Source organism: Sabethes cyaneus, chromosome 2 (assembly GCF_943734655.1).
Source record: "Sabethes cyaneus chromosome 2, idSabCyanKW18_F2, whole genome shotgun sequence".
Classification (NCBI taxonomy): Eukaryota; Metazoa; Arthropoda; class Insecta; order Diptera; family Culicidae; genus Sabethes; species Sabethes cyaneus.
This window is the reverse complement of record NC_071354.1, coordinates 215,518,241-215,579,188: the sequence shown is the minus strand read 5'-3', so window position 1 is coordinate 215,579,188 and position 60,948 is coordinate 215,518,241. Positions and strand designations below refer to the sequence as shown.

At 41.4% G+C, this 60,948-nt stretch overlaps 4 protein-coding genes across 4 annotated transcripts; 2 read left to right on the top strand and 2 right to left on the bottom strand.

The window, feature by feature from the left end:
• Positions 1-2,114: 2,114 nt before the first annotated feature.
• Positions 2,115-4,109, bottom strand: LOC128734951 (nedd8-activating enzyme E1 regulatory subunit). Its single transcript, XM_053829368.1, has 4 exons — positions 3,999-4,109; positions 3,858-3,930; positions 2,978-3,782; positions 2,115-2,921 (listed from the first exon to the last, which is right to left on the bottom strand). Exons 1-4 carry the CDS (start codon positions 4,045-4,047, stop codon positions 2,226-2,228), a joined length of 1,623 nt encoding a protein of 540 aa, XP_053685343.1. The 5' UTR covers positions 4,048-4,109; the 3' UTR covers positions 2,115-2,225.
• A 3,216-nt stretch (positions 4,110-7,325) lies between these two features.
• LOC128734171 (transcription factor 25) lies at positions 7,326-10,949 on the top strand. Its single transcript, XM_053828215.1, has 5 exons — positions 7,326-7,787; positions 7,858-8,273; positions 8,338-9,378; positions 9,441-9,593; positions 9,660-10,949. Exons 1-5 carry the CDS (start codon positions 7,632-7,634, stop codon positions 10,030-10,032), a joined length of 2,139 nt encoding a protein of 712 aa, XP_053684190.1. The 5' UTR covers positions 7,326-7,631; the 3' UTR covers positions 10,033-10,949.
• A 9,398-nt stretch (positions 10,950-20,347) lies between these two features.
• Positions 20,348-22,942, bottom strand: LOC128738955 (actin-related protein 3). Its single transcript, XM_053834455.1, has 7 exons — positions 22,880-22,942; positions 22,708-22,784; positions 22,417-22,597; positions 21,519-22,287; positions 21,372-21,454; positions 21,232-21,315; positions 20,348-21,163 (listed from the first exon to the last, which is right to left on the bottom strand). The coding sequence occupies exons 2-7, from the start codon at positions 22,749-22,751 to the stop codon at positions 21,068-21,070; spliced, it is 1,257 nt and encodes a 418-aa protein (XP_053690430.1). The 5' UTR covers positions 22,752-22,784; positions 22,880-22,942; the 3' UTR covers positions 20,348-21,067.
• A 2,930-nt stretch (positions 22,943-25,872) lies between these two features.
• Positions 25,873-35,266, top strand: LOC128734776 (syntaxin-7). Its single transcript, XM_053829118.1, has 6 exons — positions 25,873-26,357; positions 26,574-26,691; positions 26,760-26,829; positions 26,891-27,275; positions 27,339-27,494; positions 34,521-35,266. Exons 2-6 carry the CDS (start codon positions 26,574-26,576, stop codon positions 34,608-34,610), a joined length of 819 nt encoding a protein of 272 aa, XP_053685093.1. The 5' UTR covers positions 25,873-26,357; the 3' UTR covers positions 34,611-35,266.
• The last annotated feature ends 25,682 nt before the right edge of the window (positions 35,267-60,948 follow it).

Sequence of the window (60,948 nt, the reverse complement as noted above, 5' to 3'; positions counted from 1 at the left end):
CAAAACAATGAGATTGAAAGAGATAGAAAGTCATTTTGCTGACTATTTCCGTCTCTTACACTCTCATGTAAAAACTCAAAAATCTGTTTAATCTGTGTAATTTGGCGCAAATCTGTAATCTATGCATACAGATTCTGTACAGGCGATTTCTTTCAAATATCTGTTAAACACAGAATAATCTGTGCATGTGGCAACCCTGCTCTCATATCCGTGCGTCTCGTCTCGGACGATCTCCGATCTCCCTCTTTGTCGTACTATTCGTCTCACGAAACCAGTGAGATTCGAATTACACAATGTATGTTCGTTCTCTCGTTCTTTCGAACTTTCGGAATGTCGTATATGCATGCATGTATTTCAGTTGCACTAAAACAAATGATACAATCGATCCAGATTCATTAACTCGCTAATTCATTTAGCCTGACATGTTCCCTACATCCACGTCGTCGGAAAAGCAGATAAATTGACTGGATTCAATGAAAATTATGCGCGATGCGCGTGCCCCGCATTTCAATCGCCGCTCGTCTTATAACACCTTCAAGCGCAATCAAGAGCGCAATGTTGATTAGCAGGCAGGAAAGACCATTTCCTTGTCGAAGTTCTCTGCGAGATTCGAAAGGGTCCGACAATCGACCCGAGATTCTCACACAGCACTGAATCCCATCCATCGTAGCCATGAGAAGTCTAGTAAGCTTATTCGGAAAACCATTTTCGTACAGCATGTTTCATAGGTCTTGTCGGTTTACGCTATCATATGTGGCTTCGAAATCAATGAACAGGAGATACTCGGAATTCGCGGCACTTTTGGAGGATCTACTGCAGGGTGAAGATTTGGTCCGTCATAGACCGACCCTCCATAAAGCCGGCCTGATAACTTCCCATGGACCTATTGGCTATTGGCGATAGTCGATGGAAGATGAGTTGAGAAAGCACTTTGTAGGCGACTTTCGGTAGTTCTCACAATCCAGCTTATCGTCTTTCTTGTAAATAGAGCAAATACCTCCGCCTTTCCACTCCTCCGGTAGTTGTTTCGTATCCCAAATTTTGACAATCAGTTGATGCAAACGGCTGGCCAACTTGTCCGGGCCCATTTTAATAATTTTCGCTCCAATGCAATCCTTTCCCGCTGCTTTGCTTCCTCAACTTGGTGGTTGCTGCACCAATGAAGTCGCTTCCTCCACTATTATGGTCTTCACCCTGCACACCATTCAGGTGTTCATCGTAGTGCTGCTTTCACCTTTGGATCACCGCACGGTCGTCAGTGAAAATACCTCCATCTTTATCTCCACACATTTCGGCCTGCGGCACGAAGCCTTTGTGAGATTCGTTGAGTCTCTGATAGAACTTCCGTGTGTCGTGAAACATGTTCTTAATTTCCAATCGTTAATCAGGGCTTTGCTGATTGTTGCGATCTGAGTTATCACTTACGTCGTTTGTTGCTTTGGTTTTTTAGTAGTGCTGACCCGTAACCAACCCGACAGTATCGCCGGAGGATCAACCAAATTAGATATAAGAATATCTAATATAAGGGTGCGGCAGTAGTTTAACTGCAAACACATTTGGATACCAACCGAAAGAGTGTGGGTTAGTGTTCCACCTGCCATCGCACCACCTCCTTCACTTTACCCACCAGCACCCGCCTCCTTCAGCTTACAAAAAAAGAAAGTCGGGAAGTTACAGTGGGTCGGCCACATTGCAAGCATGTCGGACGACTATGCCTCCGAAATCTGTTTTCTGCAGAAACGTTATCGGCACCAGAAATAAAGTTTTTCCCATTAATCGGTCTTCACTAATCGATTAATTGAACTATTCGTGCTACTATAGTATTCGATTAAAAATATTCGAATATTTCTTTTTTCCTATTTAATTGAATAATTGAATAAATTTGAATAAATCGGACGATTAACGGACATATCTCGCATTCCGGGTATATGTCATTTGTTCAGGGGTGTTCAAATTCTGAGTTCCATCAAGGGCAGACTTGAAGTTTTCGCTGATATGCTCCATCTTGTTTTCATTTTGGTAGAAGAAGAAGAAACCATTAAATGAATAATCGACTCAATCGAAAAAACAATAGCACACGAAGTACCTAAATAATATTCTGAGTAATATGCAATTGTAAAGAATATTTCTTTATTTTTAAATCAGGAACAATGGACAGCCAACTAGGTAAGTTATCGCAATTTTGAAAAATGCTGTTCCTATGCAAATGGAGGTTTTTCGATAGTTTACAGTTTGAATGTTTCCGTTTGCGTCGTAGTTCCATCGTAAACGAAAGTATTATCGAACGGTTTGTATTGCTTCGTAATCAGCTTGATCAATTCGTGGGCGATGCAACCGCCGAAAAATGCAGAAATGCTGTGAATTTCTGCTCCCCCGTAACGGCACACTTCATGGGCTAGATCGTCACTGATAGGTGTACTAATCCCCCATTCGCTGAACATTTTCATAACTAGACTCTTGATCCGTGATGTGTCCACTTCCACCTGACATTCTCCGGGAAGGTAGCCATGTTCAGCTTGAAATTTGTCTACCGCTCGAAGCGTTATATAGTGACCCATCAGAGAGCTGGGTACCTCCAACACGGCAGACATCTGCGTTGCCTTGTAGCCTTTATCGTACTCGTCAGCGATCTTGGATCCACGTAGAATGGCAATATTGGCTGCTTCCTTGCAGAAAAGACGCACGTCTCTCTCGCTAATTAAGTCGTTCGGTTTGTTCAATTCTTTTAGCAACTGCCTTGCACGGCGATAGACGATTTCCGCATCGCTCACAGCTTGGGAGCGATAAACATTTTGCAAATTTATATAGGATGCCGTATCTGCTGTCATATCGGGTAGAACTCCAGGCAAAGGAAGCAGCCCATTTCCTTCATTTTCAACGAAGTCTTTCAGTGCTCGTGCCAAAATCCAGAAGGCATTACTCTGAAATTTACAAAATGGATAATAAGGTATAAAAATATGTCGCTTGTTTTATTAACCTCCTTATTAATGTTAACACAACAATGGTCCGCTAGAATATCCCTTATCTGCGAGCTAGGTTTTCCCGCACCAAAACTAGAATTAACAGCTTTAATCGCTTCTTCATAGTTTTCCTCGTCTGCGGTCATTTTCGATCGAATTAAATCTTTTAGCTCGGTTTTTTCCTTGTAGTTGCTTGGGTAGCGTCCTTCGTGAGCGTTAACCCATTCCTGCAGGCACTTATACAAAACCACCAACCAGGGTACTTTTGGGGTAAGCTCCGTAACGGACATATGTTTCTTAAGTGCCTCGAAAGGATGCTCTAATCGAAGATCACTTTGTCTGCTGTCCGGGTGAGATTCCACAATGCAGTGTTCTTTTATTTGAAGCCGAGCTACTCCATAAAAGCCTAGCGATCGGCAAACAATTAAGGGAATATGTTGGTCCCAAAGTAGATTCGATAATCGCACCGTTGTTCGTTCGTTTACTGCGGTGGCAACGACCACATCGAAATTCTTGAAAAAGTCCGGTTGACTGTCGATCAGTTGATCGACGTTCTCCTCGACATGGTCACCGTTGACATCCGGATTTAGTTCTTGCAGGAGTTGTGTAGCACTTTTAGCTCGTGGCTGACCCACCGAAGTCTTATCAAGGAAAAAGTTACACCCGATGTCCTCTTCGCTGACGGTTCCATTATCAACTATAGTAAAGCCTCCGATTCCGGGAAGGACGATCCCCTTTAGAATTTCCGTTCCCAGTGCCGTAGCATTTATCAAGCAAATCTGGGCATTCTCTAGCAGTGTCTGTCCGTGCTCGCCCCACAGACTAAAAGCGAATGTAATCATTGATTAAGTAATTAGCAATACATATCAATAAACAAATATAGGGATTTACACTTACCGAAGTTGACGGTCATATTTACGGCTCTTGTCCGATAGCTCCGGAGATTTGGGTGCTGGCGAGGACATCGGGACTGTTTTTAAGAAACGAAGGCAAAACTTTTTACAAGTCTTGGGGCCTAAATACAGCTCGCGTACTTACGATACTGTTTGTTTGCGCAAACTTCCGCCAAAGCTGCCAGGCCAGACATTTTGAACTCACTTTTCGTATTATGTATGGCAAATTTAAAACATAAATTTTCATGGACTTACTGTAAACAAGTACATTGTACATCATCTGTATGCATATTATATTTAATGAATTCAGCAAAAATTAATAGAACAGGATTCGTTATTGTATTGTAAAATATAATCAAAATGTGAGTCTCAAGACTACTTTCTCTTCATCTGGCAGCACTGATACCGGGACGGTAGGAGATGGATTCTGAAGATTAATAGATCGATAAAAACGCGAACGTGCGCAAGGAAAACTCTGGGAGAGAGATGATTCGTTTGCAAGGCAAATTAAAATAAAATTCTGCAAAAAGACATGCACAAAATCTCAATTTTTGTCGCTGCTATAAAGCTTATTTTGGTTAAAAGACTATTTTCAAGAGACTGGTGTTTTAATTGAAAATAAATAGAAACGTTAAAAAATAATTTAATGCAAATGTTAAGCTTGAGAAGGTATTTTGTGTATCCAGCTTTCCACGAACGATAATGGCGGATATTGAGCACAAGTGGGCACAATCTTTCGACATTCATTGGAGGAACAACAGGTTCGCCTTGCAGGAGTTACTATGGGAACATCCATGATTGTTTGTTGTTCAATTGTAAAAATATAAACATTGTTTAGTTTTCGCACATGAAGCGAAACATATTGCTAATTTTCCACCTTTTCGTGTACGATAAATAATTGAATAGATCCCAAGTAGCACTTGTAACTAATCATAAAAATAAAAAAATACAAAATGGTTGCACAGCAGTTACATTTAGGATACTTGTAACGAGTTAGGTTACATAAAATTAAAAATAGTTACTTTTTGGTTTTCTAGTGACAAAAATCTCAAAAAGTTACCAGGTAGTTACCAAATGACCAAATTGAAACCTTTTTTTCGAACTGTCAACAACTTGGTCGTCGCAGAACAGTCACATTTCAGTTACGAGTTACCAATTAGTTATCAAGTGACACAAATGAAACCTTTTTCCAAACTGTCATCAACTTGCTGGTCGCAAAACAGTTAATTTTCCGTTACGAGTAGTTACGAAGTCAAAAATAGTCGGCTAGTAACATTTTCGCAACAACTTGTTCACTGTTCCTTGTAAGCACAACGGATTAAGCAAAAACTAGATCTCAAGAATTTTACTTATGGTAAAGATAAACAATTGGTACACGGGTTGTAAAATGCTCTTGTAAATGCGTTTATTTACTTAATTGATGGTACTTGGAATCTTCGCCGCACAGACATTGATAATAAATAAACAAATTTTGATTATTCTCAAACGTCAAAACGATCAAGTTACATCGAAACGAAATCGGCAATGAAAATAGGTTACAGTGTAACTTAGAAATGACGACATAAGAAATAAGTGACCACAACAGATTTAATATTGGTTACCATAACCGATAGCGTAACCCGGTCGAAGGCTAAGATTACGTGCAACTAGATTGTAACTGAATTGAAACCTTCTATGATTAACACTGCTGGTAAACTGTTTTATTCAAAGTGAAACTATTCTTTGATATTAAGTTAACACTTTCTTTTCACAAGAATCACTAAAAAACGCCTTTTCCCGATATCTATGAACAATGTCTGCTTAAAATCATTTCATGCAATATGCCGAAAACGATACAAAACTTCACGGACGATGGTGTTGTAGTTAAAACCAAAGGCAAAATGGCTATGAATTTTACTTAGTGATAGCGAAAACAATTTGTTTTTAATGATTTCTAGGTGAATGCTCCACTAATTCATTATTGCTAAGAATAAATTTAAAAATCAGAAAATTAAAATTAAAATTTTTATATTTGTACATATTTGTTTTACAAAAAATCAATTTTTCAAAGAAGTAAGTAACGAAAAGCTAGATTAAATAAGAGCGCGTGATTTTTTCAAAGCTAGAATCATGCATTTCACCATAAATTTGAAACTGCATTAAAATTTGTGTTGAAATAACAAGCGAAATTTATACACTCTTCTATATTCAACAGTTAAATTTACTGCTTGACGCTGACAGCCATAGATTGAAATAATAAACCTGCTGCATTGTTTTCGCTATGCAATAAAAGTTTCAAGATAACTAATTTGCCATCAATTGAAAGTCAATTTACAGTTTATGTGTAACTTCAATAGTAACCATTTTGTAACTATATATGTTACATATTGGTTATTGAGTAACTGTTAATGTAACCATATTTAGTTACATAAGTTGCGCTATTTCGGTTACACAACTGTTATATTTTAGGTTACTGTAACCGAAGTTTTACATTTAAATTTGTCGCATATCAGCCGCTGCGACTCAATTGTGACAACGTGTGCTACTTGGGTAAGAAGTTTTATAGATTATGGCTTCGTAGTTTGCGCATACTTCGGGAATAACGTCCAAATGCGCAACGGAAAGTTTCTTATCAGACCGAGACGCTGGCCAACTTGGCTACGGCTCGACCAATATAAAGTTAATGTTTGTCTGAGTGCACGCGAGTATTCAATTCGCACAATACTAAAGGGGATTTTTGAGCCGGTGCTTTTAGGAAATTATGGCCACAAACCACAAAAGTTTGCTTCCGTTCAAATATGTTCCTCTTCCGCTGATCTGCAAAACTTAACGCTGTTTACATTTTTACAGTCGAACAACAAACAATCATGGATGTTTCTATCCAGCTTTCCACGAGCGATAATGGCGGTTATTGAGCATAAGTGAGCACACTCTTTTGACATTCATTGCAGAAGCGTCGAGTTCGTCCTGACAGAGTTACTAAGGAAACATCTATGATTGTTTGTTGTTCGAGTGTAAAAATGAAAACATTGTTTAATTTTTCAGATCAGCTTTAAAAAAACATAATTGTATGGATAAGAAGTTTTATGGATTGTGGCTTCGCAGTTTTCGGAAATTTCAGGGAGAATGGCCAAATACGCAACAGAAAGTTTCTTATCAAGACGAGACGCTGTTCGAGAGCGAACTTGTCAACGGCTCGACCAATATAAAGTTAATGTTTGCATCTGAGTGCACTCAAGTGTTTAATTTGCTCGATTGTAAAAAGTATCCTGAGCCGGTGCTTTCAGGAAATTATGACCGCAAACAACTACAAAAGTTTGAATCCGTTCAGTTATGTTACACTTCAGCTGATTTGCAAAATTAAACATGAGTATTTCTAGTTTATTCGAACTTTAGCCCTTTTGCAATTCTTGCTCAGTTTGTTCTGCTGTCGGGCTGTCAGTTCAGTTTCTTCCAAGTTTCACGTCAAAAAATAATTTCGTTTATCGATATCCGCGGGTGTTTGAAGACTGCGGGCGCGGGGTAACACGGTGGTTATTTTTATTTTGCAACTGCGTGTTTTTTCTCTTCACGCAAGAAAGGAAGGCGATGAAAAATTCGATTGAAAGGTGGCAGAAAGTGCATTGTTTTTGGTTTTAAACGAAATATGTGTGTATTTTCGAAGGAACATTTTTTGATTTTACTTTGAATAAAAGTTCGAGATTGTGCTGGACTCGTACGCCAAAAAGTTAATTGAAATAAGAGCCCGTGAAACTTAAGCTCGATTAAACAAGAATCAACAGTTAAAGAAACCTGCAAAATGTCGTACCGAATTCTTCGTAAGCTGCAGGGTAACGAGCTCGAAATTAAAGAGCAGATCGATGAAGTTTCCGATGGTGCGGATGCGGACTCGATAGAGACCAACAGCATTGGCAGTCAGAGTCGTAAAAAGATCAATATTAATCGTTTTGATTTGGTGAGTTTGTACTTGTTTTAAGTGAAAAATGTTGGATTTGTGAAGCATAAAATCATTTTTTCCTCTGCAGCTCAACCAACAGCAATCGCTTTCGGAAAGCGAAGTTAAGGAGGACGACAACGACGAAACTGAACGCGATGGTGCCGGTGGAACGCAAAACTCCAATCTCGTAGAGTCCAAGAAGAAGAAAAAGAAGAAGAAGAAGCGTACCGGCAAGTACGTGGCAAGCTCGGCACGGCGGAGTAGCGAAGACAACGCGGATGCTGAAGATGATTTTACCAAAACCGTAAAAGAGGTGGACAAATTGTTCGCTGAGCGGTACGGAAAGTCGGAAAATAGCCCGGCTGCGGCGAACAATGTCAGCAGTCAGGGAGGATCAAGTGGGACCGGATCGGCGAAAACGTTGCTGGGGATTCAGCACAAGAACCTCAATTTGCAGTACGAAATGAAGCGGATGTTTGGAAGCAAAGTAGTTGCCGATCAACAGTAAGTGAAATGAATGGTTATGGATTGACGGGAAAATGTTTGTAATTCTTTATTGTATATACAGAAACAAGAGACGCAATAATCGTGGTACACCACGGATACTCAAGTCTACGTATCTGGTAAACCCCAAAGATAATTGGCCTCCAGTGGGTAAGTCTGGCATCTACATGAATTTGGTTCAAGCTCCTGAGCAACCGACAGGAAGCACTTCTAAGGGAACGTCGGACAAAAATATAATCTACTTTGCCTTCGAACACAGCCCTTCGTATCGCCAAATTCAGCAGAAGTTTTTGAATGCAGTTGAGAGCATGGATTCGGACAATATCATTAAGATTATCAATCAGCACCCGTATCATGTGGACTCACTGATTCAGTTGAGTGAGTTGTGCAAAATGTCCGAGGACCACGCTATGGCGTCGGAGTTGATCGAACATGCTCTGCTCCCGTTGGAATCCTCGTTTCATACCATGTTTAGTTTGACTCAGGGAAACTGCCGACTGGATTATCGTCGCCAAGAAAACCGAGCCTTGTTCGTTACGTTGTTCAAACACTCGCAGTATCTGGAATCCCGGGCCTGTTCCCGAACGGCTCTGGAAGTAGCTAAGTTGATTTTATCGTTTGATCCGATAAATGATCCTCTGGCAGTTATATTGATTATCGATTACTATGCGATTCGTGCCAAACAGTACGAATGGCTAGTTCAGCTGTACGAGGAGTGGGAGGTGACGAATAACCTGTCGCAGCTGCCAAACATGGCTTATTCGTACGCGTTGGCATTGTTCCATCTGAAACAGATGGAAGCAGCCGACCGTGCGCTGCAGTACGCGTTGCTAATGTTTCCAGCGGTGCTGCGAATGCTGCTAGAAGAGCTCTCCATTCAATCGGATTCGCGTGTTGGCAGTCACAGTTATTTTTCGGCCAATTCATACGACAAGGCTACCGTTGCGCTGCAGCAACTCGTTTCACTGTACGTTTGCCGATCGAAGCTGGTCTGGCGAGATGCAGAACTTCTGCCCTGGTTGGAGCGGAACGTCGGCATCGTACTGGATCGGGTGGATGCTAAGGACGAGATTGTTGCCGAATATACTGGCAAGCGGAATCAGAGGTAAGGTGAAGTTTAGTTTTGCCTTACTTGTGTATTAAAAGCTTTGTTTTTGATCTGTACAGATACATGAATCCACCTCGCGCAATATTGCGACACATTGTATTATCCGATTTTAAAGAGAAAGTACCGTTGGCGCAATTCATAAAGAAAGAAACGGAACCGGTTTTAATGTACGACCCTCTGCCTCCCCTGGATTCGATTAACATTTATAATAGGTGAGTTGTAAGAAACGAGAGAACTGTTAGAATAGTACTGGAAACCATGACTTTTGTATGTTTTAGGCCCACCATAAGTCCTACGGCTCGCAACGTGATAAATGCATCACCATTTTCGATGTTTTTCCAATCACTTCTACCGAGTTTCAGTCTGCAGCAGCAGCAGCAGCCAGTTCAGCTGGCAAATCGTAATCGGGAACTTGGAGAGGGTCCTGCGGGAGGAGGAGCTGGTGCTGCTGCTGCTGCTGCCGCTGGAGCTGGAGCTGGCGGGGACGGAGCAATTGCCAGCCTGCAAGCATACACGAACTCGCTCAATTCGATTGTCGATGCCATGCGAGATTTCCTGTCGGATATTCGCGTCCTGGAGCGACCGAACGATGCCGATGTAGATGATGATGAGAGCACTGATGAGAACGAACCAAACAACTATCTGACTTAAGTTGGTGGATGGACGAAAACAATGGTCTAACTGGTTAGTGGCATGTTTTTCTTTTGTTGTTTTGTAGCATTTTTGTTTAAAAATTAGAAACAAATGTGTAGGTACATGTGATTTTGAAATTTGATGAAGCTATCAAATTTTTAGAAACATAATCAATTATTCGCTCATTTATTTTTATATATGAAATTCTTATTGTTCGTTAGTCGTAGTCACAAAAGGCTTAATATATCATTGTTATTTTGGAATGCAAGCATATAAAACAAAACAAAACACTAGGAAATCGTTCATTTTTGACAAACATTAATTATGAATGTTAAAATGTTAATCCTCTTTGCACACGGCAAATCATTGATTATCGATTCATGATCCATGATCATCGATAGAACCTTTTCGTATTATGTTTATCACGATTGCTAAAAAAATAATTAATAACCGAATCAAATCAGATTCTATCATATTGTGCTGCACTGAACTGAGTTGAAAAAAAAGTCGTTTCCAAATCTTTCATGCAATTAAAAACAATACAAATATCAGAATACCGCTTTTTCACACGTTCATCGTATTACACGATCAAAACTAGTTCGGATCGTATATTTATCAAAAGAAAATAAAATCAAATCAATTGATGGTATATATGCATATATTTACATAATCGTATTGGCAACCTAAAACGGCCATTAATCTATTGCTTGTACGTAAAGGTTGAATAAAAGAATATAGACGTTTTATTGAGCTTCATCAACATTTGTTCCGATATTAAGCAAGCAAGCATAATCCGCATATTTACCGATATGATTCAGCCCAGATGGTAGCGTTTAATCTGTACGAAATGTGACAAAATTAATCTTATCAATATTTTCAGATACCATAAGAGTAATAAATTCGATCAATTCATGAGTGGTCTTTTATGTAACACACACGAGGAGAAATGTGTTGTGCGATGGTTTTAACTGTGATCAATATCACAAGTCAGTCACTTCTAGTTCTCTTTGGGCTAATTGTACCACACTCAGTTTTTATTTTCATTGTTATTAATACCAGCTTTTTTGATGTCGCAGATGTGCGATCCTTCCGGGGACCAAACGTCGATTCGGACTACTATCTCATAGTAAGCAATATTCGCGCCCGGTTGTCAAATGTATTCAAATCGAAACTAACGAGGAAAATGCGCCTGAACATTCGGTGGTTATCAGCGGAAGGAGTTGATGCCGAGTACTTTCGATTTCGAAAGACTGATGAGCGGATCGGTGAACAACTTAGAGAGAACCTGAACGAACAGTGAAGACACATCCACGACGCGACGTGAGTACTACAGCGCGAGAAGTGTTGGGTACTACCAGAGCTGTCCTGCACTAAGTGCATCAATTTTGCTTATTTAACTGTAACACTTTAACCAAGCCAAATTCGAAAATATTATGCATGGGGTATTTATAGAGTCTGTTATTATCCATAAGATTGCTGAACTAAGTATTGCTCTATCGTATTTACGGCGCACTCCCAGTTCACACTGAGTGGTGCACAGAGAGCGCTCTTCGTGCAACACCCAGTGTAAACTGGGAGTGCGCCGTAAATCATATAGATATCGCAATACTTAGTGCAGCAATCTGATGGATAATAATGGACTCTATAAATGCCCCATACATAACATTTTCGAATTTTGCTTGGTTGAGGTGTTACATAAGCAAAAAAGGTGCACTGAGTGCAGGACAGCCCTGGGTACTACTTCCAGTGAGTGGTTTGACGCAGAGTGCCAACGAGTGAATCGAGAAGAATCGAGCCAGAAGTCGCATATTGGCTGCGATTGCGACACGCCAGAGCAAAGAGTGATACCGAGATGTTAGAGCTGCCGAAAAGAAACTTCACCGTCATTAGAAACGCCAGCCCTTAGATTACGTTTTTGCGGAGGCGGAGAATTGCTTCGAGAGGCACGATACGAGAGTAGATACGATCAATAGAATCAGGAACCGGACCGTGGCAACTATTGTTATGTGCAACCACAACTTTTACTTACTTACTTACTTACTTAGGTGGCTTGCCGTCCTAAGACAAAGCCTGTTGAACAAAATTTCTCCATGTAACTCGGTTGAGGGCTACCGCTCTCCAATTCCTCGGACACCGAGTACTCTCCGCCAGATCTCGCTCCACCTGGTCTAACCATCTTGCTCGCTGCGCTCCTGGTCGTCTTGTTCCTACCGGATTTGAGGCGAACACCATCTTTGCAGGGTAGTTGTCCGGCATTCTTGCAACATGCCCTGCCCATCGCATCCGTCCAGCTTTAGCCACCTTCTGGATACTGGGTTCGCCATAGAGCTGTGCGAGTTCATGGTTCATCCTCCGCCTCCATACTCCGTTCTCCTGTACGCCGCCGAAGATCGTTCTTAGCACTCGTCGTTCGAAAACTACGAGCACTCGCAGGTCCTCCTCGAGCATTGTCCATGTTTCATGCCCGTAGAGAACAACCGGTCTAATAAGCGTCTTGTACAGGGTGCACTTTGTACGGGGACTTAGTCTGCTCGACCGCAATTGCTTGTGGAGCCCATAGTAAGCACGACTTCCGCTGATAATACGCCTCCGAATCTCACGGCTGGTATCATTATCCGCCGTTACCAGTGAGCCAAGGTAGACAAATTCATCGACTACCTCAAACTCATCGCCGTCGATCAATATACTACTGCCCAAGCGGTGTCGTTCGTCCTCGGTTCCGCTGGCCAGCATGTACTTTGTTTTAGACGTATTTACCTTTAACCCAATCTTTTCTGCTTCGCGCTTTAGTCTGGTGTACTGTTCAGCCACCGCCACAGATGTTCTGCCGATAATATCCATGTCATCGGCAAAGCAGACGAATTGACTAGATTTGTTGAATATCGTGCCCCGCGTGTTGATATCCGCTCGGTTCATAACACCTTGTAGCGCTATGTTGAACAGCAGGCATGAAAGACCATCACCTTGACGAAGCCCTCTGTGTGATTCGAATGAACTTGACAATCCACCCGAAATCCGAACACAGCACTGCGTACCATCCATCGTAGATTTAATCAGTTTGATGAGCTTCCTGGGGAAGCTGTTCTCGTCCATGATTTTCCATAGCTCTTTCCGGTCGATGGTATCATATGCGGCTTTGAAGTCAACGAATAAATGATGCGTGGGAACTCTGTATTCACGGCCCTTTTGGAGGATTTGCCGCAGTGTAAATATTTGATCCGTTGTAGACCGACCTTCGACGAAGCCGGCTTGATAAGTTCCCACAAATCTATTCGCAATTGGTGATAGACGGCGGAAAATGATTTGGGACAGCACTTTATAAGCGGCATTGAGAACGGTGATCGCTCGATAGTTCTCACAGTCCAACTTGTCGCCCTTTTTGTAGATCGGGCAGATAACCCCATCTTTCCACTCCTCCGGTAGCTGTTCCGTATCCCAAATTCTAACAATTAGTCGGTGTAGACAAACGGCCAGCTTTTCTGGTCCCATTTTAATAAGCTCCGCTCCGATGCCATCTTTTCCAGCTGACTTGTTGTTCTTTAGCTGCATGATGGCCTCCTTAACTTCGCCTATCGTTGGGGCTGGCACCTCTTCCCCGTTTGCTGCACCGTCGAAATCGCTTTCCCCGCCGCCATAGTTTTCCGCCAGAGCGCCATTCAGGTGTTCGTCGAAGTGCTGCTTCCACCTATCCGTCACCTCACGATCGTCCGTCAGAATACCGCCAGTTTTATCCCGACACATTTCGGCTCGCGGCACAAAGCCTTTGTGGGATCCGTTCAGTTTCTGGTAAAACTTCCGCGTTTCCTGAGAACGATGCAGCCGCTCCAACTCCGCATATTCCTGCTCTTCCAGGTTGCGCTTTTTCTCCCGAAAGATTTGGTTTCGCTGCATCTTCTTCTGTTTGTGTCTTTCCACGTTCTGACGTGTGGCACTGCGCATCTTGGCCGCCCGCGCAGCGTTCTCCTCATCCATCACCCTCCTACATTCATCGTCAAACCAATCGTTCCGCTGATTCCGGGCCACATGCCCGATGGAGCTCTCCGCTACACTGCTGATGGCTGTTTTGATAGTGTTCCAACAGTCCTCGAGAGGGGCTTCGTCCAGCTCGTCCTCTTCCGGCAGTGCAGCTTCGAGTGAATGCGCGTAGTTTGCGGCGACGTCTGGCTGCTTCAGCCGCGCGAGATCTAACCGAGGCTGGCGTCGGTACCGAATGTTGTTCACAACGGAGAGTCTTGGGCGCATCTTAACCATCACTAGGTAGTGGTCCGAGTCAACGTTAGCGCTTCGATAGGATCTGACGTCGATAATGTCTGAGAAGTGCCGACTGTCGATCAAAACGTGGTCGATCTGTGATTCTGTCTGATTTGGTGACCTCCAGGTGTACTTATGGTGGATTCTGTGCTGGAAAAAGGTACTACGTACGGCCATATTCTTGGAGGCGGCAAAGTCGATAAGTCTTAGGCCCATTTCATTGGTTCGCTGGTGTGCACTGAACCTTCCAATCACCGGTTTGTATTCCTCCTCCTGGCCGACCTGAGCATTGAAATCCCCGATGACGATCTTGATATCATGTTTTGGGCAGCGGTCGTATTCACTCTCCAACTGCGCGTAGAATTCATCCTTGTCGTCATCGGTACTTCTGAGGTGAGGGCTGTGATTGATGATATCATGTTTTGGGCAGCGGTCGTATTCACTCTCCAACTGCGCGTAGAATTCATCCTTGTCGTCATCGGTACTTCTGAGGTGAGGGCTGTGCACGTTGATGATGCTTATGTTGAAGAATCGGCCCTTGATTCTCAACCTGCACATTCGAGGATTGATTGGCCACCACCCAATCACCCGTTTCCGCATCTCGCCCATCACTATGAAAGCTGTACCCAGCTCGTGTGTGTTGCCGCAGCTCTGGTAGATGGTATGTCCATCTCTGAACGTACGTACCGTTGAGCTCTTCCAGCACACCTCCTGCAGCGCTACGACGTCGAACTTGCGGCTCTTCAATACGTCGGAGAGCACTCGAGTGCTCCCTTGGAAGTTGAGAGATCGGCAGTTCCACGTCCCGAGTTTCCAATCCATAGTCCTTTTTCGTCGCGTGGGTCTATTCCGATTGTTCCAGTAAGAATATATTTGTTCTTCGTTCCATGCTTTAATATTTTTCGTGGTGACGGCTTGCAAAGCCTGCTACACCAACCCCCTGTTTCGCCGGAGGGCCAACGAAGCTCGAAAGAGCCCTCCTTTCCTGTCAGCATACGACCTTGGCTTCCACCGGGGTTGGTTACCCGATCTCCACCAAAGTTGCTCGTATCCCGGCTGGTACCACGAGGCGGTAGGAATAGGAGTTGCTGAATAAGAGGCTATGAACCACTGTAGGGTCTATTTTATGCCTACACGTGCACAAGGCACCGACGGTACGCATTATTCAGCCGTTTACCAGCCATGCAACCACAATGTTTCCCTAATTACCGAGAGATCTGAGGTGGCTAGGCGTTAGGAACAACACTTCGACTTTCCCCGAAAACCCACGCTGAGAATCGCGGCTAACACGCTAACAGATGAACAGCGTCACGCGCAGTACCTTGTAAGTCGCAAGCGCCTGCATAGTGTCATCGTCCTGCCAGTAAAAACAAGTTAGATTAAAACTTCTCGGGTGGTGGTTTCTACACTAGACGGAGGAAGAGGCACAATTTGTGTCTAAAAATAACCGGGGTATAGGGGGTTGTGCAGTCTCCTTTTGTTCAGCGCCTCTGTGGGTCATAGGTACACGGGTACCAACGAGCCACTTGCCCTGACGGGTGTTGTGGGTTCAAATCCGGTTATAATCTCAGATTATAGCTTGGTTCGACCCATGCACCTTCCAGCATTGGACAAAAGGTAGGAGTCACAACGACTACTTGTTGAGCGTCTAGAATACGAATAGCTTGGTGAAATGTATATAAATGTACTCGAATTGGTATAATACTCATGGGATATGCATGATTCATAAACCGCTTAGTCATGGACGTGAACATAAGATAATGACGTCTCTTTTAAAATATTAGTACTCTCTAAATGCTAATTGAATTAAACATTGCGTTTGGTAACCAGATATGATTCTTTTGCGTGTGCGCAACATTTCCCGTAAGGTCGGAAAAATGAGATAGGTGATTTGTCATTCTATGAGCTAATTTCGAGAACGAAGTTTGATTTCGGTCCCCTACCCTTTCCGCTCTTTTCCATCCAACCAAAAAAAAATTTCAATACTTTCCCCTACCGTCCCTTCAGCAATTGTAGAACCACCGTTTTAAACAATATTAATATATATGCTTGACCGCATTTCAAGTTCAAAACTAAAAACACGAGGTTGGTCTAACAGTTTGATGCATTGTTGAATGGCCAACAAGATGGAACGGTCAACAGAAATCGGATAACGATTGAAACAATGGATCCACTAACTTTGGATGAGATTAGAAAAGGAACGAGAGCTGAAAAACGGCAAAGCAGCTGGAAAGGACGGCATCCCCGCCGAACTTTTGACAGTTGGAAGTGAACGGCAGTATTATGCAATCCATCAGGTTATACTAAAGGTATGGACTGAGGAGGAGCTACCTACGGACTGGTTAAAGGTCTCATATGCCCTATGAAAGAAAGAGAAAAAAAAGTTTCTATAGCTAGCTGAACAGCGTGGTAAGTCCACTTTGGCGACTTCCACGCGAAGATTAGCTCAAACAACGCGGACTTTGAACGCCAAAAATGGTGAAGGAGCCTTCTTGATGACGCAACAGACGCAGCGCTGATATTTCATCCGACCATATCACTTTATTATCGCTGAGATACGTTTGCGCGTCGCAAGTGTCCAACGACGGAATGAAAAAGTTGGGTGCAGTTACGACGTCCGCCAATTGGAGAATCCTGAGGTGAAAAGGGCCTCTGTTGAACAGCTTGTATCCCTAGCCTCGGAGTTGCCCCCTGGTGGAACCGTCAGGGGGTAATGGACCGGCATCAAGAACGGCTTCATCACACCCAGTGGCGAAACCCTCGGCAAAGCGTGCAGCGGACGGAGGGAATGGATCTCGGACAAAATTTGGAGGAAGGTCGACAAGCGGTAGGGTGGCAACTCAATTTGTAATTTTAAACTCCAGTGTTTTGTCTCGGTTTTCCTGGCTGATTTTTTAATTTTTTTTTTCATTTAGCTTAAGAGTGGCTACAAGAATAAAAAAATCTAAGTTATTTGTGTTGATTAGTATGCTGAGAAGTTTGCCGGGTTTTCTATTCCTTTTTACTTAATATGAAAGAGTTAAGAGTTTTATTCAATTTGTAAAATTCATAATTGTGGAATGTGGCCAAAGATTATTTCACATACCCTTTGCGCAGCAAGGTAACTTGACTCATTTGGCCAGTGGGCTCAATTGGCAAGAGAATAAACTACCCGTCTGTAATTCCAAATACTGAAACTAATCGAAATCGAAAGGGCCCATGCGACCTCGATAAGATGGGAACGGATAAACAATAAAAAGGATCGTTGTCGGCTTCCAAACACCGCGAAAACCAGGATTGAGCGTCACGAACTAGGGTGACTAAGATAGCAACTCATCAACGATACGGCAAGCTGAAGAGGGCTGTCAAGAAGTATTGCAAACGGGACAAGAGAATCCAGCTAGTTGAGGTAAGAGATAGGAGCACCGCCAATAGACATATCCACTTATTGTAATTTTTTTACTGCCTTAGTGATATTAGCATCAATGCGAGGGTGTCACTCAAGCGCAGAGTTAGCCAATTACTGATTGAAATAGCCTAAGTCAGTGGGAGTGAACATTCGCAATCCCTTTGATTTCACCGTAAAGGTTGAGGAGATGGCAGATTTTCAACATCTTGGTAACCAGACAACTCCAGGCGGTGGTACGAAGACTGATATAGACACACGAATCGGGATGGCCAGCGATGACTTTTTGGGTCTTTGAAATATTTGGCGCTCAAATCAGATTGTTTTACTGACCCTAACAAGAACTTTTAATTTGAATATGAAATCCGTTTTATTGTCTGCGAGACGTATGCATCAGTTGAGACAACCGCAGGACATTATTCGGGCTTGGTGGTCTCACACTTGCAATTTCAATTCGGAACTCGATCGTCGATATCACCAACGACAGTTGGAAAAAGAGATTCGGCAGAGTAAGTGGAGGTGGACCTGACCTATTTTGAGGAGAGGAGCGAACGAAATCTGCAGGAAGACACTCAACTGGAATCCGCAAGTTCAACGCAGAAAAGGCAAATCTAGCGTAGTCTAGTCAACTGTATTCAGACTTCTGATGCGAATTTCTCCTGACTACAGACACAAGTAATTAAGTCATCAGCAAGTATCTGAATTTTTTTTTTGCCTGCTTTTGGATGAAAATTCCTGGTTTATCCCGTTTTTTTCTGATCGAGTTGGCACCCTACGAGCGGAGAGAAGCGAAAGCCGGCATCTGTGAACCAGATAGGCTAAGACAGTTGCCCATCAACGATACGCCGAACTGGAGTCGCCCTAACATCCGCTGTTCTAGCATCCTCGTCAACAACGCTCATCCAACGGGTACTGGGTCTGCCTCGAAGTCGTCGGCCTCTGTCGGATTCTCTGCTAAATATTGTTTTCGCCAATATGTGACTTCTGGCTCGATTCTTCTCATCAGTCACTCGATGGCAGTCTGCGTTAAACCGCTCACTGGAGGTGGCTGCAGCAGTAGTACCCAACACTTCTGGCGCTGTAGTACTGATCGCGTCGTGGATGTATCTCCACTGTTCGTTCAGCTTCTCTCCGAGATGTTCACCGATCCGCTCATCAATCTTCCAAGAGTACTCTGCAGCTCCTTGCGCTGATAACCGCTGAATGTTCAGTTATATCTTCCTCGTCGGTTTCGATTTGAATATATTGGACAACCCGGCGCGGATCTTGCTTACTACGATGTAGTGGTCCGTATCGACGTTTGGCGCCACCGGCAGATTTTATACACAAAAATTCGATTACTTTCTTAGAGCCTGTTGATCTGTTCTCTGCGATTTAAAGTCATCAGTGTACATTAGTTTGCATCCAACTCCAAGCAGCGAGGCTATATTGTTGAAAAACAACACAAACAGGAGACGTTCCATGTTGCTGCCTTGAGGCACACCCAACAAGTTAGTAAACCGGGAAGAGAAACAGAAGTCAAGCTGCATACGCTGAACTCTGTCGCACAAATAGGAACTGAGTTATTCCGTGAAATTCCGAGATGTGCCAAGTCGCGAGATTTTCTATAGGAATATTCAGTGGTCAATACGATCGAACGCTGCTTTCAGATCTGTATCGATTGCGTCGATTTGCCCTTTTTGTTCCACGTGGGAATTAAAGGATTTAAAAAATACGTTTTAAAAACAAACTTGGAATACTCCTTTTAAATTGAACTTTATTATCTAATTCAAGTGTACACATCTGGATTTAGCTTCAATGAATCAGCGAATTGCGGCGATTGTTCCTTTAGGTTTGAGCTATATATATAATAAATCGGCAATACTATCTCCGTCCTATCTGTGTTGTTCGTGTTGTAACCCTATAAGTCTAGAATAAACATTCTTTCAAATCACTCAACTAACAGACAAATAAAACAGAACAATAAAAAGTAGACATGTTTCTTATGTTGTTACCCCGGAAGAAATACTTGAATGATGTTGCACGTCTCATGATGAATATATTGTTTTTTAAGGTACTGCAAAAAAACTAGTTCAGCTAGTTCTCTAGTGCCAGTAAATGCATTTGAACTTATTTTGGATCGCCGGATTTTGCGTCGAAAAATGCATCTCTGCTGTACACATAAAATTAAAAATTTGACAATACCAAATTCAAAACGAAAAAAAAAATGTAAAACTGATTTTTTACAGTTCACAATAGTTATCTGCAGGAGGAATGAACGTTTTTGTTTTCGTTTTCTATCGTGTCAATCGATACAATCGAGTGCTTCACCGCAGGGGGGGATTTAGAATTGTGTATCCGTTCTAATCCAACTCGTTTTTTCTCCTTTTGTGAAACACTGCCAGTAGTAATTGTTGTTTTAGTAGTAATATTAGCAGCAACAGCAGCAGCGGTGGCTGGCACGAAAGTAAATTAGGTGATAAAACTACGTCATGGTTCCGAATACTGGATTGTGACGGCAAATGCCTGGACCATACTCTTCGTAGGCAGCTTTCGAGATGTGCCAAGTCGCGAGATTTTCTATAGGAATATTCAGTGGTCAATACGATCGAACGCTGCTTTCAGATCTGTATCGATTGCGTCGATTTGCCCTTTTTGTTCCACGTGGGAATTAAAGGATTTAAAAAATACGTTTTAAAAACAAACTGGGAATACTCCTTTTAAATTGAACTTTATTATCTAATTCAAGTGTACACATCTGGATTTAGCTTCAATGAATCAGCGAATTGCGGCGATTGTTCCTTTAGGTTTGAGCTATATATATAATAAATCGGCAATACTATCTCCGTCCTATCTGTGTTGTTCGTGTTGTAACCCTATAAGTCTAGAATAAACATTCTTTCAAATCACTCAACTAACAGACAAATAAAACAGAACAATAAAAAGTAGACATGTTTCTTATGTTGTTACCCCGGAAGAAATACTTGAATGATGTTGCACGTCTCATGATGAATATATTGTTTTTAAGGTACTGCAAAAAACTAGTTCAGCTAGTTCTCTAGTGCCAGTAAATGCATTTGAATTTATTTTGGATCGCCGGATTTTGCGTCGAAAAATGCATCTCTGCTGTACACACAAAATTAAAAGTTTGACAATACCAAATTCAAAACGAAAAAAAACTGTAAAACTGATTTATTACAGTTCACAATAGTTATCTGCAGGAGGAATGAACGTTTTTGTTTTCGTTTTCTATCGTGTCAATCGATACAATCGAGTGCTTCACCGCAGGGGGGGATTTAGAATTGTGTATCCGTTCTAATCCGACTCGTTTTTTGCTCCTTTTGTGAAACACTGCCAGTAGTAATTGTTGTTTTAGTAGTAATATTAGCAGCAACAGCAGCAGCGGTGGCTGGCACGAAAGTAAATTAGGTGATAAAACTACGTCATGGTTCCGAATACTGGATTGTGACGGCAAATGCCTGGACCATACTCTTCGTAGGCAGCTTTCGTGTGACAGACCTGGTAAAATTCCGGCTGTGTACCGAAAATTGAAAGCATTATTACGAGATAATCCACTCGGATATTCGGCTGGAAGAACTTACCGTTGATGCCAGCATGCTTCCACCGAACCAGACTGCATATCTTTGCATGTGATGAGAGATAACCGAAACATCGATAGGTTTTGGCTGAAAGCAACATTTATTTTTGGTACAACTGGACATTCAAGCGTTATTCAAATTACCTTTATACGTCCCTCGCTTAAGTTTTCACTAATTCTCAAACGAGCATCTACGCTACGTTTGATGTCTCGTTGTAGTCGACGACCTGCAAAAGAATAACTCAATTTTTATCCCAATTCCAATATAGGTACAACGCCATTCAAACCAACCAAAATCTCTGAACATAGTCGATCCTCCACTGAGTACGATATTGTTATAGAGCGGCCTTCGCACGTCGATGGGACAGTTCTGGATAACCGTATCGACTATCTCCGACAGCGGTGTGGTAAAATCCGGATTGGAAAACTCAGGATGGAAAAAGATCTCCGGTCCTAGGAACCTTTCGTAGCCTACATCGACACCAAACGGCTGCTTGGTGATGGCGTTGATTCCCTCGTAGTGGCGCATCCATTTCGTCGGTTCAGCATCGTACTTAGCAAATTCTTTGGCAATGTCCGGGCATATATAACTGAACCGTTCTTTGATAGCCTTGGCTGTTTCTAGACTTTGCTCCGGTGGAATGCCGACTTCGCGCTCCCGCAGCAAACTTTGAATGAACGAAGTAATATTCCGACCGGCGATCGGGATATGCTTGATACATGATCCAATGACGTAACCCTCGGCCACCGGAATGACGTGAGTCACGCCATCGCCACTGTCTACAACGATACCGGTCAGAGTGCGTTCCTCGACGGGACGCGAAGCCCAGCTGGCGGCCAGAGCTAATACTGCTTGCACGGCAATATACAATCCGGGAACGTTGAACGTTTCGAACATTATTTCCGCTGTGTATTCCCGATTTTCCGGGGTGTTTAGCGGCGGTTCCGTTAGCAAGAAATGATGATCCTCCGGTTCGGCTCGTAGGTACTTAAAAATGCACTGCTCCAGAAAGCGCTCCATGAGATCCCAGTCCTCGACCAAACCATGTCGTACGGGGTACTGAAAGTTAAACAAACAAAGCATCGAAATTTATGTCAAATGTAATTCCTAGTACATATGATAAGTAACAAGTTGGAAGATGACTCATGTCTTTCTTAAGAGGAGGAGTCTTCTAAGTCGCCAACCTACCTTAACTGAGTAACCCGTTGCATCAAATGCTTCGTCTCCGATAAAGAAATCTAAATCTTCTACACCCTTTGTAACACGGCGGGCACTTTGGTCACCGACTTTGGCCGTTTCCTTAATGGCAATTGCCGATGGAATGATGAACTGGGGTTCCTTGTTTGCAGCGAAACCAAGCTTGGTGTAGCTAGTAATCACGAGCGTAATATTGACAAGTGTTATTGATAAGAAAATTAGCAGATAAAAAAGCTGCTACCCTGGTACCGAAGCCGATTTGCTCAAAAATTTCATACATACCCCGTTCCGACATCGATAACACAAGCTGGTAGCCTTCCAGACATTTTCGACGAGTTCCTGTAAGCACTTATATTACACTGAAACGGACACGAACGACAAACTACGAATTACACTTTCAGGGGCAAATATAAAACAAGTTTGATGCTAATTTTGGTAAAAAGTTTAACCACACCTTGGAATTGGATAAGAAATTTCCAAAATTCGTCACCGAACCGACCCGACGATGCAATTTTTTCTACACTTTGACAGAAAGGTTGACGTTGACAGATGAATTATAGCCGCCCTTCCAATTTTATTTGGCCGCCAACAGTATGTCTTCAGTAGTCTAAATACGGCAACAAAATAAGCCGAAGCTGATGTGGTTAGCAACCGACTTGGTTAGCAATTAATGTTAATTACAAGGAGAATTCTGGCTTTAGTTTTCAAAAGGTCGCATAATCAACCCTTTTACATGCATTATGCGACCTTTTGAAAACTAAAGCCAGAATTCTCCGGCTTTGATTTTCAGAATATTGCATAATCAACCTTTTTGCATGCATTATGCGACCTTTTAAAAACCACCATCTGTACCACCCAAAGCGCACTATCGCTAATAAAAATACTATTTTAGCTTAAGTCGCTTCCTCGATCGTTTCGGTCTCTTCGGTGCACTTATTGCTTAAAATGTAACAAAAAAGTGCGCTGAAGATACCGAAACGGGTTAATGTAAAATAGCACTTTGGATGGTAAAATTTTTCAAATTTTCCTTGCATTCAGCAATACCTGCACCATTATATCCATTGTGTTTCGGTTGTGGTTTTCCGTTTTAATTCCGTCCTTTTGATGTTGCGATTGAAAACCGTAGTAATCAACGTACATCATTCGGTTTTGTTCTTGCCCTATCTGCTAAGGGCAAGGGCTACGCAAAGCTCAATAAAACTACCCAGGTAACCAATAGGCATTTCCAATGCAATTTAAGAGCAAGCCAATAAGCATTTAAGTAGCCTTAAATGCTACTTAAATGCTATTTTGGCAAAATATGCGGCTACTTTACTGCTAGCCCTCTTATAGTGCTGACAATGCTTATTTGCAGCTAGTTACCAACAAGAAGAATTTAAATAGAATTGTAGATGCCAATTTACAACAGTTATGCAGTCAAAAAGCTGATAAACAACAATCTGCAGTATAAAACGCCAGGGATGCTAATAAACGACTGATTTACTGCTTATTTTAATGCTTATTGGTTACCTGGGTAATACAATTTAACCTACTCAAGCAACCAAAAGTTCGAATTTCACTTAAGGAACAAACTTGAAAGTTCATATTTGGTTCAAATTTAGTTCAGCAGAACTTTCTTGCTGAACAACCAGACACTACATTTGTAAACCGAACTTCATTCTTATTAAAGTACCGTTAATATCTGTAGCAACTTGAAAGTCCAACATGCAGTTTGAAAGTTCAACATACAACTTGAAAGTAACTTAGAGTTCGGATAATGGTGTCTAAGGAAGGTTAACAAGCTTTATGTCTATGGAGCTATAGCTTGCTAAGCAGCTTTGCCTGTAATTAACCGAACTTCAAAGTTGCTTTGAGCTCGCTGCAAAGAGCGCTGAGCAGCTTCTGAAGAAACTTTGGCAAAAGTTTATAAAACAGCACTTGTAGTTCTATTTTTATACTTTTTCATTTTCTACCTCCGCCTCCTCCTAACTTTTGTAAAGTCGGTTCATGCGATTAAGATAGACCATTTAAAAAAAGCCTAACTAACACCGACCGCTACTGGATTTGAACCCGAGCGTTCCTCGTTGCGTGCCTATCCTGATGCATTGCTCCATCTCTGACGCCGCTAGTGACATGAATTTTGCCGATGAGTTGTTCTTAAGTGTAAGTTCGTTTCGGGGCTGTGATAAATGAGAAATTAGCACATCGAGTAAAAACGATGCTAATCGCATATTCCAGCAACGGAGCAGTGGTATGCGCCTTAATATTTATAAAAAAACAGTCGATTATTAACCGAAATTAAATACCTTAGTTAATGAGAAATGTCATGAATCTGCAAAACAGGAAGAAGTGGGAAAATATTCCCCCAATCTTTTTTATTTTGAAAATTATCGGAGTTTCTTTTTGGGCTGAACAGTGTTCTATATAGCGACTTAAGTGAACTTTTTGCGAACTTTCTAGTTCTGTTGGAAGTTACTTTGTATTCCCTTCGAAGTTTAAACATCAAATACAAACTTGAAAGTACGGTTAATTACATAAAAATGAAGTTGAATAGAGTTCTATACATGATCATTTCGTTGGCTGATTAAGCCCGAAAATCCCCTTTTATCGGAACTTTTGGTTACTTGGGTAAGCATCAGAACGCTCCTTTATCGGAGGCAGAGATGAGAGACAATACATACATGATATTCAGATCTCAGATGTAAGTTATTCTTTGCTACTAGACCAGCTTTATTTTCTCCATTGATTCTTTTGCTCGTTTTGCTTACATTTGCGGCTAACTCCGCGCAAAGAATAACTCTCACTCGGTTCGGTTTGTGTTGCCGTTCGCCTCTTTTGAACTGTTTGCTTTTCAATCATAATATTCTTCTCAAAATTCTTCCTGAATGTTCTTCCTGCATTGCATGCACATCCCTGGCACGAACGTCATTCTCATGCATTTTTCTTGAAGCCGTTTGAGCCAGGCTTGCTGGCTCGATTTTACGTCAAATTTGACAGCAGCTGTAAGAATTACACAATCATACGGTTTTATGCTTCAGAAAATTAATTGTTACATTTGGGATGTAGATAATGATACATGTTTGTTTTTTTTTCTGTTATCGGCAACATAAAAAAGGAAAAATTCTGACTTTTGATAGTCTTATTTTTTACCATAAACGAAAGATGGAAAACAACACGCTGCATTCGTCATATTGCGCAGTATTAAATACATGCGTTGTCTCGTATAAATTTTGTTTCAAAATTTGTTGTCTACCTCTATTACCACCACTATATCGGAGGGCGGCTTCAGCTGACAGCTATCGTGACAGGGATCTGATTGCATGCGATGGACCAGATAAATTTTATAAAAAAATGAATGAATTTTACTCAACATTAGCTGAGTCCATTTAACCGTGTATGACGTTTTGATGATGATGCGCAGTGCTGACGAAATGACGATGACAGTGAATGATTATACTGCTGGGTGGTTGGTTATTGATAGTCTGTGTGAAATACCTAAATAATTAGATTTTACGTGTTTTCGAGTCACAAAATTACGATAAAATTGTTGTCTATTGTGGATGGTGTTTTATCTATGCGTCTGTTCTTATCGCGTAATATGATGTTGACTTTAGTTGAAGTCATTCTAGTGTAAATACAATTTACCTTTTTCACTCCGTGAAATCAACACAGTTTCTTTGGTTTCGTTGCAATAACAAAGGATAGCGAAATTCCTCCAATATTGCAAGCCTTCTATTATAGGGCTAAGTGCAAGTAATTGCTAAAGCACATCGATTGTAACCTTCGTTACTTGCTCATAACAGCTGGCGAACCTAAAGGGAAAGTTATCAGCATTTTGTTTTGAGCAGTCATTACTTAAATAGTAGGAGTAGGCGTGTGGATCGAAGGGCGCTAGACGTAAGCAGGAAAAGAACCCGTCATCCAACTTTCTGCATATTGAGAACAGACTAAAGGTACGTAATCGATGATTCATTGCTTTGTGAAAAAAGTGATCCAAGAAGCTGTTTCCAAAATTGTTGTGCCTTTCTGAGCTGAGTCTATAAAATCATTCCATTTGTCTTCAGTTCAAGGACATTGCAGTTTGCTCTTATCTGCTGATTTGCCTAATTAGATTAAATATAATTGCTTTGTTGGCTTTAAATAAATGAACAATTTTCTGATTCCTTCAGATGAGTTATTCTTCGTTCGAAAATAACGGGAACGGGTCCAGTACAATCACAAATGAAGCCGATTTTCAAAAGTTGGCCCAAACCATCGCTACCAGTATCCAGAAAATTCTCCAAAATGGTAAATCTCATACCACTTGGCACATCGCAAGACAATATGTCTAAGTTCCTTTTTCAAATTACTTGTAGTTTCCTCCATGCAGCGAATGGTCAACCAGTTTGGAACGGCGCAAGATTCCCCCGAGCTTAAGCAACAGCTGTAAGTATTTCGTTGCAATTAACCATTAGACTAGCATGCTCATGGATCACCACACTTTCAGCCATCAGATTCGAACCTATACCCAAAGATTGATTACCGATACCACGAATCTATTGAACGATTTGGTCAACTGCAAGGAACGTCATTTGAAAATTCAGCGCGATCGTCTGGTTGATGAGTTTACGGCAGCTTTAACGGCATTCCAATCGGTGCAAAGGAAAACTGTCGATCTGGAAAAGAATGCAGTGCGACAGGCTAGGGGAGCGCATGTCGCGCTCAATAAACCACCCGGGTCGAACAATTCCAGCATGGGCAGCTATAATAATTCGTCGATGTTTGAGGATAACTTTGCGAGTGGCCAACGAGGTCAAACACAGGAGCAACTGCAGGAGGAGATCGATCTACAGGCTTTGGAAAATCAGGAGCGTACCATTCGTGAGTTAGAGGTTTGTGCTTGTGTTGCGTCACATTCGGGCAATTGAAATTGATTGCCCTTATTATGGTTTCAGGACAATATCCTAAGTGTTAACGAAATCTACAAAAAGTTAGGCGCTTTGGTGTACGAACAGCACCATCAGGTGGATTCAATTGAAGCATCCGTCGAAAATACAAGCGTGTATGTAGCGGAAGGCGTGCAGCAGTTGAAGAAGGCCAGCGACTATCAGGTAACTGTTTTGGGTTGAAATATTTGCCCAAAGATTATTATTGAGTCATTTTCCTTATGAGCTTGGTCCATATTGATGTATGTTACCATACTTTGCGGTAACAAATTGCGCAAAAAGTTCTGGTAAACAACTGGTTCTATATAATGGCATGGCATACCGGAAATTTTTGAAGGGTGCGGTTTATACTCACAAGCCAATGATCTGGCATGGCACGATCACCGACTCAATTTTGATTTATTTGACCGTACGTACCGCACCAGCCCTGCAGATTTTGACAAAGTTGTGTATGGGACTTTCATAGATCTAGTTATTATCAACAATATTGCTGAATTAAGCAATTAAGCAATACTATATCTTTTGTATTTATTGTGCTATACGATTGATTTTTGTTTGTTTGTCGGAAGGTTTGACCGCAGTAGACTGATACCCAGTTGGTAATCAAATTAACGTTCTTTTGGTTAAGGTGTAAATTAGAGCAACCCTTTGAAACGCTTATTAACCAGCAACTTGCTTTTGTCTCATCGAAAACGGCAGCAGTCTTAGCAATTGTACAACATTACTAAAAAGTAGGTATAAACCATTCGATAAGACATTTTCTGAAGCTGGGTCTTAAAAACTAGAACAGTTACTGTTGAAGGAGGGATAACGAATTCAAGAAACGTCTCGATTCTGATTCGAGGGTCTATTCCGAATTCTGATCAAAATGTATGATTTAACACAAGCAGAGGAGTTCAGAAGGTGTCTCTCTATGCATTATGTAATTTGGGACCGAAGTCTGAGACCGAAAGCAGTTAGGGCATGGAAATTTTTGGCGACTTTGAAGATAAACTCTGTCTGTTGCTTGCCTGTTGCAACTGTAGTTATGATGCAAAAAAAAGTTAAGGCGGTATCCAAAACGATACCAAAGTTACGCGATAAATTTTTTTTTTGTTAAAAAAAATGACGCACTTCGAAATATTGGCACATAGCACATTATTCTTGCTTACTTACTTTTTTACTTCTCCTTTTCGGCGACGACACGTTTATCGAATCCATGCCGAATTCAACAGACGTCTTCAATTTTCTCGGACTTGGGCTGCCGCTCTCCAGATGCCCTGTTGCTCTAGCATTCTCGTTAACAACGCTTTTTCAACGGGTACGGGGGGTTTGCCTTGAAGTCTTCGGCCTCTGCCAGGTTCTGCAAAATTCTGTTTTTGCTGGCATCCTTGCTACGTGGCCAGCTCATTGTAGCCTGCCGTCTTTTCGTCGCATCTTTGTATACTTTTTTTCCTGTATGGACTCATAACTGAATCGTTCGCACCTTGAAGTCTGTAAACAAATGGTGAGTTTGTCCCGGAATTCATCTAGGGTTTGTCAGAAGGTAAATATTTGGTCCTTCATGAAACAAAAACCGCACTGGTATTCAACAAAGGTTTGCTGCAACGACCTCAGTCTGAGAAACAGGATGCTGAAGAATACTTTGGATGCAGAATTGAAGAGAGTAATGCCTCGGTAATTGCTGCATTTGAGTCCATGGCCCTTTTTGTAAATAAGGCATACTTCCAACCAGTTCCTAGGTAATTCCTTCTCAGTCCATATCTTTAGTATAACCTGATAGATTGGACAATACAACCTTTCGCACCCGACTTTCAAAAGACGGGGATGCTGTCCTTTTCAGCTGCTTTGCCGTTTTTCAGCTCTCCCGCTGCTTTCCTAACCTCGTCCAAAGTTCGTGGATCCACAGCTTGTCCATAATCCTCAATCGTTATCCTATTTCTTATGACCGCTCCGTCTTGTTCACCATTCAACAATGCATCGAAATGTTGTTTTCAACGTCTAGCCACCTTCGATCTTTCTGTAATCAGGTTCCCCTGGTTGTCGTTGCACATAACAGGAGTTGACACGGTCCGGTCCTTGATTCCGTTGATCGTATTGAAGAAGCTTCTCGTATCGTGCCTCTCGTGCCTGATGTTTCTTACGACGGTGAAGTCTCTTTTCGGCAGCTCTAGCATCTCGTTATCTCTCTCTCTACTCTAGTGTATCACAGTTGCAGCCAATATATGACTTCTGGCTGGATTCTTCTCATCAGTCACTCGTTGGCACTAGTACCCAACATTTCTCGCTCTGTAGTACTGATCGCGACGTGGATGTGCCTCCAAGTTCTCTCCAAGTTGTTCACCGACCGGCTCATCAGTCTTCGGAGAGTACTCTACTACAACTCCTTCCGCTGATAACCGCCGAATGTTCAGTCGTATCAGTATCTCGTTGGTTTCGATTTGAATACGTTAGACGACCGGGCGCGGATCTTGCTTACTACGAGATAGTGGTCCGAGTCGACGTTTGGTCCCCGGAAGGATCGCACGTCTGCGACATCAGAAAAGTGCCGGTCATCAACCAGAACGTGGTCGATCTGAGAGCAGGCATCTCCATTAGGGTGTCTTTAGGTGTGCTTCCAAATGTTCCATCGTGCAAAATAGGTACTACAGATAGCCATTCCTCTGGCTGCAGCGAAGTTCATTAGCCTTAGGCTATTGCCGTTTGTGGTAGAATGGAGGCTTTTTTTTAACGAGTAGGGAAATCTGCTATCAGACACCTGAGAAGACAACTCAGGGAGTGGGGTTTGGTATCCCGACCCCCCTACTGGGGCGTGAGGATCCAGACCCACTAAAACCCTACTCGAGTCTCCAGCCTCAATCACCCCTGGCACCACCTTATCGGTATTACTTCAGGGAGGGCTATTGTGCTTAACGCACACTCTTAGATAACTACTGGACTATAGTAGTTAGGCTGTTTATTCGCCGTTGATCGGCTTTCCAGCGGTTTTGTAGCTCAAGTACGATCTGGGTAGCAGCCGCGTTGACCGCTCCCCAGACGTCCGAGCTAGAACACATCCTTTGGACTAAGTTATCCGGAGTAGTGTCCTGTCCGCTCACTGCCATCATGTTGCTTCTCACGCCCGCGAAGCGAGGGCATATGAAGAAAGCATGTTTTGCAGTTTCCTCAACGTCCACGCATTCGGGACACGCGAGGGACTCCGCATGCCCAAACTTGTGCAGATAATGTCTAAAACAACCATGCCCTGACAGAATTTGTGTCAGGTGGAAGTTTACTTCGCCGTGGCGCCTGTTGACCCACCCGGATAGTTCCGGGATAAGTCGATGTGTCCACCAGCCTTTTGTGGAATTAGACCATGCCCGCTGCCATGTGGTCATCGAGGCCGATCTTGTGGTACTCCGTATGCCTCTAGTTCCACGTTGGTTGAAGCACTCTACGTCCTCGCTGATGATGATACCAATAGGCATCATACCCGCTAAGATGCAGATTGCGTCATGTGAGGCTTTCTCTACCAATAACGGGACGAAAGAACTCTTCACGTCCGACCTGTGCATTTGTATCCCCGATGACTATCTTTATGTCATGTGACTATCTTTATGTCACTTGAATGTCGTGCCCGTATAATAGAATTTCTGCGCGGAATTCGCGTTCTTCCGTCTTCGGCCATCGCATTTCCTGGATGGCTGCAACCTCGACCTCCATCTTCTGCAGCTCTCTTGCCCTCTCTTAAAATTCCGTGACAAAAATATTTGCGGTTGAACGGGATGTTTCAGCTCAATGTGGTCTTCTACCTTAACAACAATTTAAGTAATAACATTTTGAGTAATTTTTTTTCACCATTTTAGATTCAAAATATTAAAGATAAACGAATTTCAAGTATTTTTTCTGAATTTATCAAACTTCTACCTGTTACCCATTTTCATCAATAGACCTTTGTTTATAAACGACCCCTTAGATCACATTTCTTCTTGTAACATGTTTATTTCAACAGGTGGCTCAATGTGATATTCTAGAAAGGCTTTTGCGCATAAAAGAGGAATATTTTTGCGGAAGACTGTTTTGCTTTATCTGTATTAATTAATAAGATATAATAGATTTTAGCATAACAACCGTCTGATGAAAAATCCGTATTGTAAGCTGACTGGATTGTGAATTGGTTATACTAGAGAATGCTTCGCTTTGATGTTCAGCTTCGTGCTAGTTAAGGATTAGCTACATGTGAGCTATGGGTGTCGAACACGGTCGATGGTACAAATTGGTACTTTGCTGCGTGCAGGTGCGTGGTCCGTCTAAAGCAAATGTAAGCATGCAGATGCCGAATATTTGTGCGAGTCGAGTAGGGATGTTTAGTTGGCTGATGAGAGTTCAGAACGAGTTCAGGAACTCCCAGAAGTGGCCAACAAGTTGTTTTGCCCGTTTGTTCGGGATCGGGATGATCCTCTGTTTAATGTGAAGAGATTCGTCTGTTTAATGTGAAGGGCAGGTAGCTGGCGGGCGACTTTGTACTCGTAGCCAGCATTTCGGCATTTGGGTGGAGAAAATGTCGATATGTTTCGCACAGGTTGGTTCTTCAGCAGTCGTATGCCACGGTCGTGTGTCCGTAACGATGTTAACGTAAAGCAAATAAGATAAAGGCGCGATTTGGCTAGACCCGCGGATTGCACGATTAGACGAAGCCACAGGGAGCATTCGACCGTTGTTTTACAAGCGAATGCATATAACAGTTAGTTAGATTATTATGATAAAGTTGTAAAATATGAAAAGGTATTTTGGCTGTCCAGTGCAATAGCCTGAACAGTGTTTCATGTAAAAGTGTCCATCATTTAGAGTCCAGGTCTTGTACGGAGAAAGGACCTTAGAAGACTCCAATGATTCCAAATGTGGCGTGAGAATCCAGATCGATGAGAAAGCAGTCCAAAACTTGTAACAGGGAAGCACTGCAGAGAGCGCAGCTGACCTGGGCTTCGTTTTTGGTACCTGTTCGAAAGTCGGTAGAGGGAATCATTTGTGACCCGACATGGGCAAAGCCGACTGAATTGTTGATGTGACATGTGAAGTGTTGGCGAAGCGGAGACTCCGGTCAAGGGGGTGGCGAGTGCATCCAGGTTCGACTTGAAGGTTGCATGTTAGCATTTTGTACTTGATGGAGCTGGTGGCCATGGGCCATGGTTTGGTGTGCGGGTGGGGTCGGCTCCTGGGCTGTCAGGGGTCTGTTTATTCCCTTACAGTTGTGTGTTTTGTGTTGTGTGTGACTAACAAGTTGACCCGTCTTACAGATGTAAGAATAGGGGCGATGCTTTAGTTGGGGGTTCAGGTGCCGAGTTAAAGTGATTACTGAGCCTTATTGGGTTTGTTAGAAGAGGTCTTACATCGCTGGAGTTTCTCATGAGAGGGTTACTTCACTAGGAGTGTTGCTTCAGTTGTACAAGCGTCATGACACAGGGATTAGAGCTATTTTCCTCAAGTCACTGAGCTAACAAATATCAAGTCATTGGGGCACTTCGATTCATGATACGAGCCACTGCTCGTGGCAGGTGCGGGCTCGTTTGGGATGGAGGACGTTAATGCAAATAGTGAGAGTTTGGTAACCCACAGAAGGTGTTACCAAGCTGAAAAGGGATGTTTGGCAATCCTTTGAAACATACAGGAACTTTTCGTATACGTGCGGTATTCACATGATGTTTGTAAATGCTTCTAGATCTTTAGAGTGTTTTTTCAACAGAGCTCAATAAGCGCCATCTGCTCATATAAATGGATGGACTTGTGACTTCGTACGTCGATGCGATTCAGGTAGAAGCAATGTTGTGGATTCTTTTTCAAGGATGTTTCAGAGCTCAACAAAGGTATATAGTGGAACTGTTTTACTTGATTGATGGAGGAAATTAAAAAGGCAGTAATCAAAGATTTGGAAACTCAGTTCCTACTGAGTCCAGAGCGGCAGCACTCATGGACGACTTGACGCTGTTAGGCAAACTCATGTTACATGGAGATCGAATCGTGATATCAAGCTAATTGTGAAAGAGAGTCGTCTAACTCACTTATTTTGCACATCAGGGATGTATGTCGTGACATCCAACGCCAAAGCAAGAACAAACCCCTTCTATAATACACGTTTCGAACCAGTACTTTGCAACTGGAGTTTCACCAAGCTAGACCGTACCAAGACGTGCTATTCTGACACATACTCTATCGAGCAATTTGCAATGGGAGGCGGCTGAAAATGAAAGCATGGTTGGGATGGAGTGCCATGAGCTGAGAACCAGCAACCGGCCCCGCGTGAGAGATCTGCTTTGGGGAGGGGAGAGCCAGTTTTTGTGCGCAGTTTAGGTCCAGGGGCTTTGGAGTCTACTTTTGGAGTTTGAAGTGATTGATGTGGGCTGGTGTGCTGAAGGTTTGAAACGCGGCTGGAGGTGCGCAGGGTGAAAGTGAGCAGCGGGTCAGGCGACAGGATCCACGGCTTGAACGTCCCATTGTCGGAGACATGAAGTACCAAGTGAATGGAGGGACCAGGTACTGGATATTTGAGCTCCTGTGTATCTTTTGCTGATTTGTTTAATTGAAAAGCTTTTATAAACTATAGATTCAAGTAATAAAACAGGGAGAGATGTAACGATGTGTTATTTATAATAAGTATGCCTAACGAGCTGAACTGGTCATCCTGTAGTTACTTATATGAAAAGAGATAACAACTACTTATACATGACTCGAAGCTGTAGGTATTGGGTTCGGCAGCAACAGTGGATTATTCTAGTGTAGACAGTCGGACAGTACGAACTGACTCTCGAAGCGTCTATGACAGGATTTTACAATCCCAAACAAGAGGCTTTTAATTATTACGATTAGGAGCTCGTTTTTGCCCATTGTGCGTTGTTTGAAACTTATGATACTTTCTGAATGATACCTGCAAGTGCAAGAAGATAAATAGAAAACTGCATTAGTTCAGTAAATTTTTAGCCAAAAAGACATGATTATTAGACAATGCCACAAAAGTATATTATGGGACCGATTGTTAGTTTCAATAGCTTGTCTCGTGACTCCCTGATCATTACCAGCGAACTTTGTCGAATAGAAGGTCAAGTTTCGAGAGCGAAGAGCAGCATAAATTTAATAATTAAATCATTCATAAATCATAACAATTTGTCGAAGACAGGCTCATACAATAATTCATGGCACTACAATTAAATTGCTTTTTTACGTTTAACTTTGTTGCAGAACAAGGCCCGCAAGAAGAAGTTGATGTTGGCCCTGATAGCAGCGGGCATCTTGGCGGTTATCATTCTACTTATCATTATACGAAATTAGGCCATTTTGGTCGACCGCCCGAAGAAAGAAGACGCCATACGACCGGAAACCGAAACGTGTAAGTTTAGACGAAAATTTTACATCGCGTCAACCGAGATCTGTGTCATTTCCTATTTTCCGCTTGTGAACGATTGTTTCCACGAAATTGACTTTTCTTCGCAGCGCGCGCGGAAAGGTGTTTATTTTTCTTTTCAATACCGATATTGACCTACTAATCTGTATAGTAAGTAATGAAAACCTTGGATTGGCGGAGCCGTCCTCAGAACAAACGTGATAAAAATCAAGTACATAATGTGAATTGCATGCAAACCGCACTACAATAAGCATATGTAGCAAGCAGATAATGAAACCAATGTTGGTGCAAACTTGGAATATAAAAATCATACCGAAATCTTTAAGTTTTTAACCCTACACGTCGTTGTGCTTATTTGCAATTTGGTTGAGCATCTTCTCAAGCATCAACCGTTTACATTTATTTATACACACTTACACCAAAACATTCTTTAATAACACTGTATTATGGAAAATGTAGTTATGGATCCCCTAATGCCCCTGTTCGACTAGGTATATATTGCAAATATGTAGTACACATATGTGACGGAAGAATAATAATGAAAGTTTACCGCTAGAAAATTATATGAATAAAAACTGTCAACTGAGAACTGAGATCATCTAGAGAGAACAAAACGCGATCCGAAATTCATTATGGATAGTTTATCGGTCGTAAGCGTAGCCAAATGGGAGCAAACCGAACCCACTTGAGCCACAAATGGTTTGTTTATATCGGGTTTGATTTTGTATATTTTTCTACAAATCATTTTCTCATAACAATCCGGGTCCGAACGTCGTATCATTCATGCTTTCGAGTCATTCATCCGGTTGGCCAGTCTGTCTGTCAGTTACTCAGCCATCAGTTTCGAAACATATGCACGGCACGACGGACGACGGGTCCCGAATGTGTGAGTAAACATGTGCAACCGCGCCGCCGTGCCCGTTCGCATGGCGCGCAGCAAGCATAAGAAGGCTCTGCCGTCGACCGGACCGGCGACCTCCGCCGAGTGGTTTGTGATGGCGATGTATACAGAACAATAAAAAATCTGGTGGGTATCATTTAGTTAATAAAACCCTTTTTTGCTGAAGTGATTTCCCTGTGGGAATCGATTACTGTTGTTGATGTAAACAGCAAAGTACGGAACGCTTTCCGGGTTTAACTGCACGACCGTGTTAGTTCCTGAAAAAGCGATTTGGGTGGCCGAAAATTGAGAAGCGTTCTGTGCTGGGTAATGGTTTCAGATATACAATCGATACAATTATGGTTGTCTTTACAATATTTTTCATGTGTATCTTTTTTCTGACATTTGATAGTTTGCATTGTTTTATTTACATCTGAAGATTTTTTAATTTTATTTGAAGACTAATATATTTCTTGATGCTCAAAACACCAAGCTCAAACGCCAAACGAATTCGCTCATGCAATGAGCGCGGTAGACACAGGGGGAAACACGGCTAGACCAAACACCCCAGCCGCGTACGGTATCGCACCACACAAATTAAAATGCTATCAAGTAAATATTTACCGTGCCATAAAACTTAACCACAAAGAGGCTTTGAGAATGGGCCAAGCAGCGAGCGAGCGTACGCAATGCGATTGTTCCCCGGAGGGGGTCATTATTATTCCGTTGTATTGCATCGGGAGATTCCGCGAGCAAATTATCTGTCGGGAAAGCGGATACAGTCCTCCAGGCTTCGTCATCCAGTGTACGTAACGTAGCCAACCCGCGCCCGGTTGCGGATAGGATTGGCAGGGTTAATTGATTTTAAACAGATGCGGACGTCGATGAGATAGATGGCGTTGGAGCGCATCGTACCGCCCTGGCTGGTTGGACGGGGCAGTAGCTGATGGGGAAATGGACGCAAGGCGAGAGTGCTTTTACCTCATCGGAATCGTCCAGCTCGCAGTTAAAAGCCGCCTCCAACCGGCATCCAGTGGACCGCTCTGGCATGTTTGTTTGTTTTGGAGTGTTTCGCCAGACTGTTGGACGCGTTTTATTTCCTCTTTCCATGTGGTTTGTTGAGTTGACTGTTTCCAAAACAAAACCCATTTACATTTTCTTCGCGGTAGGTGTGGGAAGCGATTTTTACTGTTGATTCGTCAAATCGAAAATGAAGTACGGCTGAAGATTAGAGGAGTCGTAAGGTTTCGTACGGAGGCTGACCAGAGTCAACAGCGAAACTATACTCCTCTATTGTAAGGTACATACACCGACCATTTCGAATAAACATTTTCATTAATCATAAAGATGGAAATGAAGTACCGAGTGTTTGTTTTGTCCATGTTCGTATAGTGTTTATAGAACAAGTCTTCATCAAAATATTTATTGAAAAAATACCATAATATTTATTTGTTTTAAAGCTAAGATCGGATCATGCGTTTGGCTTTCAAAAATAACAAAATTAATAAGCGAACATGTTTCTTTTTCATTCTATCCTCTGGGTTTCTTTTGTACTCATTCGTGTAAAGGGCTTCTATTCCTCCAAATAGAAAGAATATTAAATTTATCTTCATATCACCATGTCTGGTGACGGCTGATAAAGGTTTAATATTGTGGTTACAGTTTTAAAACCTGGTAAGTTTATGCCGCATGATTCTTCGTTCAAAATCGTTGTAGTTCATGACATCGGACTTTAATTTGCAGACTTCGAGTTCCTCTAATCATTTGTCACTAATTGCCCAACGTTTATGAGCGGCTTAGTAGAATACGAAATCAAATGATACGCTTTTTGTTTATGACTTGCAGGCTTCATCAGTGTCTATTTTCGAATGTCTTGAACTAATTTCCCATTTTTGCTCTTCGCACCTAAAAAAATTTAATAAGCCTTGATTGACTGGACTTTGCAGTAGTTCAAAAGTGGCTCAAAAGTTATTTCCTGCGCTTGTTGTTGTCATTACGAACCTGTTCACCTCTTTTTGATTCATATATTATTCCACATCTGGTGAATGACTCGGGAAGGGTGCCAACTCAACCAGGAAAAGACCAGGAATTTTATTTCACCAGGAAAAAGCGAGACAAAACCAGGAAAAAATTCTGATGTTTGCTGACGACTTAATTACTTATGCGTCCATGTCCGCTAGTTTGGCAGAACAAAATGTTTCAATTCCCAAATAATGACGGTAATCCGCCATGGCCTTGATCTGCCGTCAGGAGCGTTTCGAATCAATAGTCTGAATACAGTCGACTAGGCTACACCGCCAACAGCCTCTAGATCTGCCTCTTCTGTGTTGTCCCTGCAGGTTTCAGTTGACTGTCTTTCTGTAGATTTCGTTCTCTACTCTCCTCAAAACATGTCAGATCCAGGCAACGATTGACGAAGACCTGCGGTTGTGTCCGCTGAAATACATTACATCTCGCAGGCAATAGAACGGATTTTACATTCAAATTGAAAATTCGCGTTAGCGTCGATAAGATAGACTTACTTATCTTACCAGGAACACTCCTACACCTTAGTGCGCCTCAGATATTTTCGTGATTTAGTCGGTCGAATGCTTTTTTGAAACCAACAAGCACTAGAAGAAGACAGCCTTGGATTTCGATGATTTACTGGAATATTATATTGAGCGTCGTGATCCGATTCACACATGATCGGCCGGCACAGAATCCAGCTTGCATAGAAGAGTTTACCCGTACATTGGTTGGTAGCTAAAAGTTGGTTAAAACTACTCAAAATGCCCTTAAAGTGTACAAACTCAGATTTTCAGTAGTTCTTCAACCACAAAATTGGTAGTAGGAAGTTAAAAGTGCGTTATTTGTCACAGAGAATAATTCAATTATCGGTATCAAGTAGTCAAAATTGGTTAAATTTTCCCACAAATTTTGAGTTGAAGGGCATTAAGGGCACTTTAAGGGCATTTTGAGTAGTTTCAACTAAGTTTTAGCTAAATCCGGCCTATTTACAGGTAGAATCATTTAAGAGTGCACTATCGAAGAGTAGCATCGTTTTTTTCTGGATTCGATTGAGGATCACCTTTCAGAGTACTTTATGAGTGATACAAAGCACCATGATACCGCCCTAGTTCCCACATTCAGATAGGTTCCCTCAGAGCCGGCGTTTTAGACCGGCAAACCCGTGCGGTCGCACAGAGTTTCGCGCTTCGGAGGGGCCTCGCGCTTGGTGATGACTTGAGAAAAATGTTAAAAATTGGCTATTCAGAATATATTTGCATGATTTTCATTGTTGCCTTTTCTCTTTTACTTAACTGCAGAGTGTAGTGCCAAGAAAAAATCAATGAAAGTGCCAAACGGCTCAGCTCAGCTTGTACGCCGATTGTTTACGAAGGTTTCGATCAGATGGGCACTTAGATCTTTTGAACCAATGAAATCTCCAGGTCCGGATGGCATTCTATCCATTTTTTTTTACAGAAAATCACTAAAATATCAGGAGACGGCACTTTGTGCTTTCCTTGATATTGAAGGAGCTTTCGATTACACGTCGTTCATTTCAATTATTACGGCTCTTTTTCAAAACGCAATTCACCACACTCAATGAGCTAGATTCAAGCAATGCTGTCGAGCAAAGAAATCACAACATCCTTGGAAGGTCACAATTTTGGTGATCAAAGGATGTCCATAAGGAGTTCTCTCCCTGATAATCAAGCTGTTATGAGCGTATTCCTTAAACCATCAGCGTAGAAATTATCGTCAGAGAAAAGTTTAACGCAGTACTGTCAAGTTGTTTGTTAGGAGAACGCTAATTTGTTAGAAGGAGGATTTGTTAGGTTGTTTGTTAGGACGGGCCTAATATAAACCCCACAAAAACAGTCGCTATTTCTTCCCCTATACTGATTGGTGTCAGGCTGAGCTTCAGTAACCGCCTAGATATCGTAACAAAGCATTCCGTTGAAACCAAATACATGGTTGTAGAATAAACAGTTAAACAGTTTATCTACCCAAATCATGCAGTAGCTAAGAATCTGCTCAGCGTAACTCGTAGTGAACTACACACAATCACGGGACTCGTAACTGGACACTATCCCGCTTTTGATCGTTTCGGCTTCCAGGGCCGAAATTCTACAGACACATTCCGCGGGCCGGTATACCAACCAGACATTTTATAAAAGTTGCTTTTAGCATTATTGAATATTTTTTCATAATTGGGCAATGTTTGAACCTTTCAAAACTGCCATGACTGATATTCTAGCATTTGCGGAAGTTATATAAAACGTGTATCGAAAATAAATGAAATTTACAAGAAATAAATAATTTTTCGTGATATTTTTAAAAATACTGCTACAGTGCGCTAAAACATTTCATAATATCATTTGTTTTCGACCAACTTACAAAGGAATATATGCTGAATCCATTCCAAAAATAGTTTGGATGTAATTTTGCAGTTATTTTGTATTTCAAGTGGATTAAATAGGGCCATTTTTTTGCGTTGTAACGTCACGAAAAAGGTGTACTTTTTCGCTTTCGCAGAAAAGTACAAATTCGAACAATCTAATAATCCGTATTCTCTTTGTACTCAAAAATACCTTTAAAACGGTGCCTAAAGAATATTGATAAGTTAAGTAGAACCTAAGTTACAACTGGTTGAAGCTCGCGTTGTAACGTCACGGCGGGCAGCCGGACGGATTCAAAACAAGTGAGACATAAGTAATAGCATCGAAACCTTAAGACATAGCATAATAGTTGCTTCAAGAAAGTTTCTTCATTTAAAAAGCACTTTCTAGTGGTGAAAAAATATTCGGAAATTAAGGTGTCCTCAAGCAGACACAAAAAATATTTTCTCTATTTTAATTTAGAAATCATTGCTGTCTACAGAAAATTTGTAAAAAAAACTAATTTCAAGAAACTTCGTTGAATACTGAAGATTTATATTTCTTACATGAAAAAAGTTATAGAGCAAAACTCTTAGAGACACCCCTAAAAAAATTTTTTTTCGATCTAGTTCTTCAATAACGCTTCGTACGCCTTTTAGATGTTCTAAGAAATTGGTAATCGAATTAAATTGCACATTTTCGTCGAAGATAATAGAGATCTATCTTTTTTCCTTAAGGAGCTATCCCTTGTTTCTTTTATTTATACTATATATTTATAGATAGTGCCTCTACTATTTTCGACAAAAATGTGCAATTTAATTAGATTACCAATTTCTTAGAACATTTGTAAGCCATACGAAGGGTTATTAAAGAGCTAGATCGAAAAAAAATTTTTTAAGGGTGTCCCTAAGAGTTTGGCTCTATAACTTTTTTTATGTAAGAAATATTAATCTTAAGCATTCAACAAAGTTTCTTAAAATTAGTTTTTCTACAAATTTTCTGTAGACAGCAACCATTTCTGACTTAAAATAGAGAAAATATTTTTTGTATCTGCTTGAGGACACCCTAATGTCCGAATATTTTTTCACCACTAGAAAGTGCTTTTTAAATGAAGAAACTTTTCTGAAGCAACTATTATGCTATGTCTTAAGGTTTCGATGCTATTACTTATGTCTCACTTTCTTAGCATCCCTCCCACAGCGCGACGTAATTTGTGAACAACCCCACAATTACGTAGGCGAAATAGTGAAAGACAAATTAACAACACATTTTTGGATTATCCCTTCTGTACAGAGGGCAGCAACATTGATAATTAACGCATATTAAATGAACAAATTTTTCGTGACGTTACAACGGAGCTACGACCCTCTCTGTGCAAAGCAGAGCGTTGTAACGTCACGAAAAGTAAAAGCTGTTTAAAAATTAACTTCACTAACTATCGGAATTCTGAAAACGGCAAGTTGTTCAGTATTCATCTCTTATCAAATCATAGAAGAAAATCTTTAGATAAAATTTGAAAGAGAGCAGAATTTTCATGTTTTTTAACAGAAGAACCAAAAGACGTATTTCTGGTGCGTTGTAACGTCACGCTACATATTTGCTTTCCAAAACAATCTGGGCAAAGCAAATGCTATTAATTTGTCCACTTTTAATAGGAAATTTTATGCTCTTTCCAAATATATAATAATATTTGGGGGTTTCTTAACGATTTTCCCAGCTAAAACATAAATACTGTGCAAAGAAAAGTCAAAACGTTGTAACGTCACGGCGGAATGTGTCTACACGAAATCGGCGGACGAGGTGGTGGACGATACCGACAGTACGATTGCGCTGGAAAAGTTTGGACAGAAGGTTTTAGTATGGTAAGCTATTTGTACTTGTGGTCTGCGATGGGTATTTTCCTCACAAAGTGTGAAATAAATGCTCAAATTTACAAAGATGATTAATTGTAAAAAATATTGTGGCTCCTCTACAAACAGTATCAGTCTCACCCTCTCTTTTGGCCGAATTTGGCATCTGTACATTGCGCTAAGCCTGTACTACAGTGCCTTTCAGACAATAATATCCAATTTGTCGAGAAAAACATCAATCCACCAAATTGTCCGGAGCTCTGACGTTGAACGTTGAACGATTGAACGTTACTGGTCGATTGTGAAAAGGATCTTCAGGAGGGAAGGAACAGTTTCCCAAAGCACGGAGGAATGCAAGAAAAATTGAACAGCATCATCCAGGAAATGCACAAAAACTAGTGTGCAAAATTTGCTGGGAGGAGTTTCACCATAAGTGCGCTCATTCTTCAGGACCTAATATTTTGACTAATGTAAGCCATGTTATTGTTTCAAGTCGTACTGATCTTCAATAAACCGAAAACAAAAATTGAAATAATAATCGTATTTCATTTTTATTCACGGATAGATGTTGCTAAAGACTTTTTGATACAGTCCTTAGTCGGTTCATCTTCTCCAGTGGTCTGTCTCTTGGCATAATGGGCCGAGATGAGGTCCGGCCAAAAGACCATATCCTCTTTCGCATGATACTTCTTGATGAAGGCGACAATTTTCGGCAGGCACTTCGTACTGTATATCTCCCCATTCACCGCAAGTCCCGAAGAAAAGATCAGCAGCTTGGCATACCCTTCTTGTTGTTCGTTAGCTAGAGAAAGACTTTCTTCATGGGGAAGTCGTAAAGTTTCGGTCCTCTGCCAGTCGTTACCGTCCCTTGTCAAAAAGGTCTCGTCATCCATTATGACCACGCCATCGCGATTCGCCTGAAAATTTTTTTCACCCGCACTTCAGGTACCTCGACTGAACTTATTTACTTAATCAGCTCCAGGCCGTAGTTTCCTCTGCTGTCTGCTGAAGAAGTCGTTTCCATTCCACTCGATCCATGGCCGCAATTCGCCAGCCATGTAGTCTGCATAGGGTCCGCAGGTCGCCTTCCACTTGATCGATCCATCTTACTCGCTGCGCGCCCCGCCGTCTTGTTCTAGTCTGATCATTATTAAGAACTTTTTTAACCGGGCTGTCGTCCGACATCCTCACAACGTGCCCAGCCCATCGCAGGCGACCAATTTTTGCGGTGTTAGCGATGGGTGGTTCTCTAAGCAGCTGATGCAATTCATGGTTCGTTCGCGTCCTCCACGTTCCGTCTTCCGTCTGCACTCCGCCGTAGATGGTGCGCAACACCTGCCGTTCGAAAACACTAAGGGCGCGTTGGTCCTCCACGAACATAGTCCATGCCTCATGGCTTTCAGTCCGATGTACGTTTCCGCCATCCTCTCAAAGGTACGTGTAATGATGTCAACGTCGTCAGCGAAACCAAGAAGCTGGACGGACTTCGTGAATATCTTGTCACTCGTGTATATCCCCGCTCTTCTTCTCACACCCTCCAAAGCGATGTTGAACAGCAAACATGAAAGCCCATCACCGTGCCGTAACCCTCTTCGAGATTCAAAGGGACTCGAAACTGCCGCTGATACTGGAACAACACACATTACTCGATCCATCGTCGCCTTGACCAATCGCGTTAGTTTATCCGAAAATCCGTAGTAGTGCATAATCTGCCATAGCTGATCTCGATCGATCGTGTCATACGCCGATTTGAAGTCGATGAATAAATGATGCGTGGGCACGTTGTATTCGCGACATTTCTGCAACACTTGCCGAAGTGCGAAAATCTGATCCGTGATGGCACGGGCACCCATGAGTCCCGCTTGATATTGCCTCACGAATTTCTTTGCAAATGGTGATAATCGACGACATAAAAATTGGGAGAGTACCTTGTAGGCGGCGTTCAACAGTGTGATTGCGCGGTAATTACAACAACCCACCTTGTCGCCCTTTTTGTAGATCGGACACACGATGATTTCCGTCCACTCCTCCGGTAGCAGCTCCTCCTCCCAAATCTTGACAATGACCCAGTGCAGCGCTCTAGACAGTGCGTTACCACCGTATTCCAGCAGCTCACCGAATAGCTGATCAGCCCCAGCCGCTTTACTGTTCTTCAGCCGACCGATCTCTTCTGCTACCTCGAAGGTCGAGGGGATGGTATTCTGTCGTCCTCTGCACGTGCTCTAAGATCTATTGCCATATCGTCACCTCCATGTTCAGCTATATCGCTGTTAAGGTGCTCGACTGAAGCTTCCTCCCAAAAATGTCAATTTTGACCAGGTACTTCTTCACTGGTTGGCCGGTTGCTCCGACCTCCCGGCCCAAGGCGCAGTTTTCCATCCGATGCTCTTGCAAACCTCCGATGTGGAGGTGGCAGTACGAAGAAAGCATCGAGCGTCACGGTTTTGCTTCACGGTTTTTATCATATCTGCTGCAAATTAATTAATAACGCTGTCAATTTTTTCTTTACACAACAAGGTTGCTATGATTGGCGATGCATAGGTTCACTACCAGGTGTGAGGGTAATCGCATGATCATGAAAAACCTCTGAAACAAGTCCATTATTTTTAGTGCATACTTCGCATGTGGGCCTTCCTTGGCCGCTCATCGCTAATTTCCCAGGCGTATCCGAAGTCGCAAATCGCCTTCGGTTTGGTAGAGCCATTTCGCATATTGAGTCCCTTTGTTCCTAGTACCGGTGGGTTCTCGGTGGGTTCACAATCCACATAAGTATTTTTCTAAAGAAAACTATGCAATTATGCGATTTTAATGAAGTCATATTGAGTATAGGTAGCGTGAAGTAGGTAAATGACAAAACTTGAACCTTTCTGATTTGGATGAAACTTTACCAGCGTGTTTGATAGGAGGAAATATGCACCTTCCACCGATTTTGGCACCATTTTGATTCAAGACTCATTTTTAAAGAGGGCGAATTTATTTTCATGTGTACAGGGATACCTCGATATAAAAGAATTTATTATTTCAGAAAGTTGTCTCAGATCGAAACAGGATTTAAAAAAAAAAAAATTTGCATTAGCAGTCGCCATTTAGGTCCTTGTTATGTGTTTACGTTTTTTAAATTGTTTATCATTGTTTGAGCTATTAGTTTTTTACAATTTTTAGGATTATTTTGAAATAGTGCACATCTTCATGGCGCCGCTTCTGGAATGGGAAATCAGCTCTAGTGTCGTTACCAACTATGTCAAAGGAATTTGTCTTATATCGAGGTTGTTTTATAACGGGGTTGTCTTCTCGATCCCTCGAGGTATCCCTGTACTACGTTTGAAAGATTGTATCTCGAAAACTATCGATTGTTCAAAAATTACGTCATAGGAAAAGTTGTAAAAAATTGATTTCTAAACACAAAAAAATTATGCACTGGAAAAGCGCCGTAAAAGAATATTCCAGCACTGCCAACAATTATGATGACCAGAAAACAACTTTCAATTTTTTCACCTTTATTTATTCACCGTCGGCATTCATCGAGTTTAAATTTGTGATAATTATTTTTTCCGAGCCCAGGGCCAAGCAGACTTTTTGTCGCCTTACCGGGCGGGGAAGGCACAATGAATCGCTAAATTAAGCTCCCAGTGGACTTCTTTTTTCCACACTCACCCACCGTCGTCTGTCTGTCATTTTTCTGCTGATCCACGCCAAAAAGCGTTATTAGAAATAACAACTTAAAGGAATGAAGAGCATCCTATCATAATATTTTCTTTCACTTACAAGTGGTCGCCCCTTACAAAAATAGACTCACCGGCCACAAAGAACCAAATGTAGCTCGGAGAAAGTACCTACCATCGCAGATGATTTCTCATTAGTCAGCCTGCGATGGACATCCTTGCTCACATTGCTGCAGCGGGATAAAGGCTGAATTAATTTTGCTCCTTCATTGTCCGACGCAGAGTTCAGTTATCCAGCATCCATCCTGCCCATAATAGCAAGAAGAGAAATTTCTTCTGGGTTTTTGCTAAGCTTTCCTCGAACCCGGACCGTCACGAACCTGCTGCAGATACAGTGGGTGGTTAGTATTTAACGATGCGATTGAGTCATTACCATATTTTTACCTTTCACCCGTACGGTGATGTGTAGATTTTTTCTCTCTCCTCCTCTTGATCCTGAAATCCATCCCACAGTGCGTGTATAAACAAATCACACGCATATTTTGTCGAGTCAATGTTTTTCTTTCATTTTCCCACCTGACGTACTCGAGCGATCGAAAGAAAAAAATCCTCCAAAAAAGGGGGAAAGTGCATCCGCAGTTCAACAAAGCAGGCGCGTTTAAAGCCAGATGAATAGATGAAATTACTTTCACCTAATTGCTTATTATTGCCATCGAACAACTTTTCTATCAGTCTAGAAACAGTTAATGAAATTGGTAGCTTATTTTTAATGTCACTTATTTCTGCATTCGATCCTACCCCAAGGTTCCCTACACAGGAACAATTAATAAGATTAGCAAATACTATTAATCTTCGCAATCACGCACGTTTTTTTCTCGTTTCTCACCATCATCAGTGCTACATGACAGTGAAGCAACTAAAAAGATTTGTAAGTTAATTCCTTGAGCTGCTGGCCGTATGAAAGAAGATAAAAAGAATTAACTTCTACAGCCCGTCCATCCAGATCCAGAAGCACGGAGGCCACAGTCAAATGGGATAAGATTGACTGTATAGGCCCGAATGCCTTAATCCCAATTATGGGCCTAACGTATGGGATTTTTTGCCTCGCCTTCCAGAGTTGACCACAATCGCCAACAACAGAAGGCAATGACTGTGAGACAATGATGTGTGATTTTTCCTCCCTCTATGGCCGCAATAAAAGTTGCCTCAAGTGTTTACACAAGAATTTCCATTTATGAAAAGAAAACACTAGATAGTGAAAGAAAGCGCTAATGAATAATATGCGGGAAGGAATGTGAACACTTGAAAGGTGCTAAGAATAACAGAAGTTAAATAGATGTCACCTTGCAAACCGTGAAGACCATCCATTATTAGGTAGTTCGGTGTAACAAAAATTTGATTTGGTCAGTTGTGAAATTGTATGAACTATTTCAACGGTTGACTAAATCTCATAGGAATCTGAAGATTAGTTTGGAATGCTTAAGCTTAAATGTAGTGTTAATTGAAAACAATTTAAAAATTCATTTTGTGAACCTGTTTTTAGTTTAGAAAAATTATTTATGCCTACAAAACTTGCCTACCAATTTACAGTCCATAAATTAAAGTTTTATTTTGTGTCTAATTTCAAGCCTAATTTCAGGTCTAAATTTGAGTCCAAGTCCAAATCGAAGTTCAATTGTATGTCTTTTTTCGAGCCCAATGTTGAGCCCATTTTTTATGCTCAATTTCTAGTAAAATCTCAAGTATAATTTTTAGTCAACCTTAATTTCGAATTTCAAGTAAACTTTCGTGTCTAATCCCAGTCCAATTTGAGCTCTGATTTTCTATTTCAAGTGTGATTTCAAATCCAATTTCGAGTTCAATTCAGGTCTTATTTTAAATCCAATTTTATATCCCATGCCTGCCATATTTCATGCCAGTACCCATTTCAGTACATACGAGGTTCTCTGATAACTAATGGTTCTAAGTTAATCGGACTCTTGAATATCCTTAATTGTCATAAAAATCTCCTACAAATCCTTTTTAGGGGGCAGTTCGGAATTTAATGTTACTAAGGGATAATCAGCAAAGTCACCAGATCCGGTTGGATATCGAAAAAAAATCTTACATAAATTGATTGTAAAAATTGATTAAAATACAATCATTAGGTGATGCAAAAAATCAAGTTGATTTTTATCCTATATTTTACAGACTTCATTCTAATAATGTTCCCATTTAGGTCAAGTAAGATTTCTGTTAATGATGATCGAAATGTTCTAGAACAGTGGTTCCCAACTGTATGCAACTGTATGTTTATAGGAATCTGTGAGTGCCATTATTTTAACGAAATATTCACACTCAATTCTTCATTGGATGCTTGGAGGCTGGTAAATGGCTTGGTAATGCGTACCATCGGTGCCTTGTGCACTGGGCATAAAATAGACCCCACAGTGGTTCACAGCCTCTTACCTAGCAACTCCTACCCCAACCTCCTCGTGGTACCTTCCGGGATACGAGCAACCTCGGGTGGAGATCGGGTAACCAACCCCGGTGGAAACCAAGGTCGTATGCTGACAGGGGAGGAGGGCTCCTTCGAGCTACGTTGGCCCTCCGGCGATACTGTGGGGTTGGTTGCGGGCTTTGCAAGCCTGAACCACTAAAAAAACCAAAGCAATGGACTCCGTAAGTAATAATAATAACTCTAATCGAAACAATCGGCAAAGACCCAGGCGACGAAAACGGACTAACGATTGGAAATTAGGAACATGGAACTGTCGGTCTCTAAATTTCCTCGGAAGTACCCACGTGCTTTCTAAAGAAGTGAAGAGCCGCAAGTTCGACATCGTAGCGCTGCAGGAGGTATGCTGGAAAGGAACGATGGTACGTACGTATAGAGATGGTCATACCATCTACCAGAGCTGCGGCAATACACGCGAGCTGGGCACAGCTTTTATAGTGATGGGCGAGATGCAGAAGCGGGTGATCGGGTGGTGGCCGATCAACCCCCGAATGTGCAGATTAAGAATCGATTCTTCAATATAAGCATAATTAACGTGCACAGCCCTCACCTCGGAAGTACCGATGATGACAAAGACGAATTCTACGCGCAGTTGGAGCGTGAATACGACCGCTGCCCAAGACATGATGTCAAAATTATCATCGGGGACTGTAATGCTCAGGTTGGTCAGGAGGAGGAATTCAAACCGGTGATTGGACGGTTCAGCGCTCACCCGCAAACGAACGAAAACGGCCTAAGACTTGTCGACTTCGCCGCCTCCAAGAACATGGCCATACGTAGTACCTTCTTCCAACATAACCTCTACCATCGGTACACCTGGAGATCACCCAACCAGACAGAATCACAAATCGACCACGTTCTGATAGATGGTCGGCACTTTTCAGATATTATCGACGTCAGAACCTATCCGGGCGCGAACTTTGATTCGGTTCACTACCTAGTGATGGTAAGGATACGTCAAAAACTATCTGTTGTGAACAACATACGATACCGCCGCCCGCCACGGTATAATCTAGCGCGACTGAAGCAACCAGAGGTCGCCGAAAACTACGCGTTATCTCTCGAAACCGCGCTGCCGGAAGAGGGAGAGCTGGATGAAGCCCCTCTTGAAGACTGTTGGAATGCCGTGAAAACAGCCATTAACAGCGTAGCGGAGAACGTCCTAGGCAGTGTGGCACCGAATCGACGTAACGAATGGTTTGACGAGGAATGCCAGTAGATATTGGATGAGAAGAACGCAGCGCGGGTACAAATGCTGCGTAGAGCCACCCGTCAGAATGTGGAGCGATACAAACAGAAGCGGAGGCAGCAAACCCGACTCTTCAAGGAAAAGAAGCGCCACCAAGAGGAGAAGGAGTGCGAAGAACTCGAACAGCTGTACCGCTTTCACGACACACGGAAGTTCTATCAGAAACTCAACGGATCTCGCAAAGGCTTCGTGCCGCGGGCCGAAATGTGCAGAGATAAAGATGGAGGTATCTTGACTGATGACCGTGCGGTGATCGAAAGGTGGAAGCAGCACTACGATGAACACCTGAATGGCGTGCAGGCGGAAGACCATGATAGCGGAGGAAGTGACCACATTGGTGCAGCAAGCGACGAAGATGTGCCACCCCCATCGATAAGGGAATTTAAAGAAGCCATCCAGCGGCTGAAGAACAACAAAGCAGCGGGAAAGGATGGCATTGGAGCGGAACTTATTAAAATGGGCCCGGACAAGTTGGCCGGCTGTCTGCATCAATTGATTGTCAAGATTTGGAATACGGAACGACTACCGGAGGAGTGGAAAGACGGGGTTATCTGCCCTATCTACAAGAAAGGTGATAAGCTGGATTGTGAGAACTACCGAGCCATCACTATCCTGAATGCCGCCTACAAAGTGCTGTCCCAAGTCCTCTTTCATCGACTATCGCCAATAGCCAATAGATTTGTGGGAAGTTACCAGGCCGGCTTCATGGAGGGTCGGTCTACAACAGACCAAATCTTCACCCTGCGGCAGATCCTCCAGAAGTGCCGCGAATTCCGAGTCCCCACACACCACCTGTTCATCGATTTCAAAGCCGCATATGATAGCGTAAACCGAAAAGAGCTATGGAAAATTTTGGACGAAAACGGCTTTCCGGGTAAGCTTACTAGACTTATCATGGCTACGATGGATGGGATCTAGTGCTGTGTGAGAATCTCGGGTGGATTGTCGGACCCATTCGAATCTCGCAGGGGACTTCGACAAGGAGATGGTCTTTCCTGCCTGCTATTCAACATTGCGCTTGAAGGTGTTATAAGGCGAGCGGCGATCGAAATGCGGGGCACGATTTTCAATAAATCCAGTCAATTTATCTGCTTTGCTGACGACGTGGATGCTGTCGGCAGAACGTTTGAGGCGGTGAAAGATCAGTACACCAGACTGAAACGCGAAGCAGAGAAGATTGGATTGCAGATAAATACGTCTAAAACGAAGTATATGCTGGCGGGCGGGACCGAGCGCGACAGAGCTCGCTTGGGCAGCACCGTGGTAATCGACGGGGATGAGTTCGAGGTAGTCGACGAGTTCGTATACCTTGGCTCGCTGGCAACAGAGGACAACAATACCAGCCGTGAGATTAAAAGACGTATTATCAGCGGAAGTCGGGCCTACTACGGACTCCACAAACACTTGCGGTCGAACAATCTGAGCCCCCGTACCAGTGGCGACTCGTCCGCATGTTCAACCTGTTCATAGGACAGGCAACAAAATCCAGCCCGACAAAATTGTTTTCATCACTCATTCGTGATTTCGTTTGCACCGACGCATATACAATACGAATTTAGTTTAGTTACGAAGCTGATGAGCAAACCGTTCAACACGACGTTTGAACGTTACTTTAGAGATTAGCACCAGGAACAATGTGTTGGTACGAAGGAGATTTAAAAATAGAAAATTCGCAAAATTTTCTCATTAGCTTGTTCATCTTTAGCATTGGACAACTTTACGCACATTGCTTGTGGTGCGTGTAGTGTGGGCTTGTGCGCGCATCGCAGGAAGGTGGTTATTCTTGAATTTGGTTCAATAGGTAAATTGAACGAAAAGTTTTTGGTTCGTAGTTAAATTAAGAGACGAGTTTGCTGGTAAAGTAAACCGTCGTATTCCGTTGTTATTTAACTAATAGGGGTATTCACGTAGCGCTTGCTATGTTGCGTATACTGAGTATTGCATATTTATACTGCGCTACTCGCATAACAGTTCCATCTCGCATAGAAACCGAAACTGCAATGCGGATTGCGGGAGTATATACACAAAATACACCGTTTACGCAACATAGCAAGCGCTACGTGAAAACCCCTAATGTTGGTTTTATGATTAAAATATAGAAATGCGATAATAAAAATAGCTGCGTATCAATTTGTATTTTTCGCTGGTTGAACAGGTAAGCAAAACCCCCACGAGTCGCCACTGCCCCGTACAAAGTGCACACTGTACAAAACGCTAATTAGACCGGTTGTCCTCTACGGGCACGAAACGTGGACACTGCTAGAAGAGGACCTACGAGCACTCGGAGTTTTCGAACGGCGGGTGCTAAGAACCATCTTTGGCGGAGTGCAAGAGAACGGTGTATGGAGGCGAAGAATGAACCACGAGATCGCGCGTCTCTACGGCGAACCAAGTATTCAGAAAGTGGTTAAAGCTGGACGGATACGTTGGGCAGGACATGTTGCTAGAATGCCGGACAACTATCCTGCAAAAATGGTTTTCGCATCAAATCCGGTAGGAACTGGAGATCAGTTGCCATGGACCGGAACAGATGGAGAAATTATACTGCGCAGGCCTTGTCATAAGACGTTAGGCTAATTAAGTAAGTAAGTCTTCATTGGATGCAATGACAGTTTGAAACGCCTACAACCTTTAAGACATAGAGATTCTTTTAAAATCAATTGTGTGCATCCTAAAGGTTGAAATAGTAATGAATGACCAGCCCACAGCTTATTATATTAAATATGATTATGCATAATTTGACATGTTTCAATAATTTTACTTTAACTCGCTTGTGGCCTTTAAAAGGGACATTCGTTACAAATAACCAATTCGAGCCAAAGCAAGTTCATCGCAAATATGACATGCCACTCGACAGTTCTTCTCTTTTGACATGAATGGGAACAGGAACGTAAGTTAGCGGCGCCTTTCATGCCTCCAAACGCCTACATGCTAAATTTGGTTCCATTTTCTTGTTTAGTGATTAGTTATGAGGAGATTTGTATTTCATTTGTATGGGATCCCCCCTTCTTAAAGAAGGACGAGGTCCTAATGCCAAATTTTGGTTCCCTTTGCTTGATTAGATCTTGTATTTCATTTGTATGGGAGCCCCCCTCTTAGAAGGTGAAGGGGTCTCGGTACACCTTAGAAAAAATTCTTACCTCCAAAAACACCCACATGCCAAATTTGGTTCCTTTTACTTGATTAGTTCTCGAGTTATGAAGAAACTTGTATATTATTTGTATGAGATCCCCGCCCCCTCCTGAAGAGAGGAGGGGTCTCAATTCACGATAGAAAAAATTCTTGCCTGCCCCCCCCCTCTTACACCTTCCTTAAAATTGCTGGTCATTTTATCTATCCATCTATCCTCGATTGGGCGCACTCAGGCGGATTTTACGGGTCGTGGTCTTCGGGTAAAAATGGGATCGAATGGGTATTCAGGAACGATTGTTTTTTGGGCATAATGCGATGATGCTCTATCCGGCCAAAACACGTATTATCCATCTGCATGATGTTTTTGTAGAAACAGGATCAAAATTTTCTTCAAACATTCGTCTGGTGCATCTTAATTGATAGCCAAACCAGAGGGCTTGTTGTTGAAGAAACGAGAAAGAGAACGATGTCCTTCTGCGTCCATAATTTTGGCTAGTCTTCCACTACCTTGTTTGCGAATAGTTGTTGGGCATCTTAGGATATGGTAAACTGTCGAAGCCGTAACATATTCGCTTTTTAAGGTTGTACCGTAAACTTTTTCCCAGAGGTGGGCACCGCTAACCGAAATTTTAGCTTCGCTAACAGCTAATCCGCTAAAGCAAAACGTTAGCTTCGATAACCGCTAACCGCTAAATCAACCAACAATTTAGCGGAAGCTAACGCTAACCGCTAACAGCTAAATTTGCTAGCACTGTAGAATCAGCATTACTTTGATAAGCGTTGATTTCGGCAATAAAAGATTTTTGTTTCAAAGGTCTAAGAAAAATACCTGAGATAATTCCGTGCAAAGAATTGCAGGCATTCATGAAAAATGTTTAAAGAACATTATCGCTTAGCATATTATCACATTAAAAGGGTACAAAACATTTCCATGTTTCATGACATAGATTTCTCGATTTTTTATTTACACTTGAGCATTACCGGTAAGCGTACCAGTAGTGGCGCATCTAGTAATAAAATTTCAAGTTTTTAGTAAAAATACAATGAAATCAGAATAAAAGGAATAAGAATCAAAAGGTAGACAATTTGTAAAAAAATATTTTGTAGATAATAATTTTCCTTGGTTGTTGTGAAAACTTTATTGCGTTGCAATTTGGCCCAACACTTATGAATTTATAAAACTAGTGATGTCCGAGAAAATCGAAAATTCTCCCTGTTTTCAGTGAATGTTTTCAGTGAATGTAAGAGGCCTCGCAGTTTTTAAATATCGATTTATTTGAGTCCGCGTACAAAAGTAGTCCTCTACGAACTTGAGACAGCAACTTTGTTTACGGAAAGTGCACTTGCCGTATTTGAACGAAAGATGTTGCGGACTATTTTTGGCGGAGTACAAACGGAAAGCGGAGAGTGGCGTAGGCGTATGAACCATGAGTTGTAGTCACTATTTGGAAAAAGTTGGGAGACTACGGTGGGCCGGCCACATCGCATGGATACCGAACGACTGTGCAGTAAAATCCGTTCTCTTCAAGAGCCCCACCGGCAACAGGAATAGAGGTTAGATGGTTTGACCAGGTTGAAGCCGACTTGCATGTGCCGAGACGCGTAACAAATTGAAAACAAGTAGCCTAGGAGCCAGAAGTGCGATATTTCTCATAAATTTTCCTTCTGCCAAAAAAAAGTTAGCGGTTTATTTAGCGGTACACAAATTTAGCGGAAGCTAACAAAAACGCTAACGGTTATAAAAATTAGCGAAAACGCTAACCGCTAATCAAAATGTTAGCTGAGCTAACTAGCTGTTAGCGGATTAGCGGAATTGTGCCCACCTCTGCTTTTTCCCGATATTTCTGTGGAAGTTCGTAGAAGTGTACAACGCGCTCGCGGAATGCTTCTTGTTTTGACGCCATTTTTAGCCAAACTTGGCAATAATAAACAAAACAAAAATACTGACAGAAAGAGAGAAAGAGCTAACATATACACACTCTCATTTCTCCCTGAGCTCGTTTGTTGTTGAGTATAGTGGCCTCGAAAAAAATCCAAAATTTTAGTTGTCACCCGTTAGACTTATCTTGGGACAGTGTATAAATGCTATGGAGATGTAAGAAGAAATTTGTTCCATGACTCGAGCCCTGAAAAGTTGCCAAAACCACTGATGATCCGAGATTTGTCCTTCTATTGGTTCATTTGCGGTCGTTTGTGTTGGAAAACTAACTAACTAACTAACTAACAGTGACAGGCGGGGCTGACGAAATCTCTACTTCGTCGCTATACTACATTTTATAATTCAAATAGTTTAAAATGTCCAGGACAAAGGACATTTACGAATTCGATCTAACCATCATTTTTCCTCTCATCATCATCATCATCATCATCATCATCATCATCATCATATTTGAAATATGACATTCTGGCCTTTGACAGAGAGATCTCTGAGTCAGTTCGCGAAGTTCACGCACGACCGGAATGCCTTCGTCTGCGGACATAGGCGTGTCGGGTATGCTTGGGGCTCTACCTGTGTTTTAGTGGGCGACCGACATTGTTTGTCTTGGCAAGTAGGACTGGCGTTTAAGGTCTCCTTGATATTCTGATGATGACAACACAAAAGGGTCCAGCAGAGCTTTTTACACTATTAAGTGACCAGCTGGATAACCCAAAAAAAAAAGAAATTACGTATCTTATTTCATGTCCTCAAATACAAATTTGATCTAATATTTATTAAGTTCAATTTTATGACTAATTTCAAATATATTCTCGAGTCCATATCCAGTCTTCCCCTATGAAATGTGATGCTGCCTCATGATATAATCCTGCGTTTTTGCGATAAGTAAATTAATTGCATAAAAACAGATCCGCCATACTACGATTATTCATTTATTAGAGCTAAAAGATGCTTCTGAAAATGATGTACCCCATTTTCTGTGTATGTCTGGGCACGCCAGTGGAGGGGTATCATCCTCGAATAATCTTTAAAATGCTTTATAAAATATTTGGCAAGTCTTGTACCTAACTAATAGCTTCTGAACACGATACTGACCCTATTAAGCCGTCTCCATATCTCTTCTCTGTATAAATAAGTTTGATTTGGATCCTACTTTTAATTATAAAGCAGTGTTGTGTGACCCATTTTTAATAATAAACATTTACATTATTTTGCCAGTTAAAATAACTAACCGATTAAGCCTTTTTGAGTTAAAACTGTTAGCTCGTACCTAATATGGTCATATAAGTAAAATCGATCAACAAAGAGCAGCTCTGATTGTTACTTTTATTTAGATTTCAGCTACTGCGCTTTTCGATGGGCAAATCTAGCAAAATGGTTACATTTAGCATGCTCAACTGATAAGTATTTCAGGGAAAAAAAAGATTGGCTCAATTATAAGGACCATCAATGAAACTGTTCCGCCATGTGTCTAAAAATAACATTGAAAAAATGCTATATTGTTCCAAATGATTTCCCTCCAGCTTTAATCTACTTACACGGTATCCATACGCTGCAGATTGGACGTAGGTAGGTAGGTATATGCTTTAGATATATCCGTACACACAGTGGATGTGGAAGTCGGAACGAAAAACAGCTTTTCCGGCAGTGTGGTGTAAAGCTGAATGAAACGTAGGGCGATTACCTCTACTCGCATCCCACCTAGTTGGCTTCCGACAGGCGCAGCCTGTGGGGTGAGGCGGTGAGAACCGACGCGCATGCATTTCCAATTTCCCGTTCCTTTTGCGGTCCTCTATGATGGTTTGGTTACGCAGCGAATCGAAGCTCAGGCACAAGCGAAAAATTACCCTCTACATATAGGGCAATGCATTGGTAAGTGGCCAGAAAGCGAATACCCCATGGAACAGGTATATAAGGCTAATTTGAGCGAGAAGAGTGAGTGAGAGAACTTCCGAGAATGGTTGTCTCAGAAATAGAAACGCCCTCCCTCGGCGACTGTAGTCGATCTGGTTGTCTCTTTTTCGCCTGGTAGTTGCTATTCGCCGGAGTTTTACTTCCGATTCCGAGATGCCTTTGAGAAATGGGTTTGGGCTGTTGATTGTTATCTCCGGGGCAGACATCCAAACTGAAGGACGCACAGATCGGATGTGAACTATCATTGTGGAAGTCGCAGATGCTTTCTCAGTTGGAGTTGGATGCTAGACGCAGTAACGGTTAAGCGACAGAAATAATGGTGAACAAACTGGTAGAATGGCAACGAAGAAAAGAGTTAATTTTCAATTAGAATTCTGGATGGAAATAGCAGAACTGTGTTATTCAAAGATTTCGATTTTCCCGAAAATGCGTTAATTAAATCTTCCTGAGTTCGTCTTCATTGTACCAGTTTATGTTATGGCAATTAAAATTCACTGAAGTTTCCAAATATTATACCATCAATCATATTTCAGGAAGGTTTTAGGTGTCTAGTCATTGGATTTTAATTCTTGGTAAATCGGCTTGTTTCGAAATTCGGTTTCAAATAGAGGAGTTTCATCAAGTAGTTAATGAAGAGCATTACGGCATTGCTGCTCAGACTTATTAATGACTATCAAGTCTCATTCTTACTTCCGATATCGTTACCCGATATTTTGCGAGGTTGACAGCTAGAGTCATTGGTCAATTACTGTCCGCCTCTCCGTTTTTATAAAGTCACCTTTAATCACACTTAGTAGATTTAGTTTATTAGTAGAGGAATTTATTTGAAAATTTGTTTTACAGAATTTTTACAGAATATTCAGTAAATTCCATGCTTATTTGAAGGATTGATTTGAAAATGGCCTTCCTTTTTTCATCACATAGAGCTTTCACGTTTATAACCATGTTTTGAATTTATTTAAACCAAACGTTTTCTAAAATAAACCTGGCGTGATGGAATTTTTTATATTTTTTGTTTAATTTAGGTTAGGAAAATCAGCAAAAGTCAGTCAAGGAGTTAGCCCCATGATATCAAGATTAGTGCTTTTAATATTATCTGTCTGCAATAGCTTTACTTAAATTTACTGTATTCTCCTTTAAAAAAGTTCTTCCTGTTAAAGTTTTCTATTACTACAAAGTATCTTAAAGATGTGAATGACATGTGAATTGACATGTGAATGCTGAGATGAGATTTCTGCTTAATAAAAAACAAACCGCTAATTTTTTTTATCTTTTCATTGTCGATTTTTGAAAAATTTGATTTTTTTTGAAAAACTCATCGAAGCACTCAGAAACGTTTTCTTGATACGCATAAAAGTCTGAGCCACCAACCGAGTTGTTTACAAACAGAAACAAATTATTTTGTCAATGGTTTATAATTAATTAGGGTAGATGATCCATTAGTTGCGCCACTAAGCGCAATATAACTTCATTTTGCTTGTTTATTGAGGTATATGCTTCAATTAATGCTTGTACATTGAGAAAGGAATTGACTAGATATTTTTACTATAGAAATTGTCGATTGACGGTAGAGCGTCGAAAATATACTAATAACTAGCTGACCCGGCAAACTTCGTGCTGCCACAAATTGTGCTATTTAGTACTCAAAGTATAAGTTAAGTTTTGCAGGTATTTGAGAAGTTTATACTTTGATGAAATGGTTTGCAGACCACCGGATTTTCACAGAACATTTGTTTCTTACAACTGTGCTAAATCGTTAGTTAGGAATGGAAATCTTTTTAAAGTCTTAAAACTTATTGTCATTGGGATTGAAATTGCTATTGGAAATATGGTGATTTTTCAATTTCCAGTACCCAGCAGTTGTCAGCTGGTGTCAATTTAGTTTTTGGTAAATGTTAAGAAAAAATAAATGAATCGTTTGTTTGAGAAACCCCACAAGCGCCATTTTTATAAAAATCTACTTTTAAATAGTTTTCGAATCCTTGAGGATATCTACACCTTCCCTCAAAATTCCAGACAAAGTTAGTTCCACGAACCTCTTTTAATTGGGGTTGCAAATATCCGTTTGTTTGAGAAACCCCAAATATCCATGTTTCCGATAATCACCTAGAGCGGGGCTGCGATAGGTACAAAATTATCATTCAATATTTACGTGCAATGTTGTAAGCAGTATTCGCAACCCAATTCAATAGATATAAAAATGTCTTCGAAATCAAAAAATTACGAATTGGACACAGACAAAAAGAAGAAACATAGTGTTCGGCGGACTACAGAATACAAGGCGAAAGTTATTAAAAGTAAAAGAACGGCGTATAAAATCGAAAAGAAAAGGATGTTTTAGCTGAAAAAGTTAGAACTGATTGCAAATGCAGATAAGCTTGGATTAGTTCGTCGACAAGATAAACGTAAATAACCCGTACTTGTAATCTAGGTACAGTAAAAACTGTAGCAATCTCGTTCCAGAAATCGACAGACTAAACTATCCATGCGTTTCTCACAAAAGTAGTAACCCACCATTTACTACACAATGTTAATAATAGCACAATATATAAATAAAATGTTTAGTCCTCTATTTATCTTTTTTGTTAACTCGTTGCTATTCCTAATGTGAGTAATCCGTCGAGCACTCCCGAGTAACTGTAAAATCAATAGTTTATCATTGCGAAGTATTTAAGGTGCTGTTCACGTATCTCCATTTCCTTTTGGTATAACGTAATTTGAGAACAGGCCCTTATTCTCAGATTCTGTTCCATAATCATAGTACGGTTGTTATTCAAGATTTAAAATGTTTATTTTCTTTTTATAATATCTTTAATAATTACTATTAGTAAAATATCAAGGTATTCTATTCGATGTGAATTCGTGTTACTGTGGTCCATTTATGCAATTCAAAAACCGCCGTTATTCCATTTACCTTTTATTTTTTAATAGGTAAATGCAAACCATGATAAAAATTTGGATTAAAAAGGTACAAAACTTTTTCTAAAAATTTTATTATTCTGCTTCAAAATTTTTAATAAATAATATTTAGCGCCCGTCCCCTCTTCTTCTTCTTAGCGGTACATACTTTTTTAACATCCTCAGTGATATGGTAGCAAATTACATACTATGAGCATGGAAAGATCACAAGTTTGAATAGAAACGACCTAAAACTACTTAAGCTCACCGTCAATTTCTCGTTTGTTTGAGAAACCCCAAATATCCATCAACTTTAAAGCCTTGCAATTTCAGCAAGAATCATTATTTTGATCAAAAGATAAGTCTACATAATGTATTTTAGATATTATCATAGAACCTTATACCAAAAAATATAAGGATTGGTTCAAAATTTTGAGAAAGTCACTTTTTTGTTGTTTTCTAACAATAGTGTCGAGTGAACTTGTGGGGTTTCTCAAACAAACGATTCAAATGATAAACTAAATTCGATGGATTTGGAAATAAATCGTGAAAACTATCATTAATTTTGACAGGTCATAGTATATTCTACTGCAATGTTTACATATCAGTGTATTATCATAGTAGAACTAAACGAAATTAATTTCTGCAAAAAAAATGTAGGTGTGTGTTTATTTAACCCTCAAATCAGTAGATTCTACCATGGTTTAGCCTTTATACTATATAAATATATAGTATAAAGGTATAGGAATCACTCGAAAAACCGGAAATGGAAAGAAAGTCTTGCGAGCCGAGTGCCAGGTACCATTTGACTCAGTTGTTTCTTTCTGTGAAGCATTTCACAGACAAACATTTTATATTTAAACTACGCCAAATCCTGTCCGTTTGAACGCAATTTTCTTTTGCATAACTTTAGATTAATGTCATGTGCATAATGTAGCACTGAGAGTAGCGCAAGTATCCCCTTTTCTTGACTAACACTTCTACTTCAAACTTCTACTAGAACATGCTTCTTACCCTAGAAATGCACATTTTGAGTTTTAGTTGCCTGGATAATTCACATGTTTCATTGAAATTTGTGCTTCATTTGTATGAGAGTCCAACCATTGGCATGAGCTCGGATGTGATAAGACATAGACTCAGTTTATACTTTAGAGGACAATTACGATAAATCGAATATTTTTAATTTTTAAGACAATTGTAATTCTGTGTGTGGTGAAATTTATTTATTTGTAAGCCTATGTTGTAGTATATATTTAAGAATGGGTAAAGGGCTTAAAGCCTATATTCGAAAATACAAATCGGAGCCCCCCGAGTTTCTGATATAGATGCAGTGATCCACAGCCTCTTATCCAGTAACCTCATATATCGTACGGCATAGTATACATTTTATTTCTATAACACGGGCGTAGCGCAACGGTGAGAGTTAGCGGGGCGTGCTCTACTCCGTTCCAGATTCAGTCCGGTGTTCCTCAAGGCAGTGTTTTGAGACCTTTACTGTTCGTTCTTTTCATCAACGATCTTTGCGGAAAATTGAAATCTCCGAAACTATTATACGTTGATGACCTCAAATTTTACCGTGTAATCACAACACAGTGTACATTCTGCATACAAAATTCTCTCCCGCATCCCGTTTCTCAAACTGAGGCCGTTGCAGGAAACCTTTGTAGGCGAATACCAGTGCGGGTTTCGAGAGGGACGCTCCACGGCGGACCAAATGTTCACCTTCCGTTCACAATTCCGGGAATTCAACTTGCAGACTCATCATTTGTTTATAGACTTCAAGGCGGCGTACGATTCAGTTAAACAAAACGAGCTGTTGCAGATTATGCTTGAACAAGGTTTTCCAACAAAACTGATTAGGCTGATACGTACTAACCTTGATG

Coding starts and splice junctions, on each gene's coding strand:
- LOC128738955 (XM_053834455.1), bottom strand. CDS start 22,751: ATGTCTGGAAGGCTACCAGCTTGTGTTATCGATGTCGGAACGGG. Junction 22,598..22,707: donor GTTATCGATGTCGGAACGGG/GTATGTATGAAA, acceptor CGTGATTACTAG/CTACACCAAGCTTGGTTTCG. Junction 22,288..22,416: donor CAACGGGTTACTCAGTTAAG/GTAGGTTGGCGA, acceptor TTTAACTTTCAG/TACCCCGTACGACATGGTTT.
- LOC128734776 (XM_053829118.1), top strand. CDS start 26,574: ATGAGTTATTCTTCGTTCGAAAATAACGGGAACGGGTCCAGTACAATC. Junction 26,830..26,890: donor CCCGAGCTTAAGCAACAGCT/GTAAGTATTTCG, acceptor CCACACTTTCAG/CCATCAGATTCGAACCTATA. Junction 27,495..34,520: donor AGAAGGCCAGCGACTATCAG/GTAACTGTTTTG, acceptor ACTTTGTTGCAG/AACAAGGCCCGCAAGAAGAA.
- LOC128734171 (XM_053828215.1), top strand. CDS start 7,632: ATGTCGTACCGAATTCTTCGTAAGCTGCAGGGTAACGAGCTCGAAATT. Junction 7,788..7,857: donor ATATTAATCGTTTTGATTTG/GTGAGTTTGTAC, acceptor TTTCCTCTGCAG/CTCAACCAACAGCAATCGCT. Junction 8,274..8,337: donor AAAGTAGTTGCCGATCAACA/GTAAGTGAAATG, acceptor TTGTATATACAG/AAACAAGAGACGCAATAATC.
- LOC128734951 (XM_053829368.1), bottom strand. CDS start 4,047: ATGTCTGGCCTGGCAGCTTTGGCGGAAGTTTGCGCAAACAAACAGTAT. Junction 3,931..3,998: donor TTGCGCAAACAAACAGTATC/GTAAGTACGCGA, acceptor TCTTAAAAACAG/TCCCGATGTCCTCGCCAGCA. Junction 3,783..3,857: donor AAATATGACCGTCAACTTCG/GTAAGTGTAAAT, acceptor ATTCGCTTTTAG/TCTGTGGGGCGAGCACGGAC.